The following is a 66,501-nucleotide window of genomic DNA, read 5'->3' on the forward strand; positions in this document are numbered from 1 at the left end:
TCGAAAATCAAATCAAGAGTCGGCTTTCTATTCCGTAACAAAGTCTCCTTCACTCACGCTGCCAAACTTACCCTAGTAAAACTGACTATCCTACCGATCCTCGACTTCGGCGATGTCATCTACAAAATTGCTTCCAACACTCTTCTCAGCAAACTGGATGCAGTTTATCACAGTGCCATCCGTTTTGTCACTAAAGCACCTTATACTACCCACCACTGCGACTTGTATGCTCTAGTCGGCTGGCCCTCGCTACATATTCGTCGCAAGACCCACTGGCACCAGGTCGTCTACAAGGCCATGCTAGGTAAAGCTCCGCCTTATCTCAGTTCACTGGTCACGATGGCAACACCCATCCGTAGCACGCGCTCCAGCAGGTGTATCTCACTGATCATCCCTAAAGCCAACACCTCATTCGGCCGCCTTTCGTTCCAGTACTCTGCTGCCTGTGACTGGAACGAATTGCAAAAATCGCTGAAGTTGGAGACCTTTATCTCCCTCACCAACTTCAAACATCAGCTATCTGAGCAGCTAACCGATCGCTGCAGCTGTACATAATCTATTGGTAAATAGCCCACCCATTTTCACCTACCTCATCCCCACAGTTTTTATTTATTTACTTTTCTGCTCTTTTGCACACCAATATCTCTACCTGTACATGATCATTTATCAATCCAGTGTTAATCTGCAATATTGTAATTATTCGCCTACCTCCTCATGGCTTTTGTACACATTGTATATAGACTCCCCTTTTTTTCTACTGTGTTATTGACTTGTTAATTGTTTACTCCATGTGTAACTCTGTGTTGTCTGTTCACACTGCTATGCTTTATCTTGGCCAGGTTGCAGTTGTAAATGAGAACTTGTTCTCAACTAGCCTACCTGGTTAAATAAAGGTGAAATAAAATAAATAAAATTAATATGCTTATGCTATGTATCTAACAACACTCTATTGCTACAGGTCACCACATTAAAACAATCAAAACTATTTAAAACTATTTATCAAATTAAGTACAGAAAATAGTACACAAATCCTTCTACATCTTTGCCATGTCTTTGTATGTTTAAAGTACAGTTGCAGACACTAAGAAGTTAGGCTGCGCCGCGGTATTGACAGAAGAATTTTAATTCAATGCATATTTAATAAAACGCTTTATCATCTCCTAGCAATAGTGCCCACACCTGTAAGTCTAATGTGTCTCTGTCCCTCTTCGGCATGGCAGCTTCCCCTCTCTGTAGAGGTGCATCAGGGGTGAGACCAGGACACTGAAGATGTTAACAATCAGCAAAATGTAGATGACATATGCAATTGCTACCTACATTCTTGGACATTTAAATGCATTTATTTTAATGTTTATTTAAATCAGGGATTCAAACTGGGACCAGATGAGCCCTGAATACATAAATTACAGAGAATTTACACATCAAACTATAGATACACATTTCAAGCAGAAAGAAAGACATGGGTGTAACGATAAACACATTCATCAACAATAAAGGTCCTCAATCAGCTTTCTGTATTCCCATAGAGGCACCAAAACATTAGGATTAACAAGATTTGTAAGATTGTTTCATAAGGTGCAAGCGAACTAAAAGATGATTTACCTCAATAAATACCAAAGGAATTTCCAGATCTGTTATTACTTAGACAATCCTCATGAGTTTAGTTCACCTGTCGTACCATATCAGAAACCAAAATAAGAGATTGATTAACTTTGTTTGTAAGCAACATAAATGTAAATAAACACTGTGAAACCTCAAAACATAGGTAAAACGTGACACCATGGTTGGTCAGTCATTGTACCAATAGCTCTGTCTATGAATTTGAGACTTTCTCCAGTCCGATCCTAAAAAAATAGTGGTGGGGAATCCGCTTTGTTATTGTTTGAACTGCAGATTGCCCTTTTAACAACAAATCTAACGCTGATATGATGCATCTCACAAAATGTTACTGCTACATGCCAAGAAATTAAACCTTTTATCAAATAAAAATGTCAATTCTTCTAAGCCTTTGCTGTGTCTTCGTATGTTTGAACTAAAGTTGCAGGCACTAAGACGTTAGGCTGTGCAGCGAAATTGGCAGAACAATGTCAATTCAATGCGCAACACAAGGCTCTATCTCCTAGCGATAGATTTTGCTAAAAGAACTATTGCCCTCAACTGTAAGTCTAACGCGTCTCTGGCCCTTTTCGGCATGGCAGCCTTCCCTCCCTGTAGAGGTGAATGAAGGGTGAGACCAGGACACTGAGGATGTTCACAATCACCAACATGGGATAGACATTGCAGTAGTAGTCAAGGCTGGATGATCGTGTTGCCCAACCAACAACCACAGGGATGGAGCTCGCCAAGATAATCACCAGGTTGATTAAGATGATCCCAAAAGCTCTCATCTTATGTGGGTCTGTTGTCCCCTGTTTCTTCTCTCCCGCTCTGCCCCCCTCTACATCTCCTGGACCAGGCTGCTTCAACACACGCAGGATGAAGAAGCAGCAGAGAGAAATGACGGCCACCCCAAGGCAATAGACACCAATGAGTACTTGAGCTGCAGCTTTTTCATAACCGATTGAGGCGATTGGAGAACATGCAAAAGCGAGCGACAGCAGCCAGACCAGGGTTGAACACGCCACCCTGTACCTCCGGAGTCTGTACTTGAGGAAAGACACAGGTTGGGCCACCGCCAGGTATCTCTCCACACAGATGCAGCTCTGGATCAGGGGCCTGCAGGTCCAGGCGATGTAATACAGGACATACACAGTCTGACGTAACATTATAGCCTTCCGGATAATTCGGTAGCTGATCATCTCAAGGAGACCCTCAACACAGAACACCAGCTCCACTGTGAAGAGGTTTATAGAGAAGACCTGGGTGGGTTTGAGACCTACAGAGTGACTTCCACTCAGAGAGAGCCAAAGGCACCAGACAAGAGCTGGCATCCCCACAAGGACGCACAGGGCCTGGGCAGCATAGTAAAGCTTTGGCACAACGTAGCCCTGGTTCAAGCAAACATCCCAGGTGTCAAGGTAAGTGTGGTTTCCTGATGAGTCATTCATCCTTGTGGAACAATCTCCGAGCCCACTGAGATATGAGAGAAGATTAAACGATTCATGACGTTATGTTTTAATATATTGTTGGCAGTATGCTTATACAATGTACTGATGCAATTATTAATTAACAATACTTTGATATACATATGTCTACTTTTGTCTGTAAAAACATTGTGCATTGTCTCAAAAAGTGTGAATGAAAACATGAAAAGGAGCGTTAAGACAATTAGCCTGATATACTCAGTTAAAATGTAAAATAACCTACCTTAATAGTTTTGGTAACTCAGACCTTGATTCACAATATTGGTGGTTCTCTCTCTTGCTGAAGGCTGTCTAACCTGATGGAATAACGCCTACATGTGTGACTGATTTTAGCCAACGCTCTCTGTCTTCTGTTCTTCCTAACAAGTCACGTGTTGTTTTATTTACATACACACCTGTGGGCAGTGATGAACTGAGCACCACTGCTTATTTGACTGTATATCCTATCAAAACACAGATGTACAAAATGCATATGCTGTATGAACGCACATGCACACAAGAAAACACACACAACCACACGCACACCCACACACAGAAAGACAAATATACAATTTCAACTTGCTCAGGTATTTGCATTTCGGCCTGAGCAGAAATGGAAGCATCATCACTCATATCACTCAGCACCTGTCTGTCCCAGCCACAGGTTAATCCAGCCACCTGCAAGGGCTGACTCTTTCACCTTACATAATCAAAACATATGGTCTGTTTGGATTCTGTATCTCTCTTTAATTGCAGTGAATACAGTATATGTAAGGGTTCCTCAATAAAATAAGATAAATATTGCTATAAACTCAGAAAAAAAAGAAACGTCCCTTTTTCAGGACCCTGTCTTTCAACGATCGTTATGAAAAATCAAAATAACTTTACAGTTCTTCATTGTAAAGGGTTTAAACACTGTTTCCAATTGTTACAGCTTTCTAGGTGTGAAGGAGAGTCGGACCAAAATGCGATGTGTAGATTGCGATCCATGTTTATTAAACTGAAGCAACACGAATCTAAATACAAACACTACAAAACGTAACGAAAACCGAAACAGCCTAATACTGGTGCAAATAAACACAGAACAAGGACATCAGGACACTAAGGACAATCACCCACGACACACTCAAAGAATATGGCTGCCTAAATATGGTTCCTAATCAGAGACAACGATAAACACCTGCCTCTGATTGAGAACCACTTCAGACAGCCATAGACTTAACTAGAACACCCCACTAAGCTACAATCCCAATACAAACACACCACATACAAAAACCCATGCCACACCCTGGCCTGACCAAATAAATGAAGACAAACACAAAATACTTCGACCAGGGCGTGTGTTGATGATGAACTACTAGAGAGGGAGACCAAATCAAGACGCTGGACAGAGTGGAATCAAGTATAGCAAAAAGGCAGTTTATTAAAGTCAGAGATATCTTGTCCTGCAGTTAAGCGTGCACGGACCTCGTCATATGGCTCAGAAGGAGTCAGCTGAAAAGGGTGCTTAAACAGAGTGTGCAGCGGATTTTGTACATAGAATAATGTAGGTGGAGTCTCGTTGTGTCGTCTTCTGACTGGTCCCGAAGAGTTGGAGGCGGGACCGCTCTTAGCCAAAGCAGGAGCCCCATTGGTGCACAGCAGAGTCCTCTGCTCTAGGCACCCGACCAGTAGAGGGGGGTAGAGTGTGAGTGTTCGTGCTCATGAAATGTCTGTGTGTCAAGGAGGCGGGAGATAAGGGGAGCTGGCAGTATCATCGTTAGGCTAAGGTGTTTCCTGTTTATGCAGGAGTGCATGCAGGGTTCAATGTCAGTGAAATAGTTTGGCACTCTAAGCTCGTTAGTGTTGCAGGATGTTCTTTGTAGTTTGCAGGGGAGTCATGTGTCCTTGTCTTGGGCTTTGATATTTTGAGTGATGGCAGCCATGTGTCCTTGTCTTGGGCTTTGAGTGATGGCAGTCATGTGTCCTTGCATGAAGTCTCTAAGCTTGGCTGCAGACACTGGGGCCAGAGTTATCTGAGGACAACTGTTTTAGCCAGAGCGTTGACTAACTAGTGATGCTTGATATATGGATTATTTATATAACACGTGACACCAATGCATGTTCAATGAACCATAGACAATTAATGAACATGCACCTGTGGAACAGTCATTAAGACACTAACAGCTTACAGATGGTAGGCAATTAAGGTTACAGTTATAAAAACTTAGGACACTAAAGAGGCCTTTCTACTGACTCTGAAAAACACCAAAAGAAAGATGCCCAGGGTCCCTGCTCATCTGTGTGAATGTGCCCAAGGCATGCTGCAAAGAGGCATGAGGACCGCAGCTGTGGCCAGGGCAATAAATTGCAATGTCTGTACTGTGAGACAGTGGAGCGTCCGTCATGGTCTGTGGCGGTGTGTCACAGCATCATCGGACTGAGCTTGTGGTCGTGGCAGGCAATCTCAACGCTGTGCATTACAGGTAAGACATCCTCCTCCCTCATCCTGACATGACTCTCCAGCACGACAATGCCACCAGCCATACTCCTCGTTCTGTGCGTGATTTCCTGCAAGACAGGAATGTCAGTGTTCTGCCATGGCCAGCGAAGAGCCCGGATCGCAATCCCATTAAGCACGTCTGGGACCTGTTGGATCGGAGGGTGAGGGCTAGAGCCATTCCCCCCAGAAATGTCCGGGAACTTGCAGGTGCCTTGGTGGAAGAGAAGGGTAACATCTCTCAGCAAGAACTGGCAAATCTGGTGCAGTCCATGAGGAGGAGATGCACTGCAGTACTTAATGCAGCTGGTGGCCACACCAGATACGGACTCTTAATTTTGATTTTTAACTTTGATTTTTAACCCCCCTACCCTTTGTTCAGGGACACATTATTCCATTTCTGTTCGTCACGTCTGTGGAACTTGTTCAGTTTATGTCTCAGTTGTTGAATCTTATGTTCATACAAATATTTACACATGTTAAGTTTGCTGAAAATAAACGCAGTTGACAGTGAGAGGAGGTTTCTTTTTTCGCTTAGTTTATATTTTTGTTATTGTTTGACATAAAGTAATACAATCTCCAGTAAATCAAATCAAAAGCATTTATTTGAGGAAATCTGTTAGCAAGTATTGCCACACATAAATAGAGAAGCATATGTGATCGTATTCCAGTGTATTCACGGTTTGAAATGATTGGGTCCATACCTGCGAAATGTTTTGAGACATCTGTCTCAAAATCTGCATAAGCCAATTAAATTCGTTGATGTAGCTACACGTTATAGAACACTACATCTTAGTTGTACCCATAAAACAACCTGGCACACTAAGGCCTATGATAAAGAGCGACATGTGTGGAAGGACCACCAGAGGGCAAGCTGGGCTCACGACGAAAAGCCCAGTCAGCCATGAGATTCAAGGTGATCAGAGGCAATTAAGCACAACTGACGGTACTAATGAGCTGTTTGAATTGAAAGAAATCCCACAATAGAGAACTTTGTTCAATTAAGGAAACCTACTCCTGACTCGTTTATTCCACCTTTCTACTTTAGAGTAACACCAAATTACTTGGTCTGCTCACACACGATAATTTCATTTAAAGTGAATTATAAATACTCATGTAGTTGGATGTAATTCATCTTATTTTCTGAAACGGCACCACCTGGTAATCAAAGTTACTAAATCACAAGTAACATTCCAACTGGAATTCCAAGTGCCTGCTCTTGCAAATTTTAGCAGTTTGCTGTAGATGCGATCTCCAGGTGAGATATGTTTTTTTCCTTTGCAACATAGAATTACATGTATTGTGTTAGAACAGTATGTTGTAAAGGGAAGTGCAGTGCAAACCTTGTAAGGAGAGAAGGCCTGTGCATAAGCTCTCCTAATGAAGTGGGACATTACTCGAGCAGAGGAGAACAGGCAATGGCGGTTGTTGTTCCCATACTAATAAAGGCCCCAGCAGCAGAGAGCAGGCCCGGCTGTGGTTCCCTCACAGAGGCAGGCTGTGCCCAAGCAGAGGAGAGCAGTCATGGCTGCGGTGGTCCCCAACTGAGGCAGGCAATTCCCCCAGTGTAGGAACCAGAGGAGGTCCCAGAGAAGGCCCCGAATCAGGTCCTAACCGTAGACCCAGGGTCAGGGCCAGATCAGGAGGAGGTGTTGGTGAGTCCGGGGAAGATGGTGGATCAACTTGGACCACAGAGCAGAAATAGATAGTGCACCTGGGATATGACACTGGGTGGCGAATTCTGTGTGGTCAGCACTGGTGAGGCCGCTGTGTCAGCTCACAGTCACGTCGTGTGTTGAGTCCAGCGTTAGCAGGACAAGGACTGGAGGTGGGTCAGGTGGTGCATGCTGGAGAGAGGCATCCTGGACACCCCGAATGGGAACCAGGTCTGTGGCTGGGTCAGTTGAAGCTGTACTGTCAGTAGCTGGTGACAGTAGTGTGGGCTCAGATCAAGGCTGGAGCAATCATCGGAGGAAGCAGCAGACCTTTCCGGTGCTGCTATAGGTTCTTCTAGTGCATGAACAGGCTGAGAGTCAAAGGTAGATGGGGCTTCTGTCGCTGGCTACGGCTCGCCAGGTAGCTCTGGCTACTGGTGGTCTAGTCAGCAACATAGGCTCACTACCGCATGGAGTTGCTGCTGGAATCGCATAGGCCACCCAAGCCGGGGAGGGGGTCCCCCAGATTCCACAGCAGTGGAAGGGGAATCAGGAATGACATCTGGTGTGGGCTCAGTCTCCATAGCAGACAACTGCTGAGGTCCAGTGGGGGCCAAGGTCTCAGACGCAACGTCCCCGACAAAGGTGTCGTGGCTGGAGCGGCAATATAGACACACCGAATGGTCACAGTAACACCTGGCAACAGTGTCGGTGTCCAAAAGACAACTTATTGCTGCTTTTTCTCCATATGACTGTCCCATGTTTTCCACGCAACCTGTTGGAGAGGGTTCCACTGACAGGAGGAAGCCCAGGATCTGGTCTTCTGCTGCATAATGCACCTAAGGCTCTGTATATTCTGCACAATACATACTCCAGTGGATATGCTGCATATATGATATATGCAGTGATGTTCACGGTGCTGCAACTCCCTGGTACACTAATGTAGAAAAATAATCCACACGCTGGGATGTTGGGGATGCGTTACCACCAGGTGCTGAGTAGTATCCCAAAATGTAGCAGAGGGACCCTAGGGTCCATCCTGCATCGTCTGCAGGCCATAATTTACTGGGCCACAGGTGGGTTGTGTTGAAAGGAGTAGCGGTGAATGGGTAATTGGGTAATTTAGAAAAACAGAAATATCTTATATACAGTGCCTTGCGAAAGTATTCGGCCCCCTTGAACTTTGCGACCTTTTGCCACATTTCAGGCTTCAAACATAAAGATATAAAACCGTATTTTTTTGTGAAGAATCAACAACAAGTGGGACACAATCATGAAGTGGAACGACATTTATTGGATATTTCAAACTTTTTTAACAAATCAAAAACTGAAAAATTGGGCATGCAAAATTATTCAGCCCCCTTAAGTTAATACTTTGTAGCGCCACCTTTTGTTGCGATTACAACTGTAAGTCACTTGGGGTATGTCTCTATCAGTTTTGCACATCGAGAGACTGACATTTTTTCCCATTAACACACCATAATTTTGCACGCCCAATTTTTCAGTTTTTGATTTGTTAAACAAGTTTGAAATATCCAATAAATGTCGTTCCACTTCATGATTGTGTCCCACTTGTTGTTGATTCTTCACAAAAAAATACAGTTTTATATCTTTATGTTTGAAGCCTGAAATGTGGCAAAAGGTCGCAAAGTTCAAAGGGGGCGAATACTTTCGCAAGGCACTGTACATAAATATACAGACATTTTGTTATGAGACTACAAAATGTATTCTACAACTTGATTGGAGCCCACCTGTGGTAAATTCAATTGATTGGCCATGATTTGGAAAGTCACACACCTTTCTATTTAATGTCCCACAGTTGGCAGTGCATGTCAGAGCAAAAGCCAAGCCATGAGGTCAAAGGATTTGTCCGTAGAGCTCCAAGACGGGATTGTGTCAAGGCACAGATCATGGGAAGGGTACCAAAACATTTCTGCAGCATTGAAGGTCCCTGAGAACACAGTGGCCTCCATAATTCTTAAATGGAAGAAGATTGGAACCACCAAGAGTCTTCCTAGAGCTGGCCACCCGGCCAAACTGAGCAAGGACAACCATCTCTGCAGCACTCCACCAATCAGCATTATGCTGTGGGTATGTTTTCAGGAACTGGGAGACTAGTTAGGATCAAGGGAAAGATAAACAGAGCAAAGTAGAGAGATATCATTGATAAAAACCTGTTCCAGAGCACTCAGGACCTCAGACTGGGTCGAAGATTCACCTTCCAACAGGACAATGACCCTAAGAACACAAACAACACAACGCAGGAATGGATTCGGGACAAGTCTCTGAATGTCCTTGAGTGGCCCAGCCAGAGTCCGGACTTGAACCCAATCGAACATCTCTGGAGAGACCGGAAAATAGCTGTACTCGCGGCGATGCTCCCCATCCAACATGACAGAGTTTGAGAGGATCTGCAGAAAAGAATGGGAGAAACTCCCCAAATACAGGTGTGCCAAACTTGTAGTGTCATACCCAATTAGATTCAAGGCTGTAATCGCTGCCAAAGGTTCTTCTTAAAAGCTGAGTAAAGGGTCTGAATACTTATATAAATGTGATATTTCAATTTTATTTTTGCAGAATTGTATAAAAACATGTTTTTTCTTCGTTATATGGTGGATTGTGTGTAGAATGATTAGGGGGGGAAATATTGAATCCATTTTAGAATAAGGCTGGAACGTAACAAAATGTGGAAAAAGTCAAGGGGTCTGAATACTTTCCTAATGTACTGCAGCCAGGACCAGCCTGTCAACAGCCAGCCTCAGGACCAGCCCATCAACAGCCAGCCTCAGGACCAGCCCATCAACAGCCAGCCCCAGGACCAGCCCATCAACAGCCAGCCCCAGGACCAGCCCATCAACAGCCAGCACCAGGACCAGCCTGTCAACAGCCAGCCTCAGGACCAGCCCATCAACAGCCAGCCCCAGGACCAGCCCATCAACAGCCAGCCTCAGGACCAGCCTGTCAACAGCCAGCCTCAGGACCAGCCTGTCAACAGCCAGCCTCAGTACCAGCCCATCAACAGCCAGCACCAGGACCAGCCCATCAGCTACCAGCTCATCAGCAGACTGCAGGAAGAGAAATATGGATGTCAAATTCTTTTGAAATTGAATGGTCTTCTTACCCAAGGAATGAGCCACCCCACATGGCTGCCAATGTGATAAGGATACAAGCAGGGCTGACGCGGATGGCGGTTAATCATGTGCAGGACAAAACATCTTCTTTTGAACTGTTCATCCCAGACACCACCCAGAAAATCATTCTGGACTGCATTCATTTGTAGAGGTGTGTTTTGGAGAGAGATGGAAGGGGATGTGCCAAACTCATTTACATGCATGCTTTGGGGTTCTTATTCTTGCTGGTGTTTTCAGATCCAATGGGGAATCCACAGAATCCATGTAAGATACAGACACTAGCAAAGAACTTTTCCGTGCAACATTGTCTTGGAACAATTCCACAATATTTCCAGGATTATGCGCTTCGATAACCGAGACACCAGACCAGCTCGGTGGCAGAGAGACACGCTAGCTGCAATCAGGTCAGTGTGGGACTAGTAGAGGCAGTAGAGAAGCTCCATAACAGAATGGTTGATGGTGAAGATCTCCTGGTTCACCAGGACAGAAGGGCCGTCCTCCACCAGCCACAGGTACCAGGTGTTGGTGACCATAACCAGGAGGCAGTTGAACACCTCTGTGGATCTGGAGAGGTTTAACACTTAGTGTAAAACAAGTTTTATCCTCACAGGAAGTAAGCTAATATTCATGGATAGACAATCTTATTATTACAAATTGATTGAAGTTACAGTGGTTTTTCATGACAAGGTAAGAAATGTAGTGTTAGTTCATTGTACCATCTGTGGTTTCTTCTAATCGGGGAAGAATGTGTGTCTATACCTCTGTCCAGGGGTTAGAATGTGGCATCCACAGTATGGTTTGAAGAGTTCTCAAAACAAGATGACACTCATTTAGACTAGCATGTATTGACTTTTGAATTGACGTGCATCCGCCATTAAAATAGCTGATGCTAAAGAGAGAGTTCAGGAGGCTCTTTTTCTACTTCCTGAGCATTTGTATGTACCTGTATCCTATTTGAAGATTGGTAGAGGTAGTTTCGCAATCTTTGTGTACAGCTCTCAAGCTACCTAGCTACAAATTACTTCATACTGGATGCAGATACATAACAATGGTATCCACGGGTTCCTTTGACTATCGATAAGTATATAAATGCCATCATTAACAAAATCCTGAACCATCCCTTTAACGTCAAGTGTGTCCACATTTTATTCCAGTGTGGATGGAGTCTAATGACTTTGTAGGAGTGTCCACTGTCAGGGCAAGAATGTTGCGTATCAATAACAGCATTAACCATGTGTATGTGACCAATACAATTTGATTTGAACATTAGCCAAGTGTCATGCACAGTCCGTCCCCACACATTTAATATAATGCAACCTTAGTGACAGACAAGGACCCTAAATTCAAAGCATGTCACGTTCTGACCTTAGATCCTTTGTTTTGTCTTTGTTTTAGTTGGTCAGGGCGTGAGTTGGGGTGGGCAGTCTGTTTTTCTTATGTTGGTTTTTTAGTTTGGCTTGGTATGGTTCTCAATCAGAGGCAGGTGTCGTTAGTTGTCACTGATTGAGAATCATACTTAGGTAGCCTTTTTCCATCTGGGTTTTGTGGGTGTTTATTTTCTGTTTTGTGTGTACTCACTAGACCGGACTGTTTCGATTGTTCGTTCTTCCTAGTTATTATTTTGTTTAGTGTTCAGTTTTGATTATATTAAATATCATGAACACGTGCCACGCTGCACCTTGGTCCTCACCTTCTTCCACCGACGACAGCCGTTACAAAGCAATTGATTAAACAAACCAGAATTCACTATAATGCTAAACAAGTGATGCAGCTTTGCTGTATTGTTTGGTTGCCCCTTTAACAAAAACTATATTGCTACATGCCACCAAATTAAAACATTCCAAACTATTTTAAAAAACTCTACTTTTAGTGCCCGCAACTGTAAGTCTAACATGTCTCTGGCCATCTTCAGCATGGTAGCATTCCTTCTCTGAGGTGTATCAGGGGTGAGACCAAGACACTGAAGTTGTTAACAATTAGCATTAATGGGATGACATTGCAGTTGTAGTAAAGTCTGGATGACACAGTGGCATAACCAATGACAACCGGGATGGAGCTCGCCAAGATAATCACCAGATAATTCCCTGTTTCTTCTCTCCCCCTCTGCCCCCCTCTACCTCTCCTGGACCAGGCTGCTTCAGCACACGCAGGATGAAGAAGCAGCAGAAAGAAATGACGTCCAACCCAATGCAATAGACACTGATGAGCACATAAGCATAAGCTTTTTTCAGAACCCATTAATAAAGGGACAGGAGAACATGCGTAGGCTAACAGCAACACCCAGACCATGGTTGACAACGCAACACAGACCCAGCTCTGGATCAGGGGCCTGCATGTCCAGGAGAGGATATAGAGGAAATAACCTGCCTTCTGTAAAATGATATTCTGGTTGAATAGGAAGCTGACCACATTAAGGAGACCCTGGACACAGAATACCAGCTCCACTGCATACAGGTTGATAGGGAAGACCTGGGTGGGTTTGAAACTTCCAGTGAGACTTCCACTCAGACAGAACCAGAGGCACCAGACCAGAGATGGCGTCCCCAGAAGGAAGCACAGGGCCTGGGCAGCAAAGAACAGCACTGACCCATCATAGCCATGGTCAAAGCAAACATCCCAGTTGTCAAGGTAATTGTTGTTTACTGAAGAGGCATTCATCCTTGTGGAACAATATCCGAGCTCACTGAGATGTGAGAGAGAGGGGAGATGACAAGTTTCATGACTTTATGTTTTAATATATTGTTGCCAAAATACTGATACAATATACTGATGCAAATATTCCTAAAAATACTTTGATATACATAGGTCTACCGTTGTCTATAACAACATTGCGCATTGTCTCAGAAAGTCTGAATTAAGACATGAATAGGTGATAATATACTCAGTGATGTTTAAATGTAAAAGAAAATAGCCTCTTTTTTTGTGTAACTCGTACCTTGACGCGCAACTGTTCTCTCTCCTTCTCTCTTCAATGTACCTACATGTATAAGTGATTTCATGCAAAGCTCTCTGTCCTGTGTTCTTCCTAGCAAGTCACGTGTCGTGTTATTTACATACACACACCTGTGGGTGAATTGAAACCATTTTATTTTACTAGAAATCAAAATGTATCAGGAAGGAACAAAATAAAGATGTATTTTTTTCTATTTAACCTTTGTTTAATTTAACTATGCAAGTCAGTTAAGGACAAATTCTTATAATTCTACCACGGCCAAAATCCGGACGGCGCTGGGCAAATTGTACGCCACTCTATGGGACTCCCAATCACGGCCGGATGTGATGCAGCCTGGTTTCGAACCAGGTACTGCAGTGAAGCCGATTGCACTGAGATGCAGTGTCTTCGACCAGATCAACAAAATGCAGATGCTTGCACACACACGCACACACACAGAGATGGAATTTCAACCTGCTCAGGGATTAGCATTTTGGCCTGAGCAGAAATGGAGGCATCACCACTCATATCACTCATTGTCCGAATCCTATGCTTTCCCATAGCATAACCCTACAGCCACCATGGGACACTCTGTTCACAACATTGACATCAGCAAAACGCCATACACTTGGTCTGCGGTTGTGAGGTCGGGTGGACGTACTACCAAATTCTCAAAAATTACGTTAAAGGCTTATGGTAGAGAAATGATCATTCAATTATGTGACAACAGTTCTGGTGGACATTCTTGCAGTCAGCATGCCAATTGCACTCTCCCTCAACTTGAGACGTCTTTGGCATTGTGTTGTGTTATAAAACTGTACATTACAGAGTGGTCTTGTATTGTCCCCAGCATCACGCTGTTTAATCAGCTTCTTGACATGCCACACCTCTCAGGTGGATGGATTATCTTGATAAAGGATAAAATGCTTACTAACAGAGATGTAAACAAATTTGTGCACAACATTTGAGAGAAATAAACATTTTGTGTGTATGGAAACATGGTACCAACAATTTACATGTTGCATTTGCCTTTTTATTCAGTTGATATAGAACATCACATAGAAGTAGAGGAGCAACTGCTATACAGGATGTAATACCAGTTCAAATATGACTCAGCAAAGTGAAAATAGTAGTATATGTTATTGGGGTTACATTTTGTCAAACCAAGCAAAACAGTCAGGAATAAGTTGGAATGGTGAACATGAGTTGATAGTAAAATCTCACAATGTAACTCCCTAATTTCACCTACATTAACGGCTATACAATGACAAATACAATGAACATTTCACACCAATCAACCCCTTAATCCTCTTCCCCACTTCTCACACTGTTTAGTTTAACCAGAAACCACTTACTACAAATGTCAAGACCTCAAAATAGCATGACTAAAAAGAATGGAACAGAGTGATAACCTGAGAAATGAAAGACAACCATGCCCCCACAGTGGTTATGCTTCTCTTTAACCCCCGATAAAGGGCAGTTTCCCAGCCCTGTGGAGGTAGAGGAGGGGCTGAGTAAAGATACCCAACACCCTGAAGGAGAAAGTAATGGGGGTCAGAATACACCTGAATGATCTCAAAGAAATATGATCCTGAAGAATAGCCCTGATGATCGTAGGAGAGTAGTTCAGCATCAAGGTCAGCAGGATGATCTGTGCCCTCCCTCCTCTTTTAACCCTTACTCTCCATCCCTCCATCCTCTGGACCAGTAATAATGCTAAATTAATAGGCCTAATCTCCAATCTAGCCACCCCGTCCTGATACGAATTGTATAACTAATAAAACAAACAAACATTCACAAGTGATGACGCTTTAGTTAATGCAATATTCCTTTGGGTCATCCATTTTTGGACTTTCAAATGAATGATATATTCCCATTGGATCTTGAAATATATTACTTAGAAATGCCTCATGAGCTTAGTTCAACTGTCACACCCTATCAGAACCTAAAATAAGAGCTTGTGTAACTCCTTTGTTTGTAAAATAAAAAACAACATCAATGTAAACCAACATCTAAAAACCTGATGAAAACGATCATTTTGATATCATGGCTGGTCAGTCCTGGCATCCATAGCTCTGTCTATGAATTAAAAGTTGCTTTTTACAAAAACAATGGTAGGGACTGACACTTTGTTGTTTGATTGCCCATTTAACAACATTTGTTAAGCTTATGCTATGTATCTAACAACACTCTATTGCTACAGGTCACCACATTAAAACAATCAAAACTATTTAAAACTATTTATCAAATTAAGTACAGAAAATAGTACACAAATCCTTCTACATCTTTGCCATGTCTTTGTATGTTTAAAGTACAGTTGCAGGCACTAAGAAGTTAGGCTGCGCCGCGGTATTGACAGAAGAATTTTAATTCAATGCGTATTTAATAAAACGCTTTATCATCTCCTAGCAATAGTGCCCACACCTGTAAGTCTAATGTGTCTCTGTCCCTCTTCGGCATGGCAGCTTCCCCTCTCTGTAGAGGTGCATCAGGGGTGAGACCAGGACACTGAAGATGTTAACAATCAGCAAAATGTTGATGACATTGCAGTTGTAGTCAAGACTGGATGAAAAGGTGGTCAAACCAACAACCACAGGGATGGAGCTCGCCAAGATGATCACCAGGTTGGTTAAGATGATCTCAAAAGCTCTCATCTTATGTGGGTCTGTCGTCCCCTGTTTCTTCTCTCCCCCTCTGCCCCCTCCACCTCTCCTGGACCAGGCTGCTTCAGCACACGCAGGATGAAGAAGCAGCAGAGAGAAATGATGGCCACCCCAAGGCAATATACACCACTGAGCACATAACCTGAGGTTTCTTCATAACCAACTAAAGAGATGGAAGAACATGCAAAAGCGAGCGACAGCAGCCAGACCAGGGTTGAACACACCACCCTGTACCTCCGGAGTCTGTACTTGAGGAAAGCCACAGGTTTGGCCACCGCCAGGTATCTCTCCACACAGATGCAGCTCTGGATCAGGGGCCTGCAGGTCCAGGAGAGGCCATAGTGGAAATAACTAGCCTTTTGCAACATGATGTTCTGGGTGAGGTTGCTGACCACCTCAAAGAAACCCTCCACACAGAATACCAGCTCCACTGCAAACAGGTTAACAGGGAAGATCTGGGTGGGTTTGAGACCTCCAGAGAGACTTCCACTCAGAGAGAGCCAGAGGCACCAGACCAGGGCTGGCGTCCCCAGGAGGAAGCACATGGACTGGACAGCACTAGTAAGCACAGGCCCAACATAGCCCTTGTTAAGGCAAGCATTCCAGCTGAAGTGTGTGTGGTTTCCTGAAGACGCATTCATCCTTATGGAACAATATCTTAGCCCACTGAGATAGAGGGGAGATGACAAGTTATGACTTTATGTTTTAATATGTTATTGGCAAAATACTGATGCAATATACTGATGTCAACAAACATTAAAAAAATACTTAGATATACGTAGGTCTACTGTTGTTATGTCAGTCAAAGTATTGTGCATTGTCTCAAAGTCTGAAAGACAAAATGAGATGGAAAACGGTTAGCCGAAGGTAACATGTTATAATGTAAAATAACCTACCTTAGTTGTTTAAGTAAATCAGAGCTTTCCTTGTGATATTTGTGGTTCTCTCTCCTGCAGAAGGATGAGTCCAACCTGATGGAATAAAAAATGCATGAATGATTTTTGCCTAAGCCACTTGTCCTGTGTTCTTAACAAGACACGTGTTATTTAAATACACACCTGTGGGCGTTCATGAATTGAGCACCATTGAATGATTAGTTTACAGCAGGTTTTTTTATTTGACTAGAAATCCTATCAAAACAATAAGATGCACGCACCAACACACACACACACACAAACACACACACAGAGAGGTGCAATTTCAACTTACTCAGTGATTTGCATTTCGCGGCCTGAGCAGAAATGGAAGCATCATCAGTCATATCACTCAGCACCTGTCTGTCCCAGCCACAGCTTAACCCAGCCACCTGCAAGGGCTGACTCTGTCACCTTCCATAATCAAATCATATGGACTTCAGACATACACCGTATTAGTCTGTTGTTTGGATTCTGGGTTGCTCTGTAATTGCATAGCGAATACAGTGTAGGTTTGTACTTATAGGTCAACCATATGTGATATATTCAATAAAAAAAACATACATTCTACGTTTAAACACACATCATTTCTGAAACAAGTGAAAGATTTTTATGTATTTATGTATTTATCGTTAAAAAAACTATTTAAAAACTATTTAAAGATAATAGTACAGATAATAGTACAGTGTTAACACTATGTAGCCTATATAGAAAGTGTTAGTACTATGTAGCCTATATAGAAAGTGTTAACACTATGTAGACTATATAGAAAGTGTTAGTACTGTGTAGCCTGTATAGAAAGTGGTAGTACTATGTAGACTATATAGAAAGTGTTAGTACTCTGTAGACTATATAGAAGTGTTAGTACTATGTAGCCTGTATAGAAAGTGTTAGTACTATGTAGCCTATATAGAAAGTGTTAGTACTATGTAGCCTATGTAGAAAGTGTTAATGTGTGTTGGTAATAGCTTCTACACAGTGAGTGAGGGGAAGACCTTAGCTAGGACATCCATCTCCCTTTCACCCTTAAATGTAATGTAAATGTAGACTATATAGAAAGTGTTAGTACTATGTAGCCCTGTCTCTCAACCCAACACTGTGACAGCTGACTACCCCAAAGAAGCCCCCTCCCTTTCACCCCACCTTTCTTCCTCCACACTGCCCCTTCCTCCCAATGCCCCGTCCTCCCATCCCACCATCCCACCCCCAGACCAAGGAAGTGCATCAGGGCATTCCTCCCTGGCTGGTGTGAGGCCCCCTCTTCCTCCATGCTCTGTCAGCCTGGCCCTGACTGATGCACCTCTTACTCAGCTGTCTGGCTGGAAGGCGATACTTCACCTTCACATGGTTAAGGTCCTCTAGTCCTCTGCTTGACCTGGAATCCCCTCAACATATCCACATTGGCTGCCCCTTTGTAGCCACCAGTCCAGCAGCTTTTTGTCACATGAGGACATAAAGTGATGTCTATGTGTCTGTGATTATAGAATGAGGATGCAGTAGAGGGTCTGGAATGGTCTGGGTAGGTTCCCTGTACTAAGCTTACACACGGGGTCAGCATTGGGTCTTTATTAGTTTCCATCGAGCTCTGTATCGTATGTATGGTTGTGTCAACAGAGCTACGTAAAACAGCTGGGGGCTGAGAGTGTGAACAGGAGGGAGGGAGGGAGGGAGGGAGGGAGGGAGGGAGGGAGGGAGGGAGGGAGGGAGGGAGGGGGAGGGAGGGAGGGAGGGAGGGAGGGAGGGAGGGAGGGAGGGGGAGGGAGGGAGGGAGGGAGGGAGGGAGAAACAGAGTGGAGACAGTTGTGGGTGAGGAAACATGGGGCAGAAAGAAGGACTGACAGAAGATGAGCAAACTGAGTGACATAGTGAGGAATGAGAGAGAGGGGGAGAAAGAGGTAGAGGGAGTGAATGAGTGCCAGTGAGAGAGGGACCAAGCAAGGAAGCGGGACGAACAGCGAACCATGGTCACTTCATCATGAACTGCTTTGGTTGCACATGGATTTTTCTCAACGGAAATGTTACAGACGGAAATCTCTGTTCTCCAACCATGAACTAACGTTGTTTGTTCTCATTTTACCTCTTTTGTTCTAAATGTCCTCAGAGGCTGGACAATTCAACTACAACAAGACGAACATGTGTTCCCGAATAATCTAATTCTGTCTGAAGATTCTGAAGACTCAAGATTCTGAAGACAGCTATACGGATTACTGTTACTTTGATCTGCCTGGGTCGACAGCTGTCCTGGATTGGCCTGTAGTCATTATAGACCCGTGTTAACTGGACCTGTCCTGGATCGGCCTGTAGTCATTATAGACAAGTATTAACTGCAGCTTTTCACTGGGATCTGGACCCATTGGTCTGTGCGTCCCAGCCAGTCCAGCCAGGAGATGCAGAAGAACAATAAGAAGAACCTGGTCCAGAACATGGGCCAGCAGCAGAGAGCTCTAGCTTGCACAGCCTTGACAAAACCAGGCAACAAGTGAGTCAGGTCAGGGTTCAGGGGTCAGAGGGTATAGTACAGGGGTGAAGGGTAAGGGGACTCAGGGTCAAAGGGGTGAAGTGCATTGTAAAGGGATCTGGGGGGATGCTGTTTTGGTGCGCTCTGTAAATAACGCAGGCATCCGTTTGCTTTAGGTGTGTGTACACGTGTTTGTTGTGGGATGGCATTTGTGCTGAATACCAGCACAGCTTTTTAGATGGTCTTCTATCGTGTTTGTTTGTGGTCTAGAATGAAACACTACCAGTACTACTCTACCTTTATTGCTGCCTTTACTACCAATCACAACTGGTACTTGATTCATTTCTGATCCGTGAAAGAATGAAGTTTGCACAGTCGCTAATTCAGCCACAAAATAATTGAGTACAGTGACATGGCTGACAGCGCCGGGTCGGCGTACTGTGACTCAGCTAGTAATTCTATACTCAATGACTGTGGTAGTGCAACGCTTTAACTCAACTGATAGAGTAATACTTTGTGGAATTCCTGCTGAATCTTCTATCAAAGTGATCAGGTCAAATTTAGCCCAAACCTTTTGCCATAAAGTGGTGTAAAATGTTGACGGGTGGTTTATTACCAACGTTTTAAGTCATTTTTTAATGTACTGCTTTTTTTTATGTAAGTCTTTTCTTGTTTCTGTTTAGAAATGACAAATACTGTATGTATATATTTATATATATATATTTAGCATGGCCATGGCTGTGGTAATTGTAATAGAAACATTGGGCTGTTTTGAACAGTTGTAGGGTGGTATGTGGTGAACTAGATGTTTTTATATACTGCAGACAGCTGCGAGCCGAGGACCAGTCCCCATAGGCTCCAACTTGTCATCAGCCTTTTATTGTCAGTCCCACAGACAGTAAGTTCCTAATGTTGCCCCATCCAACGGCTTAAGTCAGTAAATGCTTAGTGCACAGTCAGAGGAGCATCACATAACAGTAAATGCTTAGTGCACAGTCAGAGGCGAATCACATAACAGTAAATGCTTAGTGCACAGTCAGAGGCGCATCACATAACAGTAAATGCTTAGTGCACAGTCAGAGGCACATCACATAACAGTAAATGCTTAGTGCACAGTCAGAGGCGCATCACATAACAGTAAATGCTTAGTGCACAGTCAGAGGCGCATCACATAACAGTAAATGCTTAGTGCACAGTCAGAGGCGCATCACATAACAGTAAATGCTTAGTGCACAGTCAGAGGAGCATCACATAACAGTAAATGCTTAGTGCACAGTCAGAGGAGCATCACATAACAGTAAATGCTTTGTGCACATTCAGAGGAGCATCACATAACAGTAAATGCTTAGTGCACAGTCAGAGGAGCATCACATAACAGTAAATGCTTAGTGCACAGTCAGAGGAGCATCACATAACAGTAAATGCTTAGTGCACAGTCAGAGGAGCATCACATAACAGTAAATGCTTAGTGCACAGTCAGAGGAGCATCACATAACAGTAAATGCTTAGTGCACAGTCAGAGGAGCATCACATAACAGTAAATGCTTAGTGCACATTCAGAGGAGCATCACATAACAGTAAATGCTTAGTGCACAGTCAGAGAAGCATCACATAACAGTAAATGCTTAGTGCACAGTCAGAGGAGCATCACATAACAGTAAATGCTTAGTGCACAGTCAGAGGAGCATCACATAACAGTAAATGCTTAGTGCACAGTCAGAGGAGCATCACATAACAGTAAATGAGACCACTGACAGCCAACCCAGTCAGTCGGTGATGAAGGACAGGGGGGGTAAATAAATAAACAGACTGGCAGAAAAACAGTTTCAGTACCGTGACCACATTTAATAAAATATCCAGATGTGGAACAACAGGAGGATTTTGCAGGATATTCACAGTTTTGGCCGCATAAGATATTTGATTCGTTTGACTATTCAGCTCACCATCCTAAAGTCTCACAAGACATATGTTGGTGTGTTTGGTGTGACAGTAACGTTGTACTCTGCCAGTGTATTTGGTTGTGTCATGTAGAATACTAACTGATCATTATGTGATCTTCCAAGACATTGATTCAGCTTTGATCTAACTTGACTAGCACCCTTGTGAGAAGTGGCTGAGCGACACTCCGGTGTACTCAGGCAGCACTACAGCCCTGGTGTACTCAGGCAGCACTACAGCCCTGGTGTACTCAGGCAGCACTACAGCCCTGGTGTACTCAGGCAGCACTACAGCCCTGGTGTACTCAGGCAGCACTACAGCCCTGGTGTACTCAGGCAGCACTACAGCCCTGGTGTACTCAGGCAGCACTACAGCCCTGCACCGAATGAGCTAATTGAAGCGAAGCTACTCTTTTGCCTCATGCAAAATGTAGTGATGGAGAAACAAGAAACCACATGTGTTTTATGCAAATCTTGCAACATGTGGCCAAGGAAACAATTCTGGTTGGTCTCAGGGAATGTAAAACGGGATCGAGTGAATTAGCAGTGAATGAGAGCAAGACAAATGTGAAATGACCTTATATCCTATTTTGCAGTCTGATACAGCTATTTGCTTACTTTTGTTGCTCTTCATCTTTGGCACACTTTTTGTAAGTAGCATAACTGTCCTCTCCAAGTTTAGCTGGAATTTAGCCTCAAATCGTTTGAGAATTTGTTGATGTTAGGTCTATGACATTGGCCCAACGTCTGGTCTTGCGCAGAATATCAGATCTCAACAATGACTGGAGAAGTGTTTTTTACGTCACCAGTACCACATCCATATCATATACAGTGCATTCGGAAAGTATTCAGACCCCTTGAATTTTCTATATTTTATTATGTTACTATGTTATTCTAAAATGGATTAAATTGCTCCCCATCCAACCTGACAGAGCTTGAGAGGGTCTGCAGAGAAGAATGAGAGAAACTCCCGAAATATAGGTGTGGCAAGCTTGTAGCGTCATACCCAAGGATGGGGAGTGTCGCTGCACAGCTATCTTTCAAGTCTCTCCAGAGCTGTTCGATTGGGTTCATGTCTGGGCTGGGACACTCAAGGACATTCAGAGACTTCTCTCAAAGCCACTCCTGCGCTGTCTTGGCTGTGTGCTTAGGACCGTTGTCCTGTTGGAAGGTGATCCTTTGCCTCCGTCAGGTTCTGACAAAGTACAGATCTCTCTGTACTTTGCACCGTTCAGGTTTCCCTTGATCCTGAGTAGTGTCCCAGTTCCTGCCATTAAAAAACATCCCCACAGCAGGATGCTGCACACACTACGCTTCACCATAGGAAGGGTGCCAGGTTTCCTACAGATGTGACGCTTGGCATTCAGGCCAAAGAGTTAAATCTTGGTTTCATCAGAACAGATAATCTTGTTTCTCATGGTCTGAGAGTCCTTTACCTGCCTTTTGGCAAACTCCAAGCGGGCTGTCATGTGCCTTTTACTGAGGAGTGGCTTCCATCTGGCCACTCTGTCATAAACACCTGATTGGTGGAGTGCTGCAGAGATGGTTGTCCTTCTGGAAGGTTTTCCCATCTCCACAGAGGAACTCTGGAGCTCTGTCAGAGTGACCATCAGGTTATTGGTCACTTCCCTGACCAAGGCCTTTATCCCCCTATTGCTCAGTTTGGAAGGGTGGCCAGCTCTAGGAAGTCTTGGTGGTTCCAAACTTCTTCCATTTAAGAATACTGGAGGCCACTGTGTTCATGGGGACATTCAATGCTGCAGAAATGTTTTGGTACCCTTCCCCAGATTGGTGCTTCGACACAATCCTGTCTCGGATGTCTACGGACAATTCTTTTGACCTCATGGCTTAGTTTCTGCTCTTACATGGGACATTATAGAGACAGGTGTGTGCCATTCCAAATCATGTCCAATCAAATGAATTTACCACAGGTGGATTCCAATCAAGTTGTAGAAACATCTCAAGTATGATCAATGGATTCAGGATGTCTGAAACCTGTTTTCACTTTTTCATTGTGGGGTATTGTGTGTAGATTGATGAGGAAAGAGAATAATGTAATACATTTTAGAATCAGGCTGTAATGTGTAAAAGGGGAAGGGGTCTGAATATTTTCCAAATCTTTACATGAGCACAAAGTGACTGCAAGTGACTGACTGAAATCTATAAAATATATAAAAAATATATAAAATCTATAAAAAAAAATCTAAATGAGTGATGTTGTCACGTTCGTTATATCGAGGAGACCAAGGCGCAGCGTGATGTGAATACATTCTTCTATTTATTAACGAAGGAACACTAAACAAACTTTACAAAACGAACGTGAAGCTATATATATATAAACAAGTGCAGACACAGGCAACTAACCATAGACAATAACCAAGGAATATGGCTGCCTAAATATGGTTCCCAATCAGAGACAACGATAAACAGCTGCCTCTAATTGAGAACCAATCTAGGCAACCATAGACATACATAACAACAAGACTAGTAAAAACCCATAGACATACAAAAACCCCTGGACAGGAACAGAAACACACACATCACCCTCGTCACACTCTGACCTAACCAAAATAATAAAGAAAACAAAGAATACTCAGGTCAGGGCGTGGCAGACGTTTGAATTTGTTGATCAAATGCTGGACATGATTGCTTGGTTGCGGGACGTGGGACAAAATATGGGACTGTCCCGCACAACTAGGACAACATGTGGTCACTCTATAGTGTTAAGTCTAATTGAGGACGGATCATTTACTATTGTGTTCAAGTCAGAAGTGTTTTGCTTTATTTTTACTATTTTCTACATTGTAGAATAATAATGAAGACATCAAAACTATGAAATAACACATATGTATAGTAGTCTCTAAATACCATGTAAACATTAGCAGCATTAGCGAGGTATTAGGGATGGATTCTGGTATAATAGTCTCTAAGGCCCGCGAGCACAATACTGTAACTCAATAAGACAAAGACTCATGACATCTAATGTACCATCCTATCATTATAGGGTTGAACACTAACGAAGGTTTAAGCTTAAAACTTGTTAACCCCCCCCCCCCCCGTTCAGCTGAAAAGGTGGCACAGGGAATGCAAAAATATTCTTTAGAAATGTTTAACCTCCACACATTAACAAGTCCAATACCTCAAATGAAAGATAAACACCTTGTTCATCTACCCAGCATGTCAGATTTTTAAAATGTTTTACGGCAAAAACACAACATATATTTATGTCAGACCACCACCAAACCAAAGAAAAAAACGTAACCATTTTTTCCAGCAAAAGATAAAAATCACAAAAGCAGGATTTAAAAAAATAATCTATCACTAACCTCTTGAAAATCTTCATCAGATGACAGTCATATGACATGTTACACAGTACATTTATGTTTTATTCGATAATATGCATTTTATATCCATAAATCTGTTTTTACATTGACGCCATGTTCAGAAAATCCTTCAAAATATCTGGAGGAATTATAGAAAGCTACGCCAGATAAAACTTTGACTAAAGATACAAGTTCTACGTATAATTAAAGATACACTGGTTCTTAATGCAACCGCTGTGTCACATTTTCTTTACGTTATGGAAAAAGCCTAACATTGCAATAATCTGAGACGGTGCTCAGACGTAACAATATTTCTCCGCCATGTTGGAGTCAACAGAAATACAAAATTACAACAGAAATATTCCCTTACCTTTGATGATCTTTCATCAGAATGTAGTGCAAGGAGTCCTAGTACAACAATACATTGTTTTGTTCCATAATGCTCAATTCTAGTGTCCAAGTAGCAGCATTTGCTATCACTTTCAGCTCACATGGCCAAAAAATGACTTCTGGTCCAGGATAACTTTGCATCAAAACTTCCAAAACTTCCAAAAGACATATTACAGGTCAAAGAAACTGGTCAAACTAGTTGCAGAATCAATCTTCAGGATGTTATAATCATATATATCCAATAGCATTCCAACCGGATCATTCGTTTTCATCTGGGGCTGATTGGAACAGCCGTAGCAATCAAAGACAAACACGCCGCAACAAAATGGCATTATTTTGCGACACCGACTACTTTCCTTCCCATTAGGTCAAAGTTCACAGCAAATGCTCCATTACACTTTCTACTGAATGAGGACATCTAGTGGAAGACGTAGGAAGTGTTACCAGATCCATAACTTGTTGGGAAGTGAGGGGGAGATGATGTCAAAGTTGCCCCAACTTTCAGGATTTCAAAACTTGTTTGGAAGATTGCCTGCCCTGTGAGTTCTGTTATACTCACAGACATAATTCAAACGGTTTTAGTATATCAATATTAATAATAATAATATGCATATATTAGTAATTTAGGACAGATTTTGATGCACGCAATTCATCCAAAGTGGAAATACTGTCCCCTATCTCTAACTGGTTTTAAGTAAATCAAGCTGTTTAATGTTCTTGGTCTGGTGGGAGGTGGGAGTGGAGTATGCTAAGTTGGAAATGTATGATGCTTCGTCTTGTTCTGGTAGACTCTCTGAGGGGGATATGGGGGGGTAAAGGTTTTACGACTGGCAGCCGCAAGTTTTGTGATTGGCAGCCGCGTTAGCTGCCTGAGTCACTCACAGACACTCGTCAGAGAGCAGTCTCACCTGTCGCATTCCTTTTTTAAAACCCCTGTCTGGTCTTATTGCTTTGGCCTTGGATTTGTTTGCTACATAAGTACAATAACATATTCAAGTTTGTAGAGGCCTGTAAGAACAAAGTAGAGTTGATAGGGTTTGTCCATGGCTGTGATAGTGACTGTTCTGGCTTGACACGGGTTGGCACTTGACACGTGTTTGCTCTTGACACAACTTGGTGCATGACACAAGTTGGAGCTTGCTGAGCGCTACAATCCACTGTTTTCCCTGCTAACACCCCCTGGGATTCCACAGTTTTACATGCTAACACCCCCTGGGATTCCACAGTTTTACATGCCAACACCCCCTGGGTTTCCACTGTTTTCCCTGCTAAAATCCTCTGGGTTTCCACTGTTTTCCATGCTAACAGCCCTGGGTTTCCACTGTTTTCCCTGCCAACACCCCCTGGGTTTCCACTGTTTTACATGCTAACAACCCCTGGGTTTCCAATGTTTTCCTTGCCAACACCCCCTGGGTTTCCACTGTTTTACATGCTAACAACCCCTGGGTTTCCAATGTTTTCCTTGCTAACACTCCCTGGGTTTCCAATGTTTTCCCTGCCAACACCCCCTGGGTTTCCACTGTTTTACATGCTAACACCCCCTGGGTTTCCACTGTTTTACATGCTAACACCCCCTGGGTTTCCACTGTTTTCCTTGCCAACACCCCCTGGGTTTCCACTGTTTTACATGCTAACACCCCTGGGTTTCCAATGTTTTCCTTGCTAACACCCCCTGGGTTTCCAATGTTTTCCCTGCCAACACCCCCTGGGTTTCCACTGTTTTACATGCTAACACCCCCTGGGTTTCCACTGTTTTACATGCTAACACCCCCTGGGTTTCCACTGTTTTCCTTGCTAACACCCCCTGGGTTTCCACTGTTTTCCCTGCCAACACCCCCTGGGTTTCCACTATTTTCCTTGCTAACACCCCCTGGGTTCCCACTGTTTTCCCTGCCAACACCCCCTGGGTTTCCACTGTTTTACATGCTAACACCCCCTGGGTTTCCACTGTTTTCCTTGCTGACACCCCCTGGTTTTCCACTGTTTTCCTTGCTAACACCCCCTGGGTTTCCACTGTTTTCCCTGCCAACACCCCCTGGGTTTCCACTGTTTTCCTTGCTAACACCCCCTGGGTTTCCACTGTTTTCCCTAATTACAGTCTCACTTCCCTACTGTCTGTGGGTGACCCTTTAACCCTCATATTAACCTAGTTCTAGGGCTGTTTCCCTACTCTCTGTGTGTGACCCTTTAATTCTCTCATTAACCTAGTTCTAGGACTTGTAAGAGTCTGTAAAACCTGCTTGATTAGAGGTTCAAACAGGGTCTTAAAAAGACAAATGATCAGATCATGACGTGTGGGTGTGATCTTCTCCTAATTTGGCCAATTGTCTATTTAACCGCAGTCAGAATGATCTCTCAGAAAGATTGTGAAAACACCACAGTAAGTACGTGCATAACCTATGCCTCATCAAACTGTGTGGCATTCCACTGACACATCGTGCCACAGGTTGCCGAGGATCTAAAATAACGCAAGAGAAAACAATAAAATACATTTATACACATGCAATGTGACAGTCACAGGTGGCCACTGTGGGTCATGGGGGCCATATAAATGTACTTTAACTGTCCACGGAGCTTGAACCCGGCCTGCAGCTTTTCACAACGTTGGGCTTGTGAACTAAAGGTGTAAATCAAAGTGTTTATAACAGTGGCAACACTGTCTTTCAGGCACGTTGTTTGACTGCTTTGTGAGTCAGGGAATCAATTAATAAATGCCCGACAAACACTCGTGCCCCACAAAACATCACAAGGCATTGCCCTTGTTAAAGGTCAAGACTGGTGACTTTTATGCCAGGACAAAAGTCACCAGATTAAGAGTGAAATATCCAGATAAACTTTAATTATGGGTGGCCACAGCTGGAATTTAATCCACGACCCATGGCGTTGCAAGTGCCATGCTCTACCGACTGAGCCATAACCCCAAACAACTCTTCATTGTTATTACACGTGTGCTGTTGTGCTGCATCCATTGCCTTTGTGCGTAGTTTTACCTAACTGAGACTATTTCAGCCTTCAGTCACTTGAGGAGATTCATATCACACCTCACGATTACTGATCTCATCTGTTGGAAGCAGTTTGAAGGGTCAGTTTATGCCAAGGGGGATCTGAGTGGGGCACTCTAGGTCTGAGTAAGGGTTCTGGGGTCTGCCAAGTAACAGAGGCCGAGAGGACGTCCCTCCTCCCCTATTCCTCTCATTATTCACACAGCAAGACACACTGGACCCATGCTCTGTAGGACAGGGATGGGCAATTCCAGTCCTCGCGGGACGGAGTGGTGTTACACTTTTTCCCCATCCCTAGCAAACACAGCTGATTAAACTAATTGCATTCTAAACTGAAGATCATGATCAGTTGATTATTGAAGTCAGGTGTGTTAGCTGGGGCTGGGGCAAAAGTGTGACACCAATCAGGCCCCTGAAGACTGGAGTTGGCCGTCCCTGCTCTAGGACATCGCTTTGAATGTGTCACGCTCAGAGGAAACACAAATATCTGTGTGACTGAAATTAGATGTAACTGAATCTGAATACATCATAAGATGCTTGTCAATGAAACACAATCTGCATGGCCTTTATGATGCCTACATCCGATGGGACGACACGTAGGACGGTGTAACGAAATCACATTGTAGGTACAGCAGAGAATAAAGTGTCAAAATATATGATGGTCTATAACAGTGGTTCTTGACTCTGGTCCTCGAATACCCCCAACAGTAGATGTTTTTCTTGTTGTCCCGGACAAGCACACCTGATTTAACTTGTCACCTAATCATAAGGCCCTCAAGGAGTTGAATCAGGTATGTTTGTCCGCAGCGACAACAAAAATGGGTGTTGTTGGGGTTACACAAGGACCGGAGTTGGGAACCACTGGTCTATAATGTTGTCCCTTAGTAACGGCTTAGCCTATTTTGAGGTGCTTATTAAACACAAGTTACCTATATCTCATTGCCTGTAGGAACATAAAGTCATGCAAATGGGCATTATCAGGTTCCTCTGGGTTGATTTTTATTTGGTGGTGCGCCCCTCTGCACAGAAATGTCACGCCGTGTACCTGACTAGCACAAATGAGCGATGTGCTAGACGGACATGATGGCCACCGTTCACTACCAATGCTCTAGTAGATTGGTTAAAGGGGGAAGGCAATATCATAAATCATTGTATTTGTAAATCACTTGGAACTGGCCGCTGCCCAACAGGCACTACGTAACCAACTTATTAGCATCGCATATCATCCATTTATAAAGCTTTAGCTCAGGCACTTTTAGCTTAAGGGACACATTGTTTGGGCCTAACAGTTGGTAGGTTCTGACTGTAGCAGTCTCAGCAGTGACCTCCTTCACCCTTGGGAGTGAGAGGAGTCTTAGGCTGCATCCCGAATAGCACCCTATTCCTGAAATAGTGTACTACTTTTGTCCAGAGCCCTGTGGTCATCCCTGTGGGCCCTGGTCAAAAGTAATGCACTGTGTGCAAAAGGCTGCCATTTGCGACGTTGCCTTAGAGTGATCGCCACTAGCCTATGTCCACCACACTTGGGTCTAAAAATAAGAGGAGTCCTAAAAAGATTTATGTCCACTCGTGATGGACACTTGAGAGAGATGGTGTCAGAGAGAGAGGGAGAGTGTGAGCTAAATGAACTGCTATGAACTGCTAGTGAGCGAGAGAGGGAGAGAAGAGAGAGAAAATGTAGTTGGTGGTTTGTTTTTTCGGTCTCCTCCTTACTACTGGAATTCTGCAGCCAAATTCATTACTTAAACCCCATGATCCATTTTAATTGCTACAGTTTGACATTATCTCATTGAATCTCCATTCTGCATTTCTATTGCCCAGTGATTTGCATGGAGCTGTTGATGGCTCAGCCACTCTGGGATGTCTGAGGGCGTGGAACGGAACGGCTGGCGACGCTGTTCATTTACACCCCCGACTACTGCGTTCCGCTCAAAGACATGAAGACTACACCTGTCATGCATTACTGTCACACTGCAGAGAAGGGTCGGGGTGGGAGACCAACAGGGCAGTTCAGGGGTGATTCATCCAATCCCCTTGGGGTGTAATAGATATGTTAGCGGTCCTCTAGGCAGCAGTGTGGGCAGATTCAGTTCATCTACTGAGGAATATTCATGATGTGCAAACAAAGCTACATTTCCCTATTGTTTGTGTTGTTCCTTCGTTTAACTACAGTATGTTCTGTTGTAGGAGTTGATAGGAGTTGACCTTAACCGCTGGATCCAGGGTCAGATGAGGATTTAGGCTGAGGACATCTGATCCTAGGTCTGTGTTTAGGGGCCAGTTCAATCTCAAGGTTAGGGGCCGGTTCAAACTCAAGGGTAGAGGCCAGTTCAAACTCAAGGTGGATTGCTGAGATACCTCTCTAGCACAGAGGTTTTCAAACCTCTCCTCTGGGACCCCAAGTAGTTTCACAATTTAGTTGTACCCCTGAACTCGTTCACCTGATTCACCTATCAAAAAGGGCTTGATAATTATATAGTTGACAAGTTGAATCATGTGTGTTAGCTTTGGAATAGATCAAATACATGGAGCGGCTGGAGGTCGGGAGGAGAGATTTTCTCTAGAATAGAAGTCTGACTTCTGAATTCAGTCAGCCTAAATCCTCTCCAGTCCACCACCTGCTCTTAATTAGTCCCACACTGTAGTACTGTATTACACATTAATGATATCACAAGCCAGACTGGAAGCCAATCCATTATGCAGCACTGTTAACACCCAGGCTGTCTTCCGCTGGCTTTGACTGCTGATGATGCAAACCCCATGGGGGGAAGTAAGAAACCCCCCATACCACTCTGTTTGTCCCACCTGGGGCATCTGTATCATTTTCCTCCTGTCTGCACCAAATTACTTCAGTGTCTCCTCTCATCGTTCCGAGGTTGATTTCAAACACCACGCACGTGCCTTCACAACCCGACTCCCCCCACAACCCGCCACCTTTGTCCCAGCACCCAGGGTAGGCTTACGACAACAACGCCAACCACACACCATGCATCAGCAGTAGTAGTGGGGGCTCTGTAATCTGAGGACGCGTGCGGCTGATATAAGAGAGTGCTGGGTCTACGGAACAAGATGGGCAGTGAGAGTGTACTTGTTAGGGATATTCTGCTAGCAAAAGCACACGATCATCTTATTACGTTGAGACTGGCGAAATAGAGATATGTTATTTTCTCAGTGTAGTCAGTCATGAGGTATGATTAACAATTTGATTTGATTATTATATAAATGCACTACGCCACAGAAATACCCTGGACATAAAAAAAAGGTAGGTCCCTATTTGATTTGAAACCGTAGTCACACGGCTTATGGAATGTCTGGAGGATTTACAGGCATGTTCTGACCCCCCCAACAATAACCATATTACCATATTACCTGTGACAGTAACATGTCACATGCATCACCATCATCATCTTCTTATTTTCCCTTAGAATGGGAAAGTAACTGAACACACCCTCCACTGTCATGAACGGACAGTAGTCACTGGCTTGTCTTCACATGCTCATGCAACACGCCTAGCAACAGTATACATCCTGCCATCTTGTGATATGGTTGGTATTTGTTTTGTACACATACAAGATGGCATACGTACATCTCCATGAGCTAATGCTGCCTGCTCATGATCCGCGTATCTCCCTGCCTACGTTTGCTAGCCGTCCCGTCCGTTCCTTACCCTATCCTGTCAACATTGTGAGCACTTGTTTATCCATTCAGACAGGTGTTTGAATAATGTGCATCTCTGTCCAATAAAAAATGATTGTCATGAGGCTGAGGGGTGAGGCGCGGGGCTAAGGGGTAAATTTACGACAGACAAATGTATCTTCACCTCATTGATCATGAAACATGAGTGACTCCAAAGAACTCTGCGAACAGGTGTGGTGGCGAGGGGTAGGGGCCCTGGGGCGGTGGCGAGGGATAGGGGGGAGACGATGGGACACGAAGATGGGACACAGCAAGGGAGTCAGGCAGGTTGGGTGATGGGAATTTGCATGATGAAGAAAAAAAAATCTATAATCTGACTCAGAGTTCAGAGGTGAGGTGGATTCCAATGGCAGGGGTTGTGTGTTTTTCATCCCCATGACATGTCTCCAAATCTAGCATCGGCCGCCATGGGGTACGGGGGACAATGCCCACAGGTGCACTTTGGTGACGCAAACAGCAACCAGTTATGACAGGAAATATGATTGAGAGGCAAGTCATTCGGACTCCCACCACCAAACCCACTGAGAGAGATAGCGCATACAGTACATAATGTTGTCAGATAGTTCATCCCCATATCGATTACCAGGCCGGCATGGGTGGATCATGTGTTACTGTGTCTGTTTTTAAATGTTTCTGGTATCGAATACATCGCTTGGATCAGATGTCTGTGGCATGTTTAAATACACCGGCACGCTGTCTCTCATTCCTTCTCTCTCTCGTCCCCCATTCTCTCCATCATCCCCTCTGTCTCTCAAACGTACAGCTTCTGTATCTCATAAACACATGCACACACACACACACAAAACGCCCATTCTGTCGGACCTAGGCTTATATCTCACAAACACACTATTTCTTTCTCACACGTACACAGCCTCTGTCTATCAGTGTGTGGATGACAGCAGTTTAATATGACCCAGGAGGAATGAAGACAGCTGTCGTTACAAGCCTGATAATTTGTCAAGTGACGAGCTAATGAGAGGGTCATGGGAGCTTTGACCACAGACACACCGGAATGTTGGGAACAGCCATTCACAGGACACAGTCAATTCCATACAACTTTATTTAGTCTCATCAGGAGTGACTTTAAAAATCTATTTAGACATGTTTGCATTGTTAAGAGAAAGAGTTGATGCAGTCTCTAATTTAGCCTCATCCCGAATGTACAGTACATGACACTAACATAACAGTAGGTATCTAATAACAAAAGTTTCCCATAACAAATGTCTAATATCTCAATATTGACCAATTATCCAATCTGTCATAATTTCACAAAACAATTGCAAATAGGAGCACTAAATAACTCAGATTTATGCTGGTAGAGTGGTAGAAACGTTGTTTGTAGTTTACATAAATTATAGCGATGAATAAACTATAATTTACACATGTTGATAGAAAAGAAGATACTGTATGTGTGGTGTACGTATTTTTTTTGAGCAGAAAAGGCACAATAAAATTCGATTTAATGCCTAAGATTTAATCATTGATTCTGCTCTCGATTAGTCGGCCTGTTTTCATTGTAGGGCTTTTTGCGCAAGCGGTTATATCCTTCTTCACAGGGAAGAGAAAAGCCGACTTCAACAGGTCCCACGAAGACAAACAAAGAACCACACCCGGTATTGTATGACAGGTAGCTATGTCTAAACAGATTATTTTGAAAATTAGCATCTTCACGGATATTAATCACCGTTCGTTCGGGGATAAAATACCATTCATGCTTCCTCGTTCTGCTACTGGCATCGCAGCAAAAAACAAAATGGCTTTACAATGCAGCTAGCTAGCTAACCTAGCGTTAGGCCTGGAAAGCTGCATTTATTCGGGCACTGCAGCTAGTCAATGTAGAACGTGTTTATCCGCAAACCTATGTTATAAAACGACAGGAATGTATTTGCACGAGTGCACAGCTGGTTGGTACTAGCCAATAAAATGGGCATTACAGGAGCTTGCCGATTAGGTTAGCTAGCTAACTAACTTAGCATTGTAACTAACTGTCCTCGTTTCAACTGGATAGCATCAGAGCGAATCAATGCGTTTGTAATTAAGCGGCGCATTTGACATCTTGTGCAGTATGTATATAATGTATATGCTAACTTTACAGTACAGTTAGAGAAAGTCGTGTTTATATTAGCGATCTAACTCGTGCAAATGAATAACCGGCCACCTACAGCTATGTTGCTAGTAGCCCAATAATGGACGAGAAGCTAATAGTGCAAGGGCCTTACCGTTACATGTTCTATTTAGGGGCGAATTGGCTGTCAGCCAAATAATCCATCTAAATGTGAATCGATTTTCAATTGCGGCATGGTTCTAGAAATAAAGCTTTCTACTTTCATATCACATCAAAACAATTTCACAAATGGAAAATATACAGTTACTGTTTTAAAGATCGGCTTTGGGCAAAAATAACGTATTCAACCGGTATAACTGATCAATGCACCATCATACCAGGTCATTTAATGCTTAAAATAAATTGGATTAATACGATATTTGACCAAAGTGCCATTTCTCCAAAAACAAATCTTTTGAAATGACGTCAACACATATGCCGTTACTGGCTAAGGAACAAGCTACGTTGGTTTCGGCGCGCATGACCAGAATGACGCATAACTAACCACCAAAGGCACACCCCGTTTCTCTTTTGAAAATTGAGAAAGGGGCGGAGTTGGACCGGGTTAAGGCAGTTGCAGCTGATAGTATCTTTATGTGACAACAGGTTTGTGGCGTCACTCAGGTGTTCGGAGATGCAGATAGCTAATTAGCACAGAGTTGACTCTGGCGTTTTCCGTAAACAAGCACTGTAATATGGCAGACTCTGATGATAGGCTATCTTGTAATTGAGAAGTCCATCATCATCCTGCACAGATTTAGTCCACCGGTCAAGCAAGCTTGTGTGGATATTAGGGATAGGTTAGTTAGAAGCTAATCTGGGTTGGCATCATACATCAGTCTCAAATAGCAGAATATATACATAAGAAAGGACAAGTGTATATAGGATTCTGTTCAAATGACAATGAGTGCAGTAATTAGGAACATACTCCATTGATAGAGGCTAACGACCTTTAAGGCCTATTGATGACAGCAATGGAGGATGGTGGGTTGAGCTATAGGAGGACGGGCTCATAGTAATGGCGGGAATGGAATAAATGCAACCATATCAAGCACAAACATATGGAAACCACGTTTGACTTTGTTCCATTTAATTCCAGCCATTACAATGAGTGTCCTCCTATAGCTCCTCCCACCAGCCTCTACTGGATGCTCATATGTCTGGCCATACTAGCCCAGTATCTTCCATATCAAGAGAAATAATACAAAAATAAAACCAGAAGGTTAAATTACTACACAGCTTCATAGGGTTAAGGCGTCAGTATGCTTCATTTCGACTGGCGCCTATGGGAACCAAACCAGTGTTCTCACATACTCCCTTAAAATACCTTCTCTTTAAAAATTTGAAAAAGGCAACAATAGCACTTTGAAACTCCGGAGCCAGTATACACTTCCTCAAAATGGTAAGAATTAATCTAAGATAACTCAACTCAAGAAATCGGTCATTAATTGAAATGTTTTTGCAGAGGAGATCTTAGTCGCCCATTTTTTACATTGAACTAAGATGTGGTGCAGTATTTCTTAATGTAAAAATGTGTGTGAAAATGAGCAGTCTCTCATTGAATGACAACAAAGACTTTATTGAAAATTCCTTACTGTTGACCAGGCACAGATGAAAGGGGCGTAGACTTTGGCTACTACTGACTTCGGCTTGCCTCGAGAGAAATGTCTGTGCCCAAACAACCAAAGAAAACTTTACTGAAGTTCAAAACTAACGAAACGTCACAATGTCATCGTAATACATGCACAAACCCTTCTGAACTGTTTGGGCTGAGAAGCATGCGGACGCCATTATAATTGAATTGGTCTGTCATCTGAAAACATTGTTATAAAATCCTGCTGTTTGGGCTTCTGTTGAATTGATCTATAATCATTTTTCCCTTAATATTGTTGTTTCAGGTAAACATCATAGCAAATTAAACATATATTTGAATACAAGCAAGAATCAAGATTACATCAAACATAACATAAGCAACAGAAAACAAAAGTGACAGGGCTGGTTGGTATACCATATTTTACATTATAAACTGAGTGGTTCGAGCCCCGAATGTTGATTGGTTGACAGCTGTGGTATATCACTGTATACAACGAGTATGGCAAAACATTTATTTTTACTGCTCTAATTATTTTGGTAACCAGTTTATAATAGCAATAAGGCACGTCTGGGGTTTGTGGTATATGGCCAATATACCATGGCTAAGGCCTGTATCCAGTCACTCCGCATTATGTCGTGATTAAGGACAGTCGTTAGCTGTGGTATATTGGCCATATACCACACCTCCTCTTCCCTTAGTGCTCAAATATACCGGTATTTGGTGTACGGACCGGTTTGGGTTTTTACTTTACCTTCTATACCGGTATTTGAATGTTTGGTTTGTTAAATCTGATATGCCATGTGTAATGTCCATTTTTATAGTTTACTCCACTACTTGAGTCATCTCTTTCCACTCTCTTTCTGTGCTGCTTTCCACACATACCTAGCCCCGTTAGCTAATAAATGTACTGAGTCAGAGAAAATTGAACTAGCTATACAGCCTGATAATACCAGTGATGGTGTAGACCTAAATCAGAATGTTTGTGCAACATTATCTTCTAAATCAGAGGGATACGTGAAGCCTGAGTATGTTCGCTACATGCAGTAGCTAAGAGAACATTACGTGTAGCCAAAGATTATAGGGTCCCCTAAGAAACACTTATCAACACTTTGGTTGCTACCCTGTCTCAACGGCATTTTTGTTCATTTTCATGTCAACCAGCACTGTATTCAAAGTGTCTGCTATTATATTCTAACTATGGAATTAGAATAATACATTTCCATGATTCCAACAGTTCATCGAAGTGAACATTTGGTTTAGGTCCACTCAGTCCCTTAAGGGGGGCAAGGTAAATGCCAAGAAATACACAGCCATTCTGAGTGAGTGATCACCGTCAACCTATGGTGAAGAATTTCTATCCTGATGGGAGTGGTTCCCTTCCAAGATGACTATGTCCCCATCCACATGGCACGAGTGGTCACTAAATGGTTTGTTGAATGAAAATGATGTAAACCATATGCTATGGCCATCTGTCACCAGATCTTAACCCAATTCTACACCACCATCAACGAATCACCAAATTATGGAATTTCTTGTGGAAGAATGGTGTTGCATCCCTCCAGTAGAGTTCCAGACACTTGTAGAATCTGCCAAGGGGCATTGAAGCTGTTCTGACGGCTCGTGGTGGTCCAACGCCCTATTAAGACACTTTATGTTGGCGTTTGCTTTATTTTGACAGTTACCTGTATATTACATAATAACATTTTTTTTACATTAACAAAAATAAACATTCTTTCTTATTACCCATGACATTTCTCAGGGTATCTGCAAGATTAGGGGAAAGATAGCATGAAGGGGTCCCATATTTCCCCCATCTTTGTTCTGAAGTATGGAATTTGTTTTCTCTGGTTGCAGCGTTTTAAATATCTCACAATACCACTGATTTTTATAGTAGGTTGCTGGTCTTTTATCCAAATCAGATTGCGTTGTGCTAGTGTAAGTAAGTAATGGCCTGTTCTCTGTGACACCTGATGCAAGTAGCAATGGGTCCATTCTTCTAGGACATCTTAACATGCCCATTAGCTCAGTTTAGTTTTTCTCGCAGAAAATGGTTAATGTGGTGGGTAGGTCCAAAACAAGTGCCATTGGGTACGTTTCATTGTTGTACTTATTTTTGTACTTACGCATGTTATTCTTTTATTGGCCTTTGTATCAAATTGATGGTAAGTCTAATGGTGTTGGATAGTTAACATTTCTTTGCTTTTCCACCCTGTAAAAGAGCATGACTGCAAGATGTTTAAGAGAAGATGATGGAATTTTCCCTCCCCTCAATTTAAAAGGAAACAAAAACGGTGAAATCATAGACATTTCTCACTACATAGGGACCCCCTCCTGTAAGAATACCAATAAGAAGAAATATTTCAAGCAAATCAAAATTGAGGAGGCCCAGCATCTGTAATCCTGTTTCTGCTTTCCACCTCTCAGCTTCTCGTTGTTCACAGAAAGTCCATCCCAGCTCTACCCTCTATCAGCTTGGGCAGATAGGGCAGCCAGTGCCTTCGGTACCATAGGCCGGGGAACCCCGTTCCTCTTCGGACCGTCCGCGGCTATCCGCCTGGCCCAGATCGAAGCCCAGCTAGCCCTGCACCAACTGAGCATCATCGCCGCTGCCAGTAACCACGGCAACCAGCAACGGGCCCTGTTCAACCTTCTCCAGCAAGCAGCTGCCAACAACTTCGCTCAGCCGCTCGCCCCCGTCATGTACCAGCCTCAGCAACAGAGGGCACCCTTCAACAGGCCCAGGAACATGCCATACCATCAACAACAACCGGGCCACTCTACTGGCGGCAACAACATGGTCCAGATGAACAGCTACCAGGCGGGTCAGTTCCCGCCACAAACACGGCTACCCGAGGAGCTGGAGTCAGCGATCTCTGTCCGTGTTCAGGGTGGGAGGGACGAGGACCACCGACTACTCAACCACAATACCCAGATCTCCCGGCAGCACTGTGTAGATCCCCGCATGCACGGGGACGGTCGGGGTGGGAGTTCAGAGACTGCCTATTCTAACAGCAACAACCTTGTTTCGCTCTCCTGCGATGACCAGCAGAATCAGATGCAAGATGTGGACTGGTCCAACTACCAGACTCCCAGTAAACTCTTTGGTCTCAATCAGCAGCAGCACCTCCAGCAGTCCTCCCACTCTCATGTTAACCCCAACAGCGGGCATTCAGGAGGAGGCATGCAAAGCTGGAATGCTCCTGTTTCTCAACCGGCTCGTCCACAGGGTGGAAACATGCAGGGTCTGTACGTACCCGAGAGCGCAGGCAGTATCCTGGCCGGCTTCGGTTTGTCAAACGATGACCTGGAGGTTCTCAGCCACTACCCTGATGACCAACTAACTCCAGACACTCTGCCCTTCATCCTACGTGACATACAGATACACAAAACAAACAGAAACACAGGCCCTCCTGCGTTCTCTCAAACTCTCCCTGCTATTCCTAACCTGCCGCCACCGCTGCGTCTTTCTCCCCCACAGCGGCATCCTGCACATTCATGTACGACCAACATCCCAACTTTTCTGAGTGTGACGCAAACGGCGGGTAAAGTTATCGACTACGGCCATGCGAGTAGGGTGGCGGAAGAGGGTAGGGACTCTTACAAACGCGAGCTACCGTCCAAGGAGAGAGCGACTAAACCAGAGTCAAAGTCCACCGGTTCGTCTTTGAAACGTAAAGCTGAATCCCCAAGGCGGCACGACGACTCTTCCGACTCAAAGAAAGACAAAGACTACAGGAGGCGTGCTCCAATCCCCGACACTCACAAGCACAAAAGAACGCCCGTCAGAGAGCCGCCATCGAGATCTCGGTCGGAGCGCGAAGGGTCCAGATCAAGGCCACAGTTCGAAGCCAGGAGTGAGTCATCAAAATCAACCAGACCCTCCGGTGCCAAACGCAGCTCTAGCGCAACCAAGAGGCTCCCAACACCCACCATGATAGGTGATTTCTCGGCGGACCCTCCGAAGGTGTACCCCCACACCTGCTCCCTGTGCGACATGCAATGTGAACGGGCTAAGGTGAGTACCGTACCTGTACCGCACACGTTGTTCGCCAAGCAGAGATTTTGTTTTTGTTAAACGGATACTTCAGGATTTTGGAGTCTGATGAACTCGTGGATACCATTTGTTGTCTCTGCATCCAGTTAGGACGTTGCAAATTAGTGTTAGCGCAATAACTGGAAGTCTTTGGCAACTGCTAGCATGCTAGTGGATACCGTAGACTTCCAGTTGTTGTGCTGATGCTAGTTGGCTTTGGCTTGCAAAGCTACTTCTAACTTCCATCATTCTGGATACAGAGAAATGGTATCAATGAGTTCCTCTGGTTCTGGGGAAGTAGATAAAGGGCTTCATTGCCAAAATCACAAAGTATCCCTTTAAGCTTTTTATAAAGGCCCAATGCAGTTAAAGAAAAAATCCACTCAAACTATATTTTGGAATTTGTTTCCATTAGTCCACTGTTGATACAATACCACAGTGTTTTGAATGTCAGCAATCAAGTTTTCAAGATATTGGACTTTCAAGAAGCAAAGTGTCACTTGCTACATTATCATGATGATGCAAAACCTTTTGGGACTATCAACAATGGACTAATGAAGAAAGGAGAAGAAAAAAAAGAGTGGGTTGGATTTTTCCTTTAAACACCATAACCACTTTTACATACACACCAGGCATAAAACACAGTGAAATACATTACATATTTGATTCTACTTACAAAAATAAACATATTTTAAGCAATGGTTTAACAGTTCTGATTCACATAAACATTTTGTACGTTTGGCGAGCTTACGCTGATTGAAGCACCAGGTTTTCTGTACAATCTTTCATTTTATTTGGACATAGAAATACCTTAATTGGCATTCCAGCAGTGATCTGTTGTTGTGCTAGCACCAGCTGAGCGGGCCTCCGTCTTTATCGAGAGTGAAGTGAATTCGGAACAACAATGTATGCATCTTTAAAAATAGTTTTCACATACAAACTTTATATGTCCGAAATCAGAATCGAATATGCTTCCCAAAAATAACATGGTCGCTGTGGGAGAATGTATATTTTGATTGGCAATTTTCTGAATTTGTCGGTGCCATCAGGTAGCCTGATTCCAGATGTGTCCATGTAAACAGCACTATGAAGGAAATCGTTCTTCTTCCAAAGCATGGAAACGTTTTTATTAAACTACTTTATTGATCTGACTATCCACAAAATCACATTATTGTGTGCATCTAACCGTACACGGTGTCTTCTCCTTTCAAACCGTTCTTTTGTAAATCCATATATGGATGGTGTTACTGTTGAGTTGTTCAACAATTAAAACAACTAAACAATCAAGGAGGGAAAAAAGAGAAAAACCATTTGCTCCTGAAAAAGTAGCCTGACCCGTACTCTGCTGATGACGAAGAAGAAGATTACAGAAGACATGGATATAACTGCAAAACTGAATTGTATTTGTGGTGAAGAGGACTAACTTTACCCAGTGTTCACTCTTCTGCAGTGTACAAAAACATGATCAATGCTGTTTTAATATAAGAAACACCATTTTGCAATTTACATGTTTGTTTTTTACAGGTTGTTGCCAAAATGTCTCTTGATAACTTCAAATCGTGATACCTTCTTTAGTACTTTGCCATTTGATTTGATGCCTCAAACTTGAACAAGTAGTTTCAATACATATATTTTTGATAGCTTGTTGAGGCATGCATTCAATATATGGAAGACCTACACATATCAACAATACTCCTAAAAATACATTTCCACCATTCTCCTTAATGCATACACACACATAGGCACTATGATGGTGTAAATGTGATCCTACCAATCACATCTCTCTGCTGGACTCTGGTAGATATCTAACCATTATTTCTTTATTTTGTTTTTTTCCTCACAGGACTGGATCGATCACGTGAACACAGTCAACCACACAGCTAGCTGCAGAGATCTGCGCAACAAGTGGGTGTTTACATTTTTTTTGTTGCTTAAACTATGCTGGCAGTTAAAATCCTTATGTCTATTGAAGCACCCATCAGTCTAAGTAAAAAATTAAATAAATCCCATCAAAATTCGTGATATCAGATATCTTTGAAGGGTCTCAATCCATCACATCCGCCTATGTCAGCCTTCAGCGTCCATGATGTTTATGGTTAGGTACACATTGGAGCAAGGACAGTCCTTTTTCGCGAATATGCACCGCATCGGTTATATGCAACGCAGGACATGCTTGATAAACTAGTAATATCATCAACCATGTGTAGTTAACTAGTGATTGATTGTTTTTTATCAAATAAGTTTAATGCTCGCTAGCAACTTACCTTTCCTTACTGCATTTGCGTAACAGGCGGGCTCCTCGTGAGGCAGGTGGTTAGAGCGTTGGACTAGTTAACTGTAAATTTGCAAGATTATATTAGGCCGAATCGGTGTCCAAAATTACAGATTTTCATTTTCTTTAAATGAAAACTTGAAATCGGTCCTAATTAATCGGCCATTCCGATTTAATCGGTCGACCTCGTGCCAACTACTGTCTGTAGCGTCCGAACCATTTGAGCTACATACTATGACTCCACTATGGAAAGGAGTGACTCACGAACACGATGGTGTTCTCCATTTTGCTCCATGACCTTCTGAAGCTAACCCTTACAAACACATGAACTATGGAGGAGTTAGTTTTGTTCCAACAAAAATAAGGGGTTAAGTAAAACAACATTCTGAGCTTTCTTATATCCTAGATATAGGACGGACTCTTCAAAACCTTAGTCTTTATGATAAAAAAATGTACTGCCTTTTTTTGTTGCCATTTATGAATGTGTTATTCAATGCATTTCTATGGGCTATAGGAGGCCAAATTCAATATTTCCTAAAATATATATAGATATATCTATATATATTTTTTTAGCTTTTTAGGAATCTTAAATGTGTACTAGAAATATCGAAATCAAATAGCTAAATGATCCATGGTATGACCATCTTAAAACAATTGCATATGTTAGCTTTGTACCCCTCCCCTGCAACGGCTTAGACTTTTAGAGTTAACTAACCCATCAATACGCAACAATAACCCATGGATGATGTACTCATGTCTCTTCTTTCCCCCCCAAAGGTATCCAGACTGGAATCCAAATGTCCCAAGGTGAGAGATGTTCCTAAAATGTAGGACTGCCTATTTTTCACCCTGATTATCCAATCACTTTTTATTTTTAGATTACAACTGTGCAACTGATAAACCACCTATCATTTTCCTCTGGTGGTGTTGTATGTCACTGGGTCTTTGAATCACATATAATGTCATATTGTTCTACTGACTCCTCTCTCCCCTCTTTGCCCCAAACCAGGAGGGACCCGTCTCAAGGTCAGGATGCTTGTGCCACCTGGCAGTCCCTAGAACGCTCTCCCTCCCGCTCAGTCTCCCGTTCCTTGTCCTGGTCCCCCTCTCCCACCCCCTCCGGACCGAAGCAGAAGGATCTCTCCGCCCACCTCCCATGGACACGCCCCCCACACCTCTGGCCGGCACAGCCCCTCCCAGTCCCATCGGGGTTCTGCCTCCAGCGCTCACAGGCCAGAGAAGAGAACCAGTGAATCCTCAGGTAAGCCACTTTGTCTAGATGCTAATCTGGGCTAGTGGTTGACACGGTTTCCCAGACCCAGATGAAGCGTATTCCTGGAGTGCTAGTCTGTTGGCACTGTAATATATCTGCCCTGTGCTACATCGTCATAACCCAGACGTAATTTGTTACCCCTATCTGTAATATATCAAATCAAATCAAACTTTATTTGTCACATGCGAAAACCTTACCGTAAAATGCTTACTTACAAGAGTTTCTTATTCTTATGTGTCAGATTTTTTTTTAACTTTGCGGAAAAAGCACACCATGCAATAATCTGAGTACGGCGCTCAGACACAAAAACAAGCCATACAGGTACCCGCCATGTTGTGGGGTCAACAGAAGTCAGAAATAGCATTATAAATATTCACTTACCTTTGATCTTCATCAGAATGCACTCCCAGGATTCCCAGTTCCACAATAAATGTTTGTTTTGTTTTGATGTCCATGATTTATGCCCAAATTACCTTCCTTTTTGTTGTAATATATCTGTCATTATAACCCAGACATCTGTTGCCCCAACATCCAGGGATATCTACTGTAATATATTTACGTCATTATAGCCCAGACATCTGTCGCTCCTACATCCAGGCATATCTACTGTAATATATTTACGTCATTATAGCCCAGACATCTGTCACCCCTACATCCAGGGATATCTACTGGGAGCTCTCGAGAAGGCCTGAAGCGTTCCAGAAATGACCCCGCCAAGTGTGCGACTGGCCACGGCAACAGATCAGGGGTTTCTGGGAAACACGAGTCCGGGAAACGTGAGTCCTATTTGTCGTCCACCAGCAAGTTTCCGGCATCCATGTCTGAGAAGCCACATCGCCCATCTTCCTCTGCTTCCTCTAAGCCAGGCGCCAAGCCAGCGGCCGGGAAGGAGACCGCCTCAGGACAGGACTCAGAGGTGTGCCCTTCGCGGAGCTTTTGGTTCAATCTTTTGTTTGCAATGCAGTGTCGTTAGGGCTCTTAGGATTAACCTCATTATCAGTAATAATTACTTCCAGTAGTAATATCCTTAGGGTAATTTCGCAAATTGAATTAGAACTAACTTATAAGCTGCTTCTTCACACTCCCATCCAACCCAAGCAGTGCTTGTAAACCTTCCTTGATTTTAGCTCCAGTCCTCCAACGCGCCACAGAAGAAGCCGAATCCAACGCAGCAGAAGAAGAATCCTCCAGGTTCCTACTTGCTCTATCTGTCGGGCCTCCCTGTAGATGCCAAGTACCAGGAAGTGGTGTCACTGGTGCAGTCCTTCGGCAAGGTCACCAACGTCCTCATCATCAGGAACGAGGAGGGGGATGAGGACCAGGGGCAGCCGCAATACAGTAAAGTGAGTATAAATAACTGTGTGGTAGTGTCAAGTTAGGCATCATACCCTTTAATGCTAAGTGGTGTCTTTTTGATAAGTATGAAGACATCTTGTTTACCACCTGGAGTCGATTTTCCCTGGCGCTGCATAATAATAAAACATCCCCATCAAAATCCCTCACTTTAAGCATTGTTGTGGACTTAACATCCAATTTGTTTGTTTTCCTGTTTATAACTGATTTTTCAGAGAGAAAATGGAAACCTGGGAAAACTAAACAGAAAATGGAATTTGGGGGAAAACTGAAACGGATTTTATAGGGCTCAATAAATAGGCTGAAGCATGGGGTTTCCCCTCTGCATTTATTATATTAACTGGTTAGCTTCCAAAAAGTAAATGTAGACTGTTGTAACATCTTCAAAGTGTGCCATATTAGTAAAGTCTTCCTGAAATCGTCCATATTGTTTTGTGGCGGGAATGATTTTGCCGTGGCACAGCACTACATATAAATGACTGCAGTGGAAACACTGATACTTTTGTATATATAGTGTATGTGAACACGACGTCAAATGAGTAGATTCGGCTATTGCTGCCACCCGTTGCTGACAGGTGTATAAAATCGAGCACACAGCCATGCAATCTCCATAGACAAACTTAGCGCGTAACAATCGTCTCTCCTCGGTTGCAACACACTACTGATTTTCAAACTGCCTCTAGAAGCAACGTCAGTACAAGTACTCTTCGTCTGGAGCTTCATGAAATGGGTTTCCATGGCCGACAGCCGCACACAAGCCTAAGATCACCATGCGCAATGCCAAGCTTCAGCTGAGGTGGTGTATAGCTTGCCGCCATTGGACTCTGGAGCAGTGGAAGTGCGTTCTCTGCAGTGATTAATCACTTTTTACCATTTGGCAGTCTGACGGATGAGTCTTGGTTTGGCGGATGCCAGGAGAACGCTACCTGCCCCAATGCATAGTGCCAACTGTAACATTTGGTTGCAGAGGTATGTTCTGGGGCTGGTTTTCATGGTTTGGGCTAGGCCCGTTCAAGTGAAGGGACATCTTAACGCTATAGCATACAATGACATTCTAGACTATTCTGTGTTTCCAACTTTGTGGCAACAGTTTGGGGAAGGACCTTTACTGTTTCAGCATTACAATGCCCCCATGCACAAAGCGAGGTCCTTACAGAAATGGTTTGTCAAGATCTGTGTGGATGAACTTGACTGGCCTACAGAGACCTGACCTTAACCCTATCGAACACCTTTGGTATGATTTGGAATGCCCACTATTGAGCCAGGCATAATCGCCCAACATCAGTTTCTGACCTCACTAATGCTCTTGTGCCAGGGACCTCACGATATGTATTGCATTCAATATTGTTATTTTGTTGCGATTCAATGTTCCAAACCTAATGCTCACGGTATGTCTGCTGCAAAGGTACAAGAGAGCCATGATAAAACAAGTTTTGATTTGTCATGGAATTAAAAGTGCAAAAAAATGGCTTCCTATTGAGAAAGAAGAAACAAGCTATGAAGCAAAGAGTAATGGTGCAGGTACACCCACTGGCACAAAAATGATATTCAGATATGTAACTGTACCCACCCCCATCACTAGTTTTGTATCCATCTGTCTAACATTTGCCCCTCTTGGTGTCTCTGTTCCTGCAGGCCACTGTTTGCATGCAGAAAGAGCAGGATGCTAAAGCACTGGCTGAGTGCCTCACTCTCACCATACGGGAACACCCCATCTCTGTCTCCGACCAGGTTTGTCCCTTCCTGCTTACCATACCAAAGCCACCTCCGCTCCCAGCTGGGTATTCATCCACTGGATTGAATATCATAGAATTGGCTCATGACAGAAAGAGGAGAAAATTAAATATAAAGCAAGATGATGATGGAGAAAATTAAAAAATAAAGCAAGGTGATTATTGATCAAATTTAATCTGTTTTTTTCCTTGTTTTACAGAATGGCGAGGAGGAGCTTACTTCCTCGATACCTGTCATTATAAAGGGGTAAGTATTATCCATTACCTGTGTATACTAGTGTTATCTTTGACCCCTGAACTTTGCCACTTGTGTGTTATTACGGAGGCAGTTGTTCACACATTTCACTCATCTCCATAGAGAAGTGATCGGTGCTCCCAAGACACCTGCAGCCCCAAACGAGGCCAACTTGACCGTCAGAGACCCAGGTAAAAAAACAAACGTACACTTAATGTTCTTTTGGAATGCATCCCAAATGGCACCCTATTCCCTATATAGTGCATTGTGTTCTGCTCAAAAGTATTGCACTAAATAGCAAATAGGGTGCCAGCCTTAATGTCTTGTATATTAATCAACTAATGATGTTTGATAGACCTGATCAATAAGAGTTGTGAAATGTAACATTATACTTTTTTCCCCCCACAGAAGCCAGCGTTGGTCAGAAGAATTCAAATGAGGTGCTTTATTTTTGTTTCTGTCTCCTTATTTGCCAGTATGTCTATTACAATTTGATTAAGTATTTCAATCTTATATATCACATCTACAGAAATACAAGTAAGTGACGTCTGTCCCGAATACAGCAGGTGTAGACTTTACTGTGAAAGCTCTTATCCAGCAATGGAGTTAAGAAAAGATTTACTAAAAAAACAAAAGTAAAAAAATAACAGAAGAAAATTACATGACAGATAATAAACATCGAGTGGCAGCAGTGTAAAAATGAGAGTGGGGGGGTTCAATGTAAATAGTCTGGGTGGCCATTTGATTAATTGTTCAACGGTCTTGTGGCTTGGGGGTAGAAGCTGTTAAGGAGCCTTTTATTCCTTGACTTGGCGCTTCAGTACCGCTTGCTGTGCGGTAGCAGAGAGAACGGTATGACTTGGCGCTTCAGTACCGCTTGCTGTGCGGTAGCAGAGAGAACGGTATGACTTGGCGCTTCAGTACCGCTTGCTGTGCGGTAGCAGAGAGAACGGTATGACTTGGCGCTTCAGTACCGCTTGCTGTGCGGTAGCAGAGAGAACGGTATGACTTGGCGCTTCAGTACCGCTTGCTGTGCGGTAGCAGAGAGAACGGTATGACTTGGCGCTTCAGTACCGCTTGCTGTGCGGTAGCAGAGAGAACGGTATGACTTGGCGCTTCAGTACCGCTTGCTGTGCGGTAGCAGAGAGAACGGTATGACTTGGCGCTTCAGTACCGCTTGCTGTGCGGTAGCAGAGAGAACGGTATGACTTGGCGCTTCAGTACCGCTTGCTGTGCGGTAGCAGAGAGAACGGTATGACTTGGCGCTTCAGTACCGCTTGCTGTGCGGTAGCAGAGAGAACGGTATGACTTGGCGCTTCAGTACCGCTTGCTGTGCGGTAGCAGATAGAACGGTATGACTTGGCGCCTCAGTACCGCTTGCTGTGCGGTAGCAGAGAGAACGGTATGGCTTGGCGCTTCAGTACCGCTTGCTGTGCGGTAGCAGAGAGAACGGTATGACTTGGCGCTTCAGTACCGCTTGCTGTGCGGTAGCAGAGAGAACGGTATGGCTTGGCGCTTCAGTACCGCTTGCTGTGCGGTAGCAGAGAGAACGGTATGGCTTGGCGCTTCAGTACCGCTTGCTGTGCGGTAGCAGAGAGAACGGTATGGCTTGGCGCTTCAGTACCGCTTGCTGTGCGGTAGCAGAGAGAACGGTATGACTTGGCGCTTCAGTACCGCTTGCTGTGCGGTAGCAGAGAGAACGGTATGACTTGGCGCTTCAGTACCGCTTGCTGTGCGGTAGCAGAGAGAACGGTATGGCTTGGCGCTTCAGTACCGCTTGCTGTATACCTAGTATATAGGTCCTGGGTGTCGGGAAGTTTAGTGTTCCAGCATAGTGTTTCAGTTCATCTTTAACACTTTTAAAACAATAAAAAACAGTCAGTCAGCCAGTCAGTCAGCCAGCCAGTCAGTGGTGTCTGAGCTGTAAGATTAAATGGGTTTCCCAACAGATACACAGGGAGCAGGTGAAGCCACAGAGGAAGAGGAAGAGGGGCTGTAGAGCGGGACAGATCGAGAGACTCAAAAGACTGCAGAGGGAAAACAAGGTGCAGAACTGAACTGATATCTCATAGGACCAGGCAGGGGATGCTACATTATGGAACGTTTAGATAGATTTCTATCATGTAGATTAGACTTGATTTGGCTCCGTCAGGACAGGTAGAATAGGACATTGTGTGACTGTCAGCTCTATTCATGATATCTCTGTATACAACGTTCTGACCGTTTTCTTTTGTTACCTCACTAAATGCTCCACGTCTTGATTATGACGGTCTTTGTCTCCTGTGGTTTGACCTTTTTAGAGGGGCGTGGTCAAGATTACTGGACTTCCTGAAAGCGGCTGCTCCGAGATTGATATCGCAAAGCTGGCCCAGCCCTTCGGTACACCTGTCAAGATCCTCCTCATCACCAAGCCCAGTGAGGTAGGCACGCTATCCACTATAAATCACTCACTTTCACATTATGTGGCTTAGGGCAGTGTTTCCTAACCCTGGTTCTCTAGTACCCCAACAGTACACCCTGTACAAGCACACCTGATTCAACTTGTCAACTAATCATCAGGCCCTCAATGAGTTGAACCAGGTGTGTTTGTCCAAGGCAACAACAGAAATGTGTGCTGTTGGGTGTACTGGAGGACCAGGGTTGGGAATTTGATTCCAATGTAGGACCTGCTGAATATATTGGCACAGTCAATGTTCTGTCAGATGCTTTGGGTAAAATAGTCAGTATATTGGCAATATCATATGATTTTCACAGCGATTTTTAAACAATATAACTTGCGTGTCCAATATGACTGACTGTCTGTTTGTGGTCCTCGCCAGGCTCTGGTCACCATGCAGGATGTGGAGACAGCCCAGAAGATGGTGAAAGTTTACACCGACATGCCTGTCTGCATCAACGACTCTGTTCTGAACATGAGCCTGCTTCCAAATCTCCTGGTGGACTTCAACAGACCGGTAAGATGCTGTGGCTTGACTGACTGATCCCTATTAGGGCCTCAACCGTGAATCTCCAGCGTCCTCTGTTCTGGGCAGTTTCCTTCACTTAATTCCAGGTGGTTGCTGCAAAGTATGATAAATGTCCACTATGAAAAGGGTGTTTATGCACTTCTCTGATCAGTGACGACATGAAGAACTTTTCATTCCATTTTATTAACACAGGTGGCACTTTTCCATTCATTGATGGGACCCAGGAATCCTGTTAGTGTGAGTATTTTACTGTTGCTTCAGCTAACCTAAAAGGCTCTTAATAGCATCGTTGCCACCTCAAGGAAAAGGTAGAAAAACACAGACAATTCCAACTGATTTAAGACCTGCATGTTAAAACATGATTTAACCTAATGAAATGAATCACACCCAAGAGCATATATTATTGCAGAGTCCCTTTACAATTTCTAACAACTATTTATGAAGTTGAGCTTCTAATAATTGATACAAGTAAAGGTTTTTGTAATTGATGAATACATTTCAATGTTTCCAATACGTCCTGCAGAAGGCAGAGGTGGGAGGTGATGATGACTGGAACCGTCTCCTGGTTGTCAGTAACATCCCGGCCACGCCCTCCGGCCCAACAGAGATCCAGAAACTGGTCCAGCGCTTCGGCACAGTCCAACAGACTCTGGCACTCAAGGACAAGGTGAGGGACCTGTGGGTGGGGAGGGGTATGTGTTGGGGGACGGGGGGGTCTTTGTGTGCTTAAGTGTCTGTCAAAGGGAGGGACATCTTAGTGAGGAACGTTTAACTGTTTGTGTGTTCAAGTGTCTTGCATCTACCCTGCCTACAGTAATTCCACGCCATCCATCCAATCCTGTTTTCTTTACCCCATGCAGATCATCTTTGAGATGGGAACAGCAGACATGGCCAAGAGTGTCTTCAACCGCTTCCAGAAGTTTCCCTGCATTGTTCAGAACAACAAGCTTGCCTTCTCCTGGAAACCTGATCCCAAGACTGATCTACCTAAAGTCGACATCTCCTCTGCCGGCTCAACAGCTTCAACTGATGGCAATGACTCCCAGACTGCAGAGACCACTATGCCCCCTGGTGGCCAGGAGGACTCACTGTCTCAGTCAGGATTAAAGGTGGAGTCAGGAACCGGGGTTGATACCAAGGTTGAAGGACAGGAGGTTCAGCCAGGGAATGAAGGGATGAATGTTGAAAAAGGGGCTCAAGCCACACAGTCTCCAGCATTAGGAGGAAAGGATCCAGAGAAGGAGCCTGATGCATCTTCCTTACAGCCAGCAGGAGTGAACCAGAGAGAACCTGGAGGTCAGGGTGGAGAGGTCGTCACAGAGAAAGTTGTAGACGTAGAGTCCGAAGAACCAGTCTCCTCAGATGCTACCTCCGCTCCTCAAGCTGCTAAACCAGAGACAGAGAAAATGTCTGTTTCCAGTTCCACAATAGTCACCCCAGCCCCAAAAGTGATGGCGGCCATCATAGAGGCCTTACGACAGGAGAGCAGGAACAGATCCTCTACCAGGATTACCACCGTCCAGGCTGCAGCTGAGAATCCTCCAGGTAAACAGCCAAAAGATAAGGAGACTCCAGATGTTCAGGCTGCCCCCGCTCTACCCAGAGTGACCCCAGAGATCCTGAAGGTGCTGCTGGAGGAGTGCAGGGTCCGGTCTACCAGTAGGGCCGGCGCTGAGCAGGCCAGGAAGGAGCAGGCTCAGGCGCCCCCTGCAGGCCAAAAGCCATCCACTGGAAACCGAAGAGACCACAGTGGAGACAGGGAGCCTGGAAGAGAGCAGGCCACCAAGAGGAAGACCCGCGAGGAGGAAAGGGAGGAGAGGGAGGGAGCAAGGAGGGAGAGGGAGAGGAGGCTGAAGACCCAAGAGGAGGAGAAGGAGAAAGGGAGGAGGGAGAGAGAGAAGAGGCGGTCCCACAGGGAACGGTCATCGGGATCACCGGGGTCCAGGTCCTCTATGAGGTATGAGGGGAGCCGGCACAGTGGGAAGAGCGGCGCCAGGTCTGAGTCCAGGAGAGGAAACGGAGAGGAGAAACAGCAGGTAGGAGAGAGGCCAGTGTGTTGGTATTCACTCTATATACAGAGAGGACAAAACATTAACAATGCTTTCCATGATAGGCTTTCACCTGGACAGTCTATGATCCCTTATTGAGGCCACTTGTTAAATCCACTTCAATCAGTGTAGATGAAGGGGAGGAGACGGTTTAAATAATGATTTTCAAGCCTTGAGACGATTGAGCCATGGATTGTGTGTTTGTGCCATTGGGCAAGACCAAATATTTGTGCCTTTGAACAGGGTGTGGTAGTAGGTGCCAGGCACACCGGTTTGTGTCAAACCCAGCAGCGTTGCAGATCTTTCCATGCTCAACAGTTTCCCGTTGGGTATCAAGAATGGTCCACCACTCAAAGGACATCCAGCCAACTTGACACAACTGTGGGAAGCATTGGAGTCAACATAGGCCAGCATCCCTGTGGAACGCTTTCAACACTTTGTAGAGCGGGGGGGGGGCAACTCAATATTAGGAAAGTGATCCTAATGTTTGGTGTACTCTGTGCAAATATGGATGGAGAGAGAATCTCCAGTGAACCAGTGTCACATATATATACCATCATGAATACAGAATGCCAATATCAACTTTCCAATCATTTTGGGGAATGACTTGCCATTTTGAAGAAAACTGTGGTTATAAAGTTCCCTGTCCTGTGTTCTTTCAGGAAGAGGAGGAGTTAGGTGAGAAGCACCTCCCCTTCGACATGGAAGACTTTGTGACTGTGGATGAGGTGGGGGAAGCAGCTGCGGTGCCCCGTCCTCTCCCTGAGACAACCACAGAGGTGACTGAGGTTACAGAGGTGACCGTCAACGACCCTGTGACCACAGCCTCTGAGGCGGAGCAGCAGGCACCAGCTGACACTACATCAATGGAGTTGGAGGGTGAGCCTGGGACAGCCAAGGTACGGGAGGAAGCGCTGGACAAACGAGAACAGAAGGAGGAGGGGTTGTCCCCAGCAACCACAGAGGGGTCGGTGAAGACTGCAGAGGGACCTGGGGACGTGACAGAGGAGACATTTCCAGACTGTCAGGGTGACATCAAAGAGGTCAGTGTGTCCAGTCACTTTCCTATTTGAGTAAAATCCCTTTCTTAAAAGGAAGCCTTCAACTCTATAGCATTCATCAACCAGCAGATCGGTGATAAGACTACTTCAACTGAGAAAGGAAAAATGAAGTGTTTCTAAAGTGTGAACACGACCCCAATCTTATCTAACCTTCCTTTCCTTCAGCCTGTGGTCACTGTGCTGAAGACGACCTGCGACGAGGTCACTGAGGAGTCCACAACCACAGACGCACCTGTCGCCGCCGAAGAAGAGGAACGGGATGGACGAGTGGAGGGCCTCAACATGGGGACGTTTCTGACGGTGGACGAGGTGGGACAGGTGGAGGAGGACGGGAAGAAGAGGTCTGCTGCGAACGGTAAGAAACATACTGTATATCACTGCTATGCTTGTCTCGTGAAAGCCCGTCATTGTAAATAACATCTGTTCTGCTGTGCTTACCTGTATAAATAAATGTTGTTTTTTATGAAGATATGGTAGGAAACTGGTCAGTGGCGCTAAGAAACAAACTTTATATTAAGTCAATCTGCAACATATTTGTCTGAGGAGACTAGATTGTGTTCAGTAGCGAAATGTTCTGAAATGGAAAACGAGTGGTTTGGTCAAGTTTAGTTAGTCCCTACTTGATCTTTTCCTGAGGTATATATCGTCTTGTTTGCCACAGGAGGAAAACCACTACAGGGAGAATGTTGTTTTGAGATATGGTGGCCAGCCTACTGTATGCATAGTAGTGGTTGAGATATGGTAGCCAGCCTACTGTATGCATAGTAGTGGTTGAGATGTGGTAGCCAGCCTACTGTATGCATAGTAGTGGTTGAGATGTGGTAGCCAGCCTACTGTATGCATAGTAGTGGTTGAGATGTGGTAGCCAGCCTACTGTATGCATAGTAGTGGTTGAGATATGGTAGCCAGCCTACTGTATGCATAGTAGTGGTTGAGTTGGCCACCCGCCTTTTTTGTTAAGTGGTCAATGAATGGTAACCTGGTTTACATAGATTAGTGGTTGTGGTCATTGTAGAGGATTGGTGGTGGCGAGGTCAGATAACCAATTGTATGTAGTAGAGGTGTAATGGTACAAGCATTAGTACTGAACCGTTTGGTATGGGGACCTCAGATCGGTCTGCACTGTGAACCCAAATGAATAGATCAATAAAACATCTGTGTACACAGTACCAGTCAAGTTTACATATCTACTCCTTCCAGGGTTTTTCTTTATTTGTATTATTTTTTACATTGTAGAATATTAGTTAAGTCATCAAAACAATTAGAAAACACATACAGAATCATGCAGTAACCAAAAGAGCGTTAAACAAATCAACTTTTATTTGAGATTCTTCAAAGTATCCAACCTTTGCCTTGACAGCTTTGCGCATTCTCTGAACCAGCTTCATAAGGTATCACCTGGAATGCATTTCAATTAACAAGTGTGCCTTGTTAAGTAAATTTGTAGAATGTTTCCTTATTGCTTTTGAGCCAGTCAGTTGTGTTGTGACGAGGTAGGGGTGTGTCGTAACGTTGTATTGATTAATGTGACGACAGCAGTTTATAATTACGTGATTTAATGAGTCAGGTATTAACTCGTTAACCTGGGGGCACCATGGGAAAGTTTTGGCTGAGTTTCTATTTCTCAAAATAACTCTTATCAGAAAATCGATTTCACAGCAGTCGCTAATTAATTTCCTCTACAGTCTCATTCTGAACGTTGCATAATCTGCACAAACCCGATTCCCACTATTTTAAAATAAAAATAAAAATAAAAAAAAGTCCGTACCACACCAATTGAGTTTATCATTTTAGCTTGTTAGTAAATAAATAATAATATAAGATACGGTCTAGGCTATTGATTAGAACTTAGTTCAATGAAACAGGTCCCTAGCGTGCCAACACAGAATGACACGTGTTGCACTAAATGAGGATTTCAAAAGAGAAAGAGTGCACGAGAGAAAAGCACACTTGGGTACATTTGTAAACTATGCTTAGTTTAACCCTGACCTTGCCCCGAACTGCCACTGTTATGGGTCAGAATACAATGATGTAATTACTTGTCGAAGGTCTCTGAAGGGTTGTCTCCTCGTGGCCCGAGTTCTGACTTCTCCTCTGATGGCGACACTTCTGTTGTTATCGGGTGTAACCCTCTTGAATGTCCACACAATGTCGGTGTCCTTTCTCTTAGCGGTCTGTTTCCTCGCCCTTGTTCTGAAAGCAGGTCTTCTGAGGATGGCTAATCAGCCATATAGGGGGTTCCAGCATGAGAATGAAAGCAGTGTAGACACACGATTCCTTGGAGAGAATAACCGTGTGGTCCTGCTTGAATTCACCCTCAGTCACAGCTCCTCATCCGTAGCATAGGTTGTTAAAAGGTTCCTTTGTCCTCTTCAACCTCGTGTTGCGTTTTGGTGTTACAACTAATCGGACCTTGGCTGCAGCTCGTGGTCACTTAGTTAAAATGTTCATTCTTAACTCGCATGTTTTATACCCTCAGGTCAGAAATGGGTCTTTCCGCCTTTAGGGCAAGTTCTCTGGGCGTAACTAGTTACGAGGCAAGGTCTGGATTGTACTCAAATCCAATTTAGACAACTAACTTCACATTTCATCTTTAAAAAACATTCTCTTTGATCTGGAAAAAAAATTTCTACACACCACACTATGCCAACATCAAGTACTTGTTGTGAAAACTCTTCAACTTACAATGTTTTCGATTATAACGTCTTCATTTAACTTATGATAACAAAAACAACATTCATTTTCATATTCCGTCTGTCGTCATGACTACCATTTTGTCTGAAACATATTGTCTAAAAGTCCATTTATTGCATGTTAGGTAGGTTCTCCATAGGCCCATCATACATTCCATTCCTCCATACTAAGAGGACAAATACATTTGTCTGCTGCTTTAAGATTTACAATGGGCGTGAGGTGTCTCATCCCCCACCTCCACAACTCTCGATCTCTCCCCCACTGGTGGAGACCCGAACAGGCCAGTCATTGAAGAACTTTGAAGAATATAACATATTTTGATTTGTTTAACACATTGTTGGTTACTACATGATTCCATATGTGTTATTTCATTGTTTTGATGTCTTCACTATTATTCTACAATGTAGAAAATAGTAAAATTTCAGGAAAACCCTTGAATGAGGTGTCTAAACTGTTGATTGGTACTGTATATATCCATTTAAATGCCTACGCATCATCAGTAAATCTAATCTGGAAAAACAACATTCAGGCTGTTGGTTAAAACAACTAGAGTCCTGGTGCATGTTGTAATCCAAATGATTTGTCACATTTCACTGTCCTTTTGTGATGCGCAGCAGGGAACCTAGTTCTGTACGATGGCGAGTGGTGGGATGGATAACCCCAAGAGGATTTGCCATCAATTATTTAAATCTCCATCTCTAACGGTGTTGTCGCCACTGCTGAACCAGAATAGCCTATGCAGCTGCCAACACCTCAAACATGTTGACACGTTTACTTAGATAACACCCCAGTATTCCTACCATCGGAGCTTCAAAAACACAACTTTGTCTCCCCTCTGTATTCAAGTAGCTTCAGCTGATTCTAAATGGGCCAAAGAAATTACCAGAGCGATTATGTATGTTTATAGATGTGGATATGCGCTGCTGGTTGAGAAGAATAAGGGGTTTCGCCCTCTCGCACCCATTTTCATCAAACGTGTAGTACCCGCTTCCATATAAGCAAGCTAAAGCTGAAGTAGTCCATGTATTGGCCAATGCACCCATGTGTTGCGCTTACTACAGATAGACTGAGAGCTACTTAGCAGTGACAACACATCACATTACCCAGGAGTGGGACGGTGCTACAGATACGCCCCTCTTTATGAGAGTCAAATAAGTGCATATTTTTCTCTTTGTTCAAAACATTCTAGCATGAGCCATGTTTACACATTGATTTTTACAAGTATTACTTTTACAAGTGACTGAGTGTTGTTGAGTAATCCTGTGTTTTCAATCACAATCTGAAGTGTTATTCCTGATTGTGCATTATGACTCATTATACAACGGGTGGGTCTAATGCTGATTGGTTAAAACCGTGTTCCAGACAGTTTCTGTTCCAGAAGTTAACACTGGCTAAATCTATGACATTAAAATTCCTTTTTTTTTTTTCTTTGGTTACACCTGACTGCGCAATCCAGTCTCATCAGCCAAGCAATTTATGAACTTGATCTGCACTATTAAAAAGCATCTAGGCATTATCTCACGTTTCTTTTAGACTAACATTTAGTTTAACAGCAGAAATTTGTTTAACCGTTGCTGTCGCTGACATTTGCAACATTGTTTCAACATTCAAATCCATTCTCCAGCTTTCCCATAGTAACGAACGTCAGGAATCAGGGACGATAGAGGCAGGCAGTGTTTCTCAGCCAGTCGAATTCATGAATCAGCTGGCATCTCTTTTATAGATAGAAACTTGGGAAAAAATAAGTCCCTTCTTCAGGATCATGTTTTTTTTAAATGATTTATAAAAATCCAAATAACTTCACAGATTTTCATTTTAAAGGGTTTAAACACTGTTTCCCATTCTTGTTCATTGAACCATAAACAATTAATGGACCTGCACCTGTGGAATGGTCATTAAGATACTATCAGTTTACAGACGGAAGGCAATTAAGGTCACAGTTATGACAATTTTAGGACACTGAAGAGGCTTTTCTACTGACTTTGAAAAACGGCGAAAGAAAGATGCCCAGGGTCCCTGCTCATCTGCGTGAAGGTGCCTTAGTCATGAGGACTGCAGACGTTGCCAGGGCAATACATTGCAATGTACTGTGAGACACCTAAGACAGGGAGACAGGATGGACAGCTGATCGTCCTCGTAGTGGCATAACACCTGAACAGGATCTGTACATCCAAACTTAAAAAAAAAAAAATATATATATATTAATTAATTAATTAATTAATTAATTAATTTCACCTTTATTTAACCAGGTAGGCCAGTTGAGAACAAGTTCTCATTTACAACTGTGACCTGGCCAAGAGTGATACATGTGCAGATGATGATGTGCAAAAGAGCAACAACAAAAAAATATCACACCTGCGGAACGGGTACAGGATGGCAACAACAACTGCCCGAGTTACGCACAATCCCTCAGTGCTCAGACTGCCTGCAATAGGCTGAGAGAGGCTGGACTGAGGACTTGATTTTAGAGGTGGAGGGTCCGTCATGGTCTGGGGTGGTGTGTCACAGCGTCATCGGACTGAGCTTGTTGTCATTGCAGACAATCTCAACGCTGTGTGTTACAGGGAAGACATCCTCCTCCCTCATGTGGTACCCTTCCTGCAGGCTCATCCTGACATGACCCTCCAGCATGACAATGCCGCCAGCCATACTGCTCGTTCAGTGTGTAATTTCCTGAAAGAATGAAGGAATGGCAGTGTTCTGCCATGGTCAGCGAAGAGCCCGGATCTCAATCCCGTTGAGCATGTCTGGGACCTGTTGGATCGGAGGGTGAGGGCTCAGGCCCCCTCCCCCTCCCCCCCAGAAATGTCCGGAATTTGCAGGTGCCTTGGTGGAAGAGTGGGGTAACATCTCACAGCAAGAACTGGCAAATCTGGTGCAGTCTGAGGAGATGCACTGCAGTACTTAATGCAGCTTGTGGCCACGCCAGATACCGAGTGTTGCTTTTTGATTTTTGACCCCCCCAGGTTTGCTGAAAATATACGCAGTTGACAGTGAGGGGATGTTTATTTATTTTTTGCTGAGTTTATATACACAGAAATGTAATTGAGAAAAGGTCAAACGAAACAAATTGCAGCTAGTTTGCAATCTTTCCAGCTTAAGTTAAGTGATTGTGTTAGCTGCGTTGTTGGCTACCTCCCCTAAACAACAGTGCCATGAAGAGTGAAGCAATTTTTATTTTATTTAATAAAAAATATAGCGTTGGTCTTCCAGATTCCATATATGTTCATTCAGTGAATGCCAGAGAAGCCTGTGTTGAGGATATATTGGCACGGGTGTTGTTAGGTCTGTGTCAAAACACCGGCTTGAGGTCATTATAACCTTTTATAAAACAGGTTACCAACATATTCAAATAATGATTTACATATTTTAATTAACGTTATTTTGATGAATTTATTCATACTAATTTTCATTCTTCCAAAACATATAGTCCCAACACAAATCTGGGGTTTCTACCCAAGCCGGCTGGTCGTTCATTCTATCAGTTCAGTTGCCAGAGATGCGATCCCGTCGTTCAGGCTTTTTGTTCTGTATCTATGGACACAACCCAGTTGTTCTCTCTAAAATGTTCCATTGCCATACTGGCTGGCAACGTTCTTCGCCATCGGTGGCTAGCAAGCAAGGAAAAACTTAGACACGTCACAAAGTGCAACCAGAAAAACAGCTGCAGTAAGTAGCTCCATTTGCATAAACTAATTTCTAGTGACATTTATTTGGATACATTGGTAATAATAAGCTAATGAGGCGCAATTTCACCTGGCATAGAAAATATGTGACAGTAACATTTGTCATTTCATTTTCCCACTCTACCAAAACTGAACCGTGGCCCCAACACCACAATACGTACCTAACCGTGGGTTTGGTGAACCGTTACAGTCCTAGTATGTAGATCAATAGTAGCTATGGTGAACACTATACGACTAGATGATAAAATGGTGAACTCAGCCAAATCAATGGTGGTAGCAAGCTCATGTTAACCTGGTTACCAGTCTGTTTTGTGTTATGCCACTCCTCGTCAGCGCAAACATGGCAGGATGGCACAAAGCTGGGTTCTTTGAGAAGTTGTAGAAAAATGTGGCTCAGTCGGTAGAGCATGGCGCTTGCAACGCCAAGCGTCGTGGGTTCGATTCCCACTGGGGCCACCCATATGCAGTAGTGGCCCCAGCCGACTTGTAAGTCGCTTTGGACAAAAGCGTCTGCTAAATGGGATATATATATATATTTTGTGATTATATGCTTTAAAGGTTGGTTGACAGCCTGAAACCACGTTAGTTGGATTGTTTTTAAGGTGTCTGATTTTTATTTTTGTGATTCATGCTTTAAAGACTTTAGTTCTAATTTCTTTCCTTCCTTGTAAGGCCACTTTGGTGACTGGTCAGGTGACTTGTCAGGTGTAGGAGAACTCAAACAGAATAGTTAAGGTCTCTGTGATGACCCTGCTCTTTCCTCCATCTACTCTTTCATCTCAGTGGAGTTGAAGCGAAGGAGGACATCTCAGGAGGAGAGAGAGGAGGAGACAGCGAGGAGGAAGATGAAGATGGAACCCCTCTTTTATAAAGACTACAGCATCCCTCCCTTCAACCCTGACAGCCCTGTCGGTAAGACTCAAATGATGCTGCGTTTGACAATGAACTAGTTGTTGAAATTGATTAGGGTGGCTCTAATGATACATTTTGTCAAGCTTCTCGATTGTCAGAATAGTGTGTGTGTTTACATCGGTCCCATAGTATAATCACATGTCGTTTGTATATGTTAAAATAGGTTTTGTTTCTGGTCTGTTTGATCACTATCAGGCATGGAGTTTCTGGTCCCCAAGTCAGGCTTCTTCTGCAAGGTGTGTTCTAAGTTCTATAGCGGAACTGACGAGGCTGAGAAGAACCACTGCAAGACCCTCAAACACCATCAGAACCTGGAGGTGAGAACCCAAAACAACCAATCAGCAACAACACTGACAAATCAACAACCAATCAGAAATAACATTTTGACAATCAGGGAAGGGGTCAATTCCATTGAGTAAATTCCTATGGCAAAACACATTTGGAAATTCAGTTTGTTTCCTGAATTGAAACTGTTTTATTGCTTTTCTTGTCCAGGTGTTACGTGTTTGATAATTAATACATTGATAGGAGATGAAGGAATGTGTCCGGTCATGGAAACCATCAGTTTGAGTTTGGCAGCAGTGACGGTCTCTCATGGAACCCATATGTTCCACATAGAATCAACATTATCTAGTAAGTAAGATACTCACTCATGTTCTTTTTATTCTTCTACAGAAATCCCTGGAGAAGTGGAGAGTGAAGAAAGACTGAGTCCATGATGAGCTGAAGAGTTAAACATTGACTGTCTGTGTCCCAACCACTGACTGATTCATTCCTGTCTTAACTCTTTTCCCACTTCCTTGTTTTTGTTTTTCTTCCTCATGGGTCCAATCTCACTCACTCACTCACTCACTCTCACACACTCACACACTCACAACTATAACTGTTTCTTTTTGTTAGTTATTTTCCCATGATATAGAAGAGAAGTGACTCAATAGAGAGAAATTAAAGTAGAAACCAGTGTACAATGAAAATAAAGTGTTTTATTCAATTGCTGTGTCTTTTGTTTTGAAATTGAAACCATCCTTTGAAGACATGTTTACCAGAGTCACCTTTTACCCTTATTCAATACAACTTTATTCATCCCCACCAGGGCAATTCTGTCTATCTACTTATGCATTATCCTGATTTGAATACTGTTAATTCAGCAGTGTGGTGTCCATGCACACAAAGGGAAATGTACTGATTTCCATGTTCAACTCATGCATGGACCATTAGCTTCCCCCAGCCATAGAACAGCTAGCCACTGTGCTAAAACGGCTAACCTCCTGTTAACATGGAAACATATTAGACTTGACTTATCGTGCTCTTTTATATACTGTAGCTATTTCAAATCCATACATTCCAATGACTCACTACTTCACTGCAACAGTTGATTTCTGTAAAAGAGAATTCTGTCAACATAAATAAATTGAAACAAACAAAACATGTTTTTTTTATTGTTTCTGATCACTGACAACGATGAGACAGCTGATAGGGAGGAGATCGGAGAACTGGCAGTGTGGTGCCAGGACAACAACCTCTCTCTCAATGTGAGCAAGACAAAGGAGCTGATAGTTGACCATAAGAAAAGGAGGGACAAACAGGCCCCCATTAACATCTACGGGTCTGAAGTGGAGCGGGTCGAGAGTTTGCGTAACAGGCGGGCTCCTCGTGAGGCAGGTGGTTAGAGCGTTGGACTAGTTAACTGTAAATTTGCAAGATTATATTAGGCCGAATCGGTGTCCAAAATTACAGATTTTCATTTTCTTTAAATGAAAACTTGAAATCGGTCCTAATTAATCGGCCATTCCGATTTAATCGGTCGACCTCGTGCCAACTACTGTCTGTAGCGTCCGAACCATTTGAGCTACATACTATGACTCCACTATGGAAAGGAGTGACTCACGAACACGATGGTGTTCTCCGTTTTGCTCCATGACCTTCTGAAGCTAACCCTTACAAACACATGAACTATGGAGGAGTTAGTTTTGTTCCAACAAAAATAAGGGGTTAAGTAAAACAACATTCTGAGCTTTCTTATATCCTAGATATAGGACGGACTCTTCAAAACCTTAGTCTTTATGATAAAAAAATGTACTGCCTTTTTTTGTTGCCATTTATGAATGTGTTATTCAATGCATTTCTATGGGCTATAGGAGGCCAAATTCAATATTTCCTAAAATATATATAGATATATATATATATATATATATTTTTTTTTTAGCTTTTTAGGAATCTTAAATGTGTACTAGAAATATCGAAATCAAATAGCTAACTGATCCATGGTATGACCATCTTAAAACAATTGCATATGTTAGCTTTGTACCCCTCCCCTGCAACGGCTTAGACTTTTAGAGTTAACTAACCCATCAATACGCAACAATAACCCATGGATGATGTACTCATGTCTCTTCTTTCCCCCCCAAAGGTATCCAGACTGGAATCCAAATGTCCCAAGGTGAGAGATGTTCCTAAAATGTAGGACTACCTATTTTTCACCCTGATTATCCAATCACTTTTTATTTTTAGATTACAACTGTGCAACTGACAAACCACCTATCATTTTCCTCTGGTGGTGTTGTATGTCACTGGGTCTTTGAATCACATATAATGTCATATTGTTCTACTGACTCCTCTCTCCCCTCTTTGCCCCAAACCAGGAGGGACCCGTCTCAAGGTCAGGATGCTTGTGCCACCTGGCAGTCCCTAGAACGCTCTCCCTCCCGCTCAGTCTCCCGTTCCTTGTCCTGGTCCCCCTCTCCCACCCCCTCCGGACCGAAGCAGAAGGATCTCTCCGCCCACCTCCCATGGACACGCCCCCCACACCTCTGGCCGGCACAGCCCCTCCCAGTCCCATCGGGGTTCTGCCTCCAGCGCTCACAGGCCAGAGAAGAGAACCAGTGAATCCTCAGGTAAGCCACTTTGTCTAGATGCTAATCTGGGCTAGTGGTTGACACGGTTTCCCAGACCCAGATGAAGCGTATTCCTGGAGTGCTAGTCTGTTGGCACTGTAATATATCTGCCCTGTGCTACATCGTCATAAACCAGACGTAATTTGTTACCCCTATCTGTAATATATCAAATCAAACTTTATTTGTCACATGCGAAAACCTTACCGTAAAATGCTTACTTACAAGAGTTTCTTATTCTTATGTGTCAGATTTTTTTTAAACTTTGCGGAAAAAGCACACCATGCAATAATCTGAGTACGGCGCTCAGACACAAAAACAAGCCATACAGGTACCCGCCATGTTGTGGGGTCAACAGAAGTCAGAAATAGCATTATAAATATTCACTTACCTTTGATCTTCATCAGAATGCACTCCCAGGATTCCCAGTTCCACAATAAATGTTTGTTTTGTTTTTATGCCCAAATTACCTTCCTTTTTGTTGTAATATATCTATGTCATTATAACCCAGACATCTGTCGCCCCTACATCCAGGGATATCTACTGTAATATATCTATGTCATTATAACCCAGACATCTGTTGCCCCTACATCCAGGGATATCTACTGTAATATATTTACGTCATTATAGCCCAGACATCTGTTGCCCCTACATCCAGGGATATCTACTGTAATATATTTACGTCATTATAACCCAGACATCTGTCGCCCCTACATCCAGGGATATCTACTGTAATATATCTGTCACTATAGCCCAGACATCTGTCGCTCCTACATCCAGGCATATCTACTGTAATATATTTACGTCATTATAGCCCAGACATCTGTCACCCCTACATCCAGGGATATCTACTGGGAGCTCTCGAGAAGGCCTGAAGCGTTCCAGAAATGACCCCGCCAAGTGTGCGACTGGCCACGGCAACAGATCAGGGGTTTCTGGGAAACACGAGTCCGGGAAACGTGAGTCCTATTTGTCGTCCACCAGCAAGTTTCCGGCATCCATGTCTGAGAAGCCACATCGCCCGTCTTCCTCTGCTTCCTCTAAGCCAGGCGCCAAGCCAGCGGCCGGGAAGGAGACCGCCTCAGGACAGGACTCAGAGGTGTGCCCTTCGCGGAGCTTTTGGTTCAATCTTTTGTTTGCAATGCAGTGTCGTTAGGGCTCTTAGGATTAACCTCATTATCAGTAATAATTACTTCCAGTAGTAATATCCTTAGGGTAATTTCGCAAATTGAATTAGAACTAACTTATAAGCTGCTTCTTCACACTCCCATCCAACCCAAGCAGTGCTTGTAAACCTTCCTTGATTTTAGCTCCAGTCCTCCAACGCGCCACAGAAGAAGCCGGATCCAACGCAGCAGAAGAAGAATCCTCCAGGTTCCTACTTGCTCTATCTGTCGGGCCTCCCTGTAGATGCCAAGTACCAGGAAGTGGTGTCACTGGTGCAGTCCTTCGGCAAGGTCACCAACGTCCTCATCATCAGGAACGAGGAGGGGGATGAGGACCAGGGCAGCCGCAATACAGTAAAGTGAGTATAAATAACTGTGTGGTAGTGTCAAGTTAGGCATCATACCCTTTAATGCTAAGTGGTGTCTTTTTGATAAGTATGAAGACATCTTGTTTACCACCTGGAGTCGATTTTCCTGGCGCTGCATAATAATAAAACATCCCCATCAAAATCCCTCAGTTTAAGCATTGTTGTGGACTTAACATCCAATGTGTTTGTTTTCCTGTTTATAAGTGTGATTTTTCAGAGAGAAAATGGAAACCTGGGAAAACTAAACAGAAAATGGAATTTGGGGGAAAACTGAAACGGATTTTATAGGGCTCAATAAATAGGCTGAAGCATGGGGTTTCCCCTCTGCATTTATTATATTAACTGGTTAGCTTCCAAAAAGTAAATGTAGACTGTTGTAACATCTTCAAAGTGTGCCATATTAGTAAAGTCTTCCTGAAATCGTCCATATTGTTTTGTGGAATGATTTTGCCGTGGCACAGCACTACATATAAATGACTGCAGTGGAAACACTGATACACTATATATACAAAAGTATGTGAACACGACGTCAAATGAGTAGATTCGGCTATTGCTGCCACCCGTTGCTGACAGGTGTATAAAATCGAGCACACAGCCATGCAATCTCCATAGACAAACTTTGTCAGTAGAATGGCCTTACTGAAGAGCTCAGTGACGACCAACATGGCACCGTTATAGGATGCCACCTTTCCAACAATCTAATTGACAAATTTCTACCCTGCTTGAGCTGCCCCGGTCAACTGTTAAGTGCTGTTGTGAAGTGGAAACGTCTAGGAGCTCACAGAACGGCACCGCCAAGTGCTGAGGCACGTAGCGTAACAATCGTCTCTCCTCGGTTGCAACACACTACTGATTTTCAAACTGCCTCTAGAAGCAACGTCAGTACAAGTACTCTTCGTCTGGAGCTTCATGAAATGGGTTTCCATGGCCGACAGCCGCACACAAGCCTAAGATCACCATGCGCAATGCCAAGCTTCAGCTGAGGTGGTGTATAGCTTGCCGCCATTGGACTCTGGAGCAGTGGAAGTGCGTTCTCTGCAGTGATTAATCACTTTTACCATTTGGCAGTCTGACGGATGAGTCTTGGTTTGGCGGATGCCAGGAGAACGCTACCTGCCCCAATGCATAGTGCCAACTGTAACATTTGGTTGCAGAGGTATGTTCTGGGGCTGGTTTTCATGGTTTGGGCTAGGCCCGTTCAAGTGAAGGGACATCTTAACGCTATAGCATACAATGACATTCTAGACTATTCTGTGTTTCCAACTTTGTGGCAACAGTTTGGGGAAGGACCTTTACTGTTTCAGCATTACAATGCCCCCATGCACAAAGCGAGGTCCTTACAGAAATGGTTTGTCAAGATCTGTGTGGATGAACTTGACTGGCCTACAGAGACCTGACCTTAACCCTATCGAACACCTTTGGTATGATTTGGAATGCCCACTATTGAGCCAGGCATAATCGCCCAACATCAGTTTCTGACCTCACTAATGCTCTTGTGCCAGGGACCTCACGATATGTATTGCATTCAATATTGTTATTTTGTTGCGATTCAATGTTCCAAACCTAATGCTCACGGTATGTCTGCTGCAAAGGTACAAGAGAGCCATGATAAAACAAGTTTTGATTTGTCATGGAATTAAAAGTGCAAAAAAATGGCTTCCTATTGAGAAAGAAGAAACAAGCTATGAAGCAAAGAGTAATGGTGCAGGTACACCCACTGGCACAAAATGATATTCAGATATGTAACTGTACCCCCCCCCCACCCCCATCACTAGTTTTGTATCCATCTGTCTAACATTTGCCCCTCTTGGTGTCTCTGTTCCTGCAGGCCACTGTTTGCATGCAGAAAGAGCAGGATGCTAAAGCACTGGCTGAGTGCCTCACTCTCACCATACGGAACACCCCATCTCTGTCTCCGACCAGGTTTGTCCCTTCCTGCTTACCATACCAAAGCCACCTCCGCTCCCAGCTGGGTATTCATCCACTGGATTGAATATCATAGAATTGGCTCATGACAGAAAGAGGAGAAAATTAAATATAAAGCAAGATGATGATGGAGAAAATTAAAAATAAAGCAAGGTGATTATTGATCAAATTTAATCTGTTTTTTTCCTTGTTTTACAGAATGGCGAGGAGGAGCTTACTTCGATACCTGTCATTATAAAGGGGTAAGTATTATCCATTACCTGTGTATACTAGGGTTATCTTTGGCCCCTGAACTTTGCCACTTGTGTGTTATTACGGAGGCAGTTGTTCACACATTTCACTCATCTCCATAGAGAAGTGATCGGTGCTCCCAAGACACCTGCAGCCCCCAACGAGGCCAACTTGACCGTCAGAGACCCAGGTAAAAAAACAAACGTACACTTAATGTTCTTTTGGAATGCATCCCAAATGGCACCCTATTCCCTATATAGTGCATTGTGTTCTGCTCAAAAGTATTGCACTAAATAGCAAATAGGGTGCCAGC

The 66,501-nt window shown here is 43.6% G+C and overlaps 3 protein-coding genes across 3 annotated transcripts in view; all 3 read left to right on the plus strand.

Annotated features, from left to right (window-relative positions):
• Positions 1-19,223: 19,223 nt before the first annotated feature.
• LOC135506587 (zinc finger protein 638-like) lies at positions 19,224-43,704 on the plus strand. The gene is made up of 7 exons (XM_064925923.1): positions 19,224-19,315; positions 33,163-33,255; positions 37,765-39,355; positions 41,217-41,278; positions 42,423-42,452; positions 42,655-42,906; positions 43,578-43,704. The coding sequence occupies exons 1-6, from the start codon at positions 19,224-19,226 to the stop codon at positions 42,896-42,898; spliced, it is 2,112 nt and encodes a 703-aa protein (XP_064781995.1). The 3' UTR covers positions 42,899-42,906; positions 43,578-43,704.
• LOC135507171 (zinc finger protein 638-like) lies at positions 43,580-60,597 on the plus strand. The gene is made up of 17 exons (XM_064926759.1): positions 43,580-43,834; positions 44,046-44,261; positions 45,907-46,002; positions 46,205-46,251; positions 46,363-46,430; positions 46,648-46,679; positions 48,189-48,284; positions 48,540-48,659; positions 49,059-49,193; positions 49,398-49,442; positions 49,729-49,872; positions 50,066-51,241; positions 51,916-52,296; positions 52,480-52,669; positions 59,478-59,606; positions 59,802-59,923; positions 60,282-60,597. Exons 1-17 carry the CDS (start codon positions 43,736-43,738, stop codon positions 60,315-60,317), a joined length of 3,132 nt encoding a protein of 1,043 aa, XP_064782831.1. The 5' UTR covers positions 43,580-43,735; the 3' UTR covers positions 60,318-60,597.
• A 1,382-nt stretch (positions 60,598-61,979) lies between these two features.
• The window catches only part of LOC135506589 (uncharacterized), a 6,413-nt gene continuing 1,891 nt past the window's right edge, over positions 61,980-66,501 (plus strand). The window contains exons 1-7 of the mRNA XM_064925924.1: positions 61,980-62,046; positions 62,249-62,500; positions 63,340-63,596; positions 63,808-64,022; positions 65,860-65,954; positions 66,156-66,199; positions 66,311-66,378. Of these exons, the coding sequence (XP_064781996.1) occupies positions 63,498-63,596; positions 63,808-64,022; positions 65,860-65,954; positions 66,156-66,199; positions 66,311-66,378 (521 nt within the window). The 5' untranslated portion in view covers positions 61,980-62,046; positions 62,249-62,500; positions 63,340-63,497. The remainder of the gene's footprint in view (positions 62,047-62,248; positions 62,501-63,339; positions 63,597-63,807; positions 64,023-65,859; positions 65,955-66,155; positions 66,200-66,310; positions 66,379-66,501) is intronic.

Source organism: Oncorhynchus masou, chromosome 20 (genome assembly GCF_036934945.1).
Source record: "Oncorhynchus masou masou isolate Uvic2021 chromosome 20, UVic_Omas_1.1, whole genome shotgun sequence".
Classification (NCBI taxonomy): domain Eukaryota; kingdom Metazoa; phylum Chordata; class Actinopteri; order Salmoniformes; family Salmonidae; genus Oncorhynchus; species Oncorhynchus masou.

What these genes read in the sequence shown, in the direction of transcription:
- LOC135506587 (XM_064925923.1), top strand. Translation starts at nt 19,224, where the DNA reads ATGCAGAAGAACAATAAGAAGAACCTGGTCCAGAACATGGGCCAGCAG. An exon ending in TTGACAAAACCAGGCAACAA is followed by an intron (nt 19,316 to 33,162) that starts GTGAGTCAGGTC and finishes TTTTCATTGTAG; the next exon opens with GGCTTTTTGCGCAAGCGGTT. An exon ending in CAAACAAAGAACCACACCCG is followed by an intron (nt 33,256 to 37,764) that starts GTATTGTATGAC and finishes TCCACCTCTCAG; the next exon opens with CTTCTCGTTGTTCACAGAAA.
- LOC135507171 (XM_064926759.1), top strand. Translation starts at nt 43,736, where the DNA reads ATGTCTGAGAAGCCACATCGCCCATCTTCCTCTGCTTCCTCTAAGCCA. An exon ending in GACCCAGGAATCCTGTTAGT is followed by an intron (nt 49,443 to 49,728) that starts GTGAGTATTTTA and finishes TACGTCCTGCAG; the next exon opens with AAGGCAGAGGTGGGAGGTGA. An exon ending in CAACCCTGACAGCCCTGTCG is followed by an intron (nt 59,607 to 59,801) that starts GTAAGACTCAAA and finishes GATCACTATCAG; the next exon opens with GCATGGAGTTTCTGGTCCCC.